Source organism: Zosterops lateralis (assembly GCF_965231275.1).
Source record: "Zosterops lateralis genome assembly, chromosome: Z".
NCBI classification, from domain to species: Eukaryota; Metazoa; Chordata; class Aves; order Passeriformes; family Zosteropidae; genus Zosterops; species Zosterops lateralis.
In genome coordinates this window covers 52,957,672-53,029,760 of record NC_139800.1, presented here as the reverse complement: position 1 = coordinate 53,029,760, position 72,089 = coordinate 52,957,672, and the positions used below count along the sequence as shown (strand labels likewise).

The window sequence follows — 72,089 nt, the reverse complement described above, 5'->3', positions numbered from 1 at the left end:
TTACTGAACTGAAAGGAGAAAAATCCCAGAATCACAGAATCACTAGGTTGGAAGAGACCTTTAAGATCAGCCCTAATCCCTCAACTAAACCATGGCACAGAGTGCCATATCCGATCCCAGTTGCTCTCTCAGTTGGGTCATGCTTTTGATGGTTTCCCATGAAGGTTCCTTTACCTTTTCTTTCTGGGCTTCCTGTATAAGAGTTGCAGGTGTACTGAAGTTCAGAAAGATGACAAAGGGCCTGAAGCATTTCATCTGTAAGGCAGGGCTGAGAGAGCAGAGACTGCATTATGGAGAAGAGCAGGCTCAGGAGGGATCTTAGCAATGTACAAATGTAAGTACAAACACCTACAGAGAGGTGCAAAGAAGATGGAGCCAGGCTTATTCCATCAGTGCCCAATGACAGGACTGGAGGCAGTGAGTGAAACACAGAAGATTCAGCCTGAATATCAAGAAAGACTTTTACTGTAAGAGTGATTAAATGCTAGTGCAGGTTGCTCAGATAGGTGGTGGACTCTCCATCCTTGGAGATGTTCAAACGCCACCTGGACATGGTCCTTGGCATCAAGTCCAACTCCTGGCCCTGCACTAGACTATCCTCAAGAATTACACTGTGTACCTGAACACGTCATCCAAATGCTTCTTGGACAATGAGAAAATGAAAATTAAAAAGTCCTACCAAAATATACAAAAATAAACAGAGTTCCCTGTCTCTTCTGATGTCATGCAGTGCTTTATGAGGAATAAACCATCTCTGAACTGTTCACATACCTGTGGAAGAAGAAGGACATCTGTGAAGATTGAGAGAAATAGAAAGAGGAAGAAGAGAGGGAAGGTAAAAGAGGGGAAAACCAGTGTTCAGTGAGGTATTCAAAGAAAGGCCCAGGAACTGTGCAAGCTACCTTAAGGAAACCAGTTGATGCTAACATTTTGACAGGAAAAAGTTTGCTACAGACTAATGATAGAGACCTCTTTGTCACATAATTTGGACCACTAAGAAAAGATTACACTCTTTTAAAAGACATATTTTGCATGCATTGTGCTTTATCTGTGCTTAAAATACACAAAATTTAATACCTGTATATGGATATACATAATCATTTGGTTTTATACAGAAAGTATATTGCCTCCAGAATTTTAAGATGTTAAGCAGTTGTAAGATCTGAAATAGTCTTAAAATTCAGAACAAGCACTATAACACAGACAGAAGAAACAGAAAGACAATCTAAAAGTCAGAGAAAAGTGTTAAATCCAGCACAAGGATAGGCAGGTCCTGGCAGAAACAAGAACCTGTCTCTCAGACTGTTACACCAGAGTCAAGCTTTCAGTAACAGATGGCTGTAGTGAGTGCTCTGAAGTCCTGCTGCATTTCCAAGCATTTCAGGCACCTCTCTGCAGAAGAATCAGTAACTTTGAGAGCATGCTGGGCATATGCAAGGATCACCCTCTGAAGGCCAATCAAGCCCAGGGACAACTAGCTCATGCCCTGATACTTTTCTTCAATTAAAACTGTGAAACCAGCATAAATTCCCAGTAGATCCAAAATATTAAGAAGTTCAATAAGACAAATGTGCATGTTGTAGTTACCTTCCTCTAGCACATGCCACAAGATGACATGTCACAACATGCAGTGTCACACACTCTGGACCTGTGTATGAGACTGGCAATGAGTCAAAGCTGCCAAAGCTGACAGTCCTTACTCTCTCTATGTAGGAGGGTCAGTGCCTGCTGTGCATGGTGCCCCTAATGCCTTGGGGCATAGACTGGACCCTTGCCCCACTGGACAGTGACTTCCAGCCATCCTGGCCAGCCAGCCCCACAGCACAGAGACCTCTGAACAGCCTCAGAAAATCTCAAAGAGAAAAAAATAGTCCTTTTTTTCAACATTTACCAGAAGAGAACAATGACTTCTAGGCAGGAGGTCTGGAAGCTGGTAGTCAAAGGGATTAATGGCGTTTGGAGCCTGGGTTTGAGAGCTGTAGCCCACTTCCTCCTCTTGGGAAAGCACGGCACTAGCTGCACTGTGGGAAGTGTGTCCCATGCCAGTGCTTTCTCCCATTGGTTTTGCCCATCAGGCAAGGTCCACCCTCTGCATATTACTCCTACCCCTTACATTGGTCAGCCTCAGCCACCGGCCAGGAGATGTCCAAGGTGTTTTCAGAACTGCAACTTTCTGCACTTTCAGTCAAAATTCTGTCTAGACCTTTCCAGATACACTTTTATAACTCCTCAGGGCCCGAAATCTTTCCTTTGATACGTTGTCTTTACTTGGACTTTTCGAGGAAGGTGAGGAAAATAGGAAATTTCAGGGCTTCTAGAAAATAGCAGCTTTACCAACTCCTCTCCAAAATAGATAAGCTTTTGTTTCTCTTTTAAAATGAAAACATTTGTTAAATTATTTTATCAATCTTTATGCGTGCTCATTACTTCACAGGAGGAAATCTTGGGAAGAAAAACTGCAAGGAGCTGAAGTATTTTGTCTCTTACAAACTGGCAAAAACACAACTGTGATTTGACATACAGATAAAAATACTAATATTCCATTTCTATACTAAGGCCTCTCAGGTCAACAATGTTACAATGGTTGCACTATTAGAAAACTGTACCACCTACATTTTTTTTTTCTGTAGCCATTTCCTACAAGCAAGCTATGAAATATGAATATATGAGAGCAGTTTGCACAGATGTGCTGCCTGCCTGTCCCCATATAGCTTATTTGGTGCCACAGAGCAAACGAAAACTAGGCTGTTTGATGGAGCCTAGCTGTGTCTACCTGAAGTGGTCTGGTCCAGGGTGGGGTGTTAAGAGAAAACAACCCCTCCCTCACCGTTTGCAGCACAAACTAAAGGGCCAGTTTTTGTATGGTGGCAGCTAAAACTGTCAGGAATTTGACTATTTACAGTGTGGAAGAGATAGGAGCAAGAATTCCCAAGATCTGCTTGCAACATGCCTAGATTTTTGGATAGCAAAAGCTGAACAAAATCAACAATACAATCACAGCCAGAGAAATTTTGGCTTTACACACGATGTATCTCAGGAAGTTTTTAAATGAAAAGCCCCTTTACAAAAGAATTGTTAAGCCTTGCTCCACAGGCCTGTCCCAGGTTATTGCTATGCACCAGTATGTAAGAGTTTCCTTTTGGACTGCACTCCAAAGTTTTTTGACTGATTTCATGCAGATCTGATTTAATGCATAAGTTTGCAGGATTTAGAAGCTTTTTTTTTTTTCTTTCCTTTCTGCCTCTTTTTTTTTTTTCGGTGCATAAGTAGAAACATTTCTTTGAAACAATTTCTTTCTAAAATTATCTCAGCTTGAGGAATCATGCTGCAGGTAGCTTCCATCCCTGCATATTTCACACTACTTTTATTCCTTGCACAAAGCTTTAATTTATGACTCACCACACTGCAAAGCTGTGGTAGAAAGAGGCCAAGGAGCATTTCATGACAAATAGCAATAAAGATATGCCTGTGCAGGCTGCTTCCTTTCTCAGAAAGACTACATTGGTGCTTTTCTCCCTTCTTTTCCATTCTGAGCTATTCAGCAAGGTGAAATCATTCAGTGCTGCTGGTGAAACAAAAATCCAACAGACTTGCACCAATTTACATCAGTCAGGCTTACTGCTTAGGGAGTTATTTTACTTTATAATGGAGCCTCAGATCTGACCTCGCACTACTTTATCAGGCCTTTACAATGGAGGGGACCTGAGCTTAGCCATTTTGCCTTGCTGTGCAGCTAAAACAGTCTACTGTGACAGTAGAATATTTGCTCCAATATTTTGCTTCAATATTGAGCAAATATTAACCTGTTTGTCCTGGCTGACTGTTGTAGGGGTTGTAAATCTTATTGCTAAAACCTCTGAAAAGTGTTCAGAAGGTAAATCAGGGATGGGCCAGTAACACATTTGCCCACTGACATAAGGTCTATCTCACAGCATTGCTATCTGTAAGTGCAGATGGCTCAGGTGCATGCGAGTTTACTGGTCTTTAACCCTCTTCTGATAGTCAGCAGTTTCCAGCAATACAAGGTGCCAGGCCCATTGATACCCTGGGAGAACATACATGGGAAATATTTGCTTCAGACAGCTACACCTGACATCCAGTCTGTGATTGAACACTGTCTCAGCACTGTATCTGGTGCTGATAATTTGATATTTCTTCTGGCATTTGCAGCTCCAGCATCAGGAATCACAAGTTCTTGTCACTTCTCTGGAGACAAAATGAGCTTTAGATGAACTAGACTTGCACAAAACAGATGCATTATCTGGCAGTAGGTTGGATTAAGTTGCTGAGTGTTGCTATTTCCTATCCAGATGGCAAGGGGATGAGTAATGTGTACACAACAAGAGCAGCTGGGCAGAGGATGTTGTTCATGTGCTTCTCCTAAGTGGCAGCACTGACAAATCTTGGATTACTGCTACAAGCATAATTCTCTTCAGTATATTTCAGACAGCCCCATGTTCCAGAAACTGCATTACCTTCATCGTTTTTGGAAAGAAAAAAAACAACAAAACAACAGGAAAAGTGGACCTCTGTAGTATTCACCATGTGCCAATAGAATAACCAGCGCTGCTGGGTAATGCCACAGCACTATTTGTTGTGAGGAGAGGTTGCTGGTTTTTCCTATCTGACCTCACAGCAGAGACTTCCAAGAGGATGAAAAAATGAAGAGAACTTTTGTGAGTGTCACTAGCAGGTTTACTCCCCTCGGTAGGGGAGGCCCATTCACGGAGGTCTCTGGAGAGTGGGTACCTGTTTTTGGGAGCATGATGCACCACAAATGGGGCCCTGGGCAGTGCAGCACCACTGGTAGCTGTGAAGGCTGCAGAGGTCGCTGTTTCATGTCCCCAGATGATATGACCTAACCATAGGGTAGCTGCGCACATAGAATAAGGAACAGGGTACTCTCTGATGAAAGGATATTAGTTGCTCCCAACCTTTACCCCAAGGTCCTGCCCTCTGTGTGAATAGAAGACAGTTGGCTCTGTCTGAACTCCAGATTCAGCAAAATTTTTAGGCAACAGGTCGTCTCACAAACGTTGCCCACACCTCCTGCAGGCTGCCCCAAATATCCTAAAGGTGATGCCTGGACCCTGCTGGGACATGCAGGACCCCAAGACAGATCTCAGAGGGCTGATGCTGCACAGGCTGCAGGGATCTGGTATTGAATTGGCGCCTATTGGGTAGCAAAGAGACTTCAGCAGTGTCAGCTCCTTGGAAAAATGGAAACCTAATTATACAACACTGACACTGGTTCCCAAGGCCACAACAGGGCTGACAGCACCTCTTGCACCAGCTTGGCAGCACCAGCTGCACATGGTGATTGTGCCAACTCTGCCACTTCTGCCTCTTTGTACACCCTCCTCCAGCATGAGAGCACAACAGCAAAATCCACTCCATGGACCACAGCAGAGACTCAACCTGTGCAGGGCCATGAGGGAAAATGGATTGTGCCGACTACTTGTTTTCAGTGGCATCTCTGATGGAGAGGGATGCTGCAGGGAGCCACTAAACTCTGCTTCCCTGTGCATTGATAACTCCAACAGGGTTGAATGAGTACTCATGAGAATATCCTTTCAAATTACTTTCTTACAGCCCAAGGAAGGGGAAGAGTAACACAAGATTTTAGGAATTAGAAAAGAGCCTTCACATCTCCATCCACCCTCCTTGTCTTTCTCTGAATTTGCCTTAAAGCAACAGGCAAATGTTCTGCCCACAGAAGCCTCCTGGCTGTCACAATAGGAAGTTTGCAGCTAACCGTGTATATAATGTTGTTCCATCCATCCTGGCTCAGTCAGAAGTGGCCCAGATAATTGCACTCCCTTTAAGTGGAAGACTTACTTACCCAGCAAAGGCCTGATCCTGGTGTCAGCTCTGTCTGTTGGCAGCAGTAGGAGCCACACTCTGAGACAGCCATCTCCAAGGAAAGGAAGTTGGGAAGGATGAATAACTTTTAACCAGCAGCAGGCACCCTCAGACCTGCCTCTGGCTCAGTATAATTGGTGCTGATTACAGGTTTGCACATCTTGTAGTCATGATTTCTTTTTTTTTAGATTGCTCAAGGTTTACATGTAGTTAGTTAACGTGGAAGCAGGACACCTGAGGAATGGCTGCTTGCCCTGGGCTGCCCAAAATACACTCAGCAATTCCCATGTCCCCAGAATCACAAGAGACCACCACACCACATGTCTCACAGGCTCCACTTCCCAAAAGTGGAGCAAAAGCACATACACAACATCAGGGCTGTGCTCTTGGCTGAACGGAGAAAGGGCTGCTAATGAGAAAAACAACAGCATGCAGTGATACTAGAGCAGCTTTCCAAAAATCTTACATCACAGAGCTGTTCAGCCACCAGAGAAACAATGCAAGAAAACAGGCAAGAGAACAGTGCTATCTGCAAAGTACATCTAAGTTCAAAAGCTAATTCAAAATCCTTTTGTGAGGATCACAAGTAAATACTACTACTGCTACTAATAATAATACTAAAAACAGTCTAGAAGAAAAAGAGCTTAGTACATGGCATGGGTTAAAAGCACTCACATTCAGTCTGCATTGGCTCAGGCTGTGGTTCTGAGATTGGAGACTAGGAGGAGATTACACGTCATGGGTTATGATGATGCACAGCAGGGACTCTGGGTCCTCACAGCATTTACTTGCACATCAATGAAGCCTCAAGGTCGTGAGCCTGGTCCCTGCTCTTGCAGGGTGCAGCCACCTCCATGGGTACACAGCAAATACCACAGCAAGGTTTTCTCACTGCCCCTTGGCCCAGGCATGAATGCAGTGCCATAGTAGGTGCATAGGATTTTGCCACATGTGTTTCCAAGAAAAAGATGCTCACCTCCTCCTGTGGCAATGTCCAGAGGCTTTGTCTGCATATGTTACTTTCTATGCATTATTTCGTCAGTACAGACAGACTCTTTTCTGAGCAGGGAAAACAACCTGAGAAAGCAAGTCTAAGGTACACACACAGAGTATGTAAATCTAGAGAAGACATTTGCAAAAAAATAGACCCTAGAAAGGTTAGTTTCCATAAGATATCAGTTAGGAAAAAGCAGTAATAACCAAAAAAACCTAATTCCAAATGACAGTACTGCAAATACCACTACAGCCATTCAAACAAGACACAAAGAGGACACATTCACTGCCTTATACACTATTATGTCAGTCAAACCACAATTAAGAGGGTGGAAGGTACTAAATTTCAAAATTGCAGCATTTTATACTTTTTCCCTCTCTTTCAAACTGGAACAAGTGATGACAATGAGGAATCCAACCCTGTAGCTGCTAGATAAATAATAAAGCTTCTCGGGAACAGGATGTGCCACCTGGTGAAAAAATTCTAAGCTAAAAACTGGTTCGTTTATATTTCTGTAATATCTGGTACCCTGCTGAAAGAATAGTGTGTTTGAACAAAAGGTCCTTTTAGCAAGTAGGAACACAAAGCCACCCAGACAGCACACAGATAAGCATGGAAATCTACAATTTTTTCATTTATTAAATTAAAAATGTGATATCTTTAATGTAAAATAAAAGTGAGGAAATTAACACCACATGTCTTTTTTTTCTATTTACAAGCAAAACCTATGATCAAGTAATCACATCTTATGTTTATTTAAATTTATTTAAAATATATCCTGCTAAAGAATACAAATTAATTATTAATATGAAAATAAATATATTTAGTTTGAAAGTGTATATATTGCATATAGACAAAAAATGCACAGGGTAATGTTGCTTAGCTAGCTTAAAGCTAAAACTAATCCAACACACAACTCAAATTTCCACAGCTTCAAACATTTTATGACTAAGCTACTGCTTTAATGGCCAGTCATAAAATCTAAATCACTTAACCCAACATGCAAAACCCAGCATGTGCACTGAAATCTGTGCTAAGCTATTAAAGTCATTGCTGTCTGAGGGTGTGAGCCTGCTGCAGCTTATACTAGTATTGACTGCTGTGGTTGCTTCTCTCTGCCAGCCACCCAGACCCTTCATTTAGATCTTCCAACTTTAAAGCCATACACAAACAAAAAAATCAACCCCAAAACTTCCCTAGATCCAAACTGACTCCTTCCCTTCCTTTGTGACTGGATTTAGTTTGCTGAAACAGACTTGCAAGGGATTTATCAATCCCTGCAGCTAGCACAGTGGAGGGGAATTCAGTAACTGTCTGACTTCCACGGCCTGTGCCCAAATGCACCTGTGCCTGAACAGTGGCAGATGCTCAAATCTCTGCTGTGAAGGATGTGTTCCAAGGCTTACAATTTGCAGTACCTTGTCAAGCTCAGGAGCCCATGGCCACTGGAGGACCAGCACTTCTGTTTGTCTAAGCCAAGAGAGATGCACTTCTCAGGGATATAGGTGCTGGACACACTGCATCTCCTTGCACCTTTCTGGATGCCAGGATAGCCAGGAAAAACACAACACAAAAGACAACCCTCTGTTTTATCCTCCAGCTTGGCTTTGTTACTGCTTCAAAGCATCTGTGGAGCACCCAGGACCCTATTCCAGCAGTCCCTGACCACACTTAGTAGGTTTTAAGCAGTAGGTTCAATGGGTACAGAGGAGGCACCCTAAGCTCACCTGAAAGCCATAGTACACCCACCACATGTGCTTCCCATTCTCAGTGTTTACCATCCCCCCAGACATGGAAGAAGTGGGACAGACTGCCTGATGGTCAGCAAGATGGTGACCATCAAAGCACCATGGCTGCCTCTTTGTCCTCCAGGGAGGAGCAGGTTCATTCCACATGCAAGTCCTCTAGGAGGGTGGGCACCAGCAACACACCCATGGTTGGCTTCTGTGTGAACTGGTACCTCCCAGAAATGCAGAAGAGCAAAGGTGGAGAGAGCCATGTCAGTCCCTGCACCAGAACCAGAGATGAGGGAAGGCACCTCACTCCCATGGATGTGTGGTTGGACAGGGAGCAGCAGCCTGTATCTGTACTTGACTGGGAGGGAAGAAATGGGAAGGAAGAGTAGAGAGAGCAAACCTAGAGGTAAGAAAATAGCAGTAGGAAACCTAGTAAGATACTGGCCCTGGAAAGATTGGGCAGGTGAAGGGAAACCTAGCAGAGAGATTGGAGGCATTGGGAAAAGAGGAATGGTTATCGTGAAGGACAAGTTGTTGATTCCCTCACCCAGACATGATTCATATCCAATATGCAATTGAAGGCACTCAGAGATTGTGCCAGATATATCAAGAATTAGTAAAACTCATTTGTTCTCTTTTTTTACCCAGTTATTTCAGGAATTAGTGATGCAGCCAGCAGTCACAGCCAATTATTACCATCAGTAATCCATTTACATTTTTTCCATTTCAAGGATATATTTTGCTTTTGGTTTAGACTAATAGAATTTTATTCATATTTATACTGAAGTAAAAGAACTTCAGATTTCATGCTACCTTTTTACACCATGCCGATGTACATGTGACAGCCAGGAGGTCATGCTGTCATCCAGAGGGACCTGGTCTGGCTGGGGAAATGACCCAACAGGAACATCATGAAGTTCAGCAAGGAGTTTAAAATCCTGAACCTAGAAGGGAACAGCTGGAGCCTGGGGGCTGGCAATCTAGAAAGGTGCTAGGTAGAAAAGGATTTGAAGGTCCTGGTGGACATCAAGTTGAACTTTAGCGAGCAGTATGCCCTTTCCACAGAGAAGTCTTGGGCTGCACAGAAAGGAGTGATGACAGCTGGTTGAGGAATGGGATCCTTCACCACTCTTCAGCACTGGTGAGGTCACAACTCAAGCAAGTCCATGAGAATGCCACAACTACAATGAAGGAGCTGAAGAATCTGACATATGAGGAGAAGCTGAGAGAGCTGAGACTGCTCAGTGTGGAGAAGAGAAAGCTCAAGAGCACCTTACCTGCGTGTACAAATACCTGATTAGAGTGAAGGAGATGGAGACAGACTATACTCAGTGGTGCACAGTGCCAGGATTAGAGACACAAACTGAACAATTATGGGCACAAACTGAAACACAGGGGATTACTTTTGAACTTTCCAAAATACTTTTCCTGTGAGAGTGGATGCACAGGACGGACAGAGAGTTTTTTAACTATATGCTCAAAATCCACCTGGACCCAGACCTGAGCAACCTGCTCAAACATCCAGTCTTGAATAGATTGAGGGGCAAGAAGTTCCTCTACTGCAAGAATGCTTATAGTGGGCTGTTTGGTGCTGTTTGAAGCAACAGTGATTACCAATCTTCTACTGAAATCCAATACCCATTTTTACTGAAGAGATCTTTGTGGTACTACAGACACTCTCTGGCTGGAAGTAGAAATTTCTTTGTCACACAAAGTTTTCTTAGAGTACTGTCCTCTGATTCATTGCCTGTGGACTTCTGGATATCTGTAGAGTATTTCTAAAGGACACAGAGATATTAACTAAACAAAAGCTCGTCACAAAAGGACTTAAGCACACCATACAGGGAAAAACCTTATGGATCTATCAGCTGGGCACATGAAGGAAAATGGACATCTGTGGTTTAGTCATGGAATCACAGAATGACTAGGTTGGAAGAGATCTTCAAGATCATCAAGTCCAACCCATGCCCTAACACCTCAACTAAACCATGGCACCAACTGCCACATCCAGTCTTTTTTTAAACACATCTGGGGATGGTGACTCCACCACTTTTCCAGGCAGATCATTCCAGTACTTTAATCAATATTTCCATAAAAGACTTTTTCCTTATATCCTACCTATATTTCCCTTGGTGCAGCCTAAGACTGTATCCTCTCATTCAGTCAGTTGCTGCCTGGAGAAAGAGACTAATCCCCATCTGACTACAACCACCTTTCAGGAAGTTGTAGACAGTGATAAAATCACCTTTGAGTCTCTTTTTCTCCAGGCTAAACAACCCCAGCTCCCTCAGTCGTGCCTCACAGGGTTTGTGCTCCAAGCCCCTCACCAGCCTCGTTGCCTCCTCTGGACGCGCCCAAGTGTCTCAACGTCCTCCCTAAACTGAGGGCCCAGAGCTGGACACAGCACTCGAGGTATGGCCTCACCAGTGCCCAGGACAGGGGAAGAATGACCTCCCTGCTCCTGCTGGCCACACTATTTCCGAGCCAGGCCAGGATGCCTTTGGCCTTCTTGGCCACCAGGGCACACTGCTGGCTCATGTTCAGCTGCTGTCACCAGAACCCCCAGGTCCCTTTCCTCCTGGGCACTGTCCAGCCACACCCTCCCCAGCCTGTAGTGCTGCAGGGGGTTATTGTGGCCAAAGTGCAGGACTTGACACTTGGACTGATTAAACTTCGTCTTACTGGACTCTGCCCATCCATCCAACCATTCCAGGTCTCTTTGCAGAGCCCTTCTACCTTCCAACAGATCAACACATGCTCCCAGCTTAGTGCTGTCTGCAAATTTACTAATGAAAGACTCAATACCCTCATCCATGTCATCAATGAAAATATTGAACAGAGGTGGCCCCAGCACAGACTCCTGAGGAACACCACTGGTGACTGTCCCCAGCTGGATGCAGCACTGCTCACCATCAGTCTCTGGGCCCGGCCATCCAGTCAGTTCCTAACCCAGCAGAGTGCTCCTATCCAAGCCCCAGGCTGCCAACTTTGCCAGGGGTGTGCTGTGGGAGGCAGTGTCAAAGGCCTTGTTGAAGTCCAAATAGACAACATCCACAGCCCTTCCTGCATCCACCAGGTGGGTCAGCTGGTCATAGAAGGAGCCCAGGTTAATCAAACATGACCTACCTCTCCTAAACCCATGCTGGCTGGGCCTGAGACCCTGGCCATCCTGTAGATGCTGCATGATGACACTCAGTATAAACTGTCCTATTATCTTACTGGGTACTCGGGTCAGACTGACTGGTCTATAATTACCAGCATCCCCCTTCCCACCCTTTTTGTGAATGGGTGTCACATTGGCCAGTTTCCATCATCTGGAACCTCACCAGTGAGCCAGGACTGATTGTAAATGATGGAGAGTGGCTTTGCAAGCTCATCTGCCAGCTCCCTCATCACCCTGGGGATGGATCCTACCTGGTCCCAAAAATTCATGAATATCCAAGTAGCCCAGCAGTTCTCTGAGTGCTTCCTCCTGGATAACAGGGCGACCATTCTGCTCCCTGACACCATCTACCAACCCAGAAGGACAGCTGTCCTGAGGACAAGCAGTCTTCACACTAAAGACTGAGGCAAAGGCAGCGTTAAGGACTTCTGCCTACTCCTCGAACTCAAGAGGGTAGTGATTCACCTTTCTCCCTGCAAAATAATAGGTTTCAGCTAAGTGTGGAGAAGAGCCCAGAAACTGGAAATATTGTTTAGGAGATGTGTAGGAAGGACTGTTTTTTAACAAGAATGCTAAAGCAAGACTTTTGAAACAATGTCTTTTTCTCAAAAGAAATGCCAAACAAATACTTTTTTCCCCCTCATTTTATTATCACCTTGCAGGAATCAGTTCCCAAAAAGTGACTGCCAAGCATCAGTGTATCAGACTTATAACACCTGCACACCATGGTACACGGAAATAAGGTTCTCCAGCCTGGAACTTAGTATGCCCTTTAGTGCTCTCTGATTTTCACACGTTGCTAACAACAGGGAGGAGATGGCAAATTTCCCTTGACAGGAGGAAACACATTGATCCACTGATTACAGTAGTGCAATGGGAGCAAATGACTCTCACTAGTGCAGTGGACATCAGAAGTGGCTGCAGTGCAAACCAGATGAAGGCAGCAGAGCACTGAAATGGTAGAGCTTCAGTCCCTTCAAACACTTGTTATCTCCCACTTAGAAAACTGAAGAAAACTGTGTCCAGTCTATTTATGACAACATCAGCTTCCTGGGGATTGAGAAGCTCAAAACATTTCACAGCCTACAAGGAGAAAAATATCCTAGGATAAGGAAAATCATCCCATGATTTTGAGAGTCATAAATCAGACAAAGTCCATGATGCTTTTTCAAAGGGAAATCTACTGGATTTTGGAGGAGGAAACAAACTTTAGTTAAAAGAAATCCTTTATTCTCCAAGATACTTTCCTTTAGCATATAATCTGTACTTAGGCTTGAAACAACAGCAGGAAATGCTACCTACTCATGCAATGCAAAAAAATTTTGTGGCCAGAAAACTGGCTTCTGTGATCCTGCAAAACGGCTATCACCACCCATACCAACCATTTGAAGGACTCAAAGCCATTTCTTCTGGATACATGTAGCATTTTGACATTGAAAACCCAAGGGGTACATGGCCTCTTGGCCCAACTCTACTGCTGGCCATAGGCTACTTTGCTGTGATCCCACAAAAAACAGCCTTGAGACAGACTGTATGGACAAATGCAGTCCTTCCTGCTGTATAGACTTGGTTTATGATTGTATATGTTCATAAAGAACAAGTCCACTGCTCAGCAGTAACAGACTGCATGATGCAAAAATGCACCAGCTTCTCTGTTAATCACTGGACAGAGAGCTGGAAATGCCAGATTTTAGTTCTGATGTTCATTTCAGCTATGTTTTTAAACTGAACAAAATAATTTCTTTAGTCATCACCTGTTGCATACAAAAGCAATCTGTTCAACGGGCAAAGCACAAAAATATTATGCAGCTAAATTCTGGCTGCAGAAAGATTGTTTTTATGTACACACATAAAGATATAAATGTCAAATATGAATGTTGACTCCTAGCAGAGGTAGTGAATTGCTGACACACTGTGATGAGATCATTGTTTGTGTCAGTCTGCATACAGAGAAGATATGCTTCACATTCATGTGCACTTATCACTGCAGGAGGATGCCTGAAACACACCATCATTTTAAGCCTGATATTTTAAGCTCTAGTAAGAAGGTTCCTAGCTCATACCACAGAGCAACACTCCTTCTAACATTTGCCTTCTTCCTGCTAGGCATGCTGTCTGCTTTTAGACACCTCAGTCCCACAGCTATAGCAGAAGACCCTTCATGGTACACTCATTACCACACCATACCATCTAAGAGTTAACATTCTCATCTCAAATAAAGTCTGTGGCTGCAGATATTCCCGAACATGGGGACAGTGCAAGCCTGCCTGCTCCAGCTGGAGCTTCCTCCCTGCTCAGCCAATGGACCAACCGTGACAAGTCCCTATCCTACAAGTCATCTGCAGGAGGGCAAGCTGAATGCCTCAAGACATGGGAAGCCAAAAATAAAGCAGCCTTGAGAGGTCTGTAATCCAGAGACAACAGGTGGAAGTTGCCATGTCTTGCAGAGTGGGCTGCAATCCCTGCTGAAATCCCTGCTCCTTTTCCAGCAAATACAGTATAACCCTTAAACAGATCACATTGAAAGCCTCATAAAATTCATAGTAACAGGCTTATTCCTAGCCTTCAGGAATATATCAGAGGTCTCCAGCCACTCTCTGATCAAGGACTCTTAAAATTTAAAAAATCTCTCTGAAGTTGCACCTCTTTTATTCTTCCTCGTTATCCAATATGTTGCAAAAGTGGCCAGATTTACCCCTACTTCATGCTGGAGCATTAACCAAAAGCAAATTTAACACTGCATTCACTAGTTCTACCTCTCATTGCTGTTATTTCTCTTTCCCACATTTCTCTCCTTGGGAAGACTCCTTTATAAAGATCCTTAGGAATGAAACAGTTGCCCCAAAAGGGAGGAGCAGAAGCGAATGAAACTAAACAGAAAAGAGGCAAGTGACAAAAGTATGTGCCTTATCTTGCTCAGATTTGGGGGGCTGCCAGCTAAGGAAGCAGAGTTTCTGAATTCTTAGTGGAAGATACAAAAGCCTAGATGGATAAAACACTGTTCAAGCTCATAAGTAAAAAGTCCAGGAAGAAAATTACAGGTTTTGAGTTTCCTCTGTCTGCTTACTGAGACGTGAAACAGAACTGGATACTAGACCCAGTGACTAATGATTTATTTAACTTTGTGCTGCTAGCCTTTTATACTAGCAAATCATTAATTCACCTGCATGGTCCACTTACAGAAAGAATAGGTTGATCAAATTCAGTGCTTCTTACAAGGTTTCATTTTGGCATTAGTACATATATATCTATATACAGAAGTTCATACATTAAAATGTATGCACGTATACCTTTATCTGTGTAGTTTGTGTACATGCAATAGAAAAACAAAAATGGTATGTACAGATTCCTCCAAAGGCTTCATAGTTTCTTTCTATTTTCTCATTTCTATAGGGTTAGGGAGTCACTTTTGAATATGTTACTGCATTTTACATGTGTACTTTACAGGCCTGCTGTTGTCTCAGCACCTCTCCCAGCATTTTGGTACTGGAGAAAAGGCAAAGTTACTGCTACCAAAAATACGTTACTGTTCAACATGTAAAAATACACTCTTCCAGGGACCAGGCAAGCCTTAAAAGAAGAAAAGCTTTACAGTAAAGGCAGGAGGGCTGGCAGAGCTTTAAATTGGCTTGAGCTCACTTCCACCCTGTGAGTAGATCTAAGTTTAACACAGGCCCAGAGGATGGAAAGACAAAGTCAAGAATAATAATTCACTTCATGTCAAAGCCCTGTGAAGAGATTTCTTTTGACAGCTCCTGCTTTGTGCTTGCAGTGAATTTACTAGCTTCCTGGACAGGCACATGAGCCTGACCTCTCCCATTCACCCACAAATTGGCTACATATAAAATGGCCATTAGTTCCAGCTGGCACATGGGGTTTTAGCTGAGGCCCTTCCTTCCTGTCTGAAACTGGGAAAGAAGTGTTGGGGGAACATGTAGAGGGATGAGACAGAAAGAAGCAGTAATCCATACACTTCCAGTGCAGGGCTCCCTGGTCTACATTTCTTAACTGAGCATCTGCAGTAACACCAACAATTAGCCAAAAATTATTTTATCTCATTCAGATCAAGAAAAAGCATATTCTCCCCAGAAGCACAAACCACACATAAGCAGCAATCTACTCTTGATCTGATGAGAATTTAAGAAATAAAGCATTCCAAAAACTGTGTTGGAAAGCATTAGAAATACTTTACTTTTTACAGTCTTTTCAGTTGCAGGATTAAGCTGCCTTGTTATTTTAACCTCAGCTAAGTGTGAAGATGGGCAGTCCAAACACTTTCTACTTAAAAGAGTTGTTTAGACACTTGCCCTTACAGGTACACTCTACAGACCCTCAGCATGGTTAGAACATTTGCACGATACTAACCTAGATCTTGCCTTTGAAAAGTAAACCCACTGGTCACAACCTTGCAAGAGCATAGCTGAGCATCAGCAAAGCCTTAGGATCCACAAGACTCGCTGGTACCCTCACACTTAATGTTGGATTTTTAGGGAGAACTGGACACTGATTCCAGGTAGGATTTAAAATTGAAAACACAGCCACTTGTCCTTAGAAACTGCTACAAAGCAGCATTTAGGGGCCTGCCAAATAATAAAAAAAAAAAAAACAAAAAAACCCAACAAACCAGAATGTGGTGAATTTAACTGTAAGAATTATCACTTATTCTCGATTGTGGGATAGCTGGCACTTGAAATTGGTTTGTGCAGCACAGAACAGGTAAAAATATTTCAAGTAGTCCAACTCTAAAGGCTCAGAATGAACAGGATGCACAAAGTCAGCAGGGTCTGGCTCTGTACTTGCTGGTTTCTCTGGTTGTGGTGGTTTTTGGTTTGGTCTTCTTTGGTGGGGGGGGGTGGTTCTTGTTCATTTGTTGAGTTTTGAGTTGTTTTTATGGGTTTTTTGTTAAAAGCACATCCCAGGACCCTGATTTCAATTACAGCACAATTTTACAACACTAACATAAGAATCTTGCATAGATTCTCCAAAGCCAACATAAAAGCAGAGATGACTTTGTGGAGGGAAATTCTCATCTGCCCAAATAACTGTATTATAACACTAAGGACTGCCTATGACACAGATTTTAGTTTAGGAGGTAAGAAAAAACCTTATGTAAACCTGGTCATTCACTTTGAATATGCAAGTAGTAAACCATTCAGTATAATCGGGTCACTAGTTCAAAACTAACACATTCTCAAGCACAAAAGATGAATTAAATTTGACATTGACATTTTATACAGTGCCATTCTTTCTTCTAAGTGTTACTTACACAAGCATGGACACTATAGGAGCTGAAATCTTTAATAACTATTAAAACACTATTAAAAGTGTATCTACTGTCATATTAAATTCTAGTCTTCCTTAGCCTCAATAGCCATCATTGGTATCAGAGCTGTTGGGGAAGGAGTTCAATCCAAGAACAGCTGGCACTCAAATCCACTCTAAAATTAGATGATCAGAAATTAGGTGTGATGCTTACAAGCTTTTAAGATGAATGAAACAGCTTCCAAAAGTAATTTGTGAAAACAGCTGGTTAGAGACAAGCTTTTCCAGCTATTAAAACAGACTTGAGAGGAAATGTAAGTAGCCAGCACTCAGCAGGAAGCAGGAGAATGGCAAAAGGAATTCAAGGAAGAAAAAATTCAACTGAAAATACAGAATAAAATTACAACATTATTTAACAGTAGGTAGGAAAGTAATAAAAGGACCAAAGAAAGGGGATTTAAGTACTGTGCTGCGTGGCTGCAAATGTACAGAACACAAAATACACTCAGGAATATTTAAGTTTCTATAAATAGTTCTCAAGTGATTCCAGTGGTGTTTGCCTATGCCACATATGCAGGGCATATTCCAACAACTCTTTCATAAACACAGTCTCTTACTAAGTTTCACATGATCTTCATAAATGATAGGGAAGAGACAAAAAAAGCCAAGTTAGATGGCAGAGGAAGTTCAGAGTGCTTTTGAGTTAGTGTACCTGAAAGGAGAGGATCAACATTGCTTCTCAATGTCAATATGTTTTGTGGCAAAGGTATCATCTCTAAAATCTGAATCTAGGCTAGTTGCAATACATAGAGAACTATGCTGTTTTCCTGTAAAAGTTTTGTACACTGAAGTTATTTTAAAAAATTAAGGATAACTCAGAATCAGTTTAGCATGTGAGTTACAATCAAATATAAAATCCAAAAGAGATGGTGTAGTTGTAAAAATTTTTGAAAGGCATATCCCTTTACTAGTGTGAAGCTTAATTAGAAATATAACAAAACTGCACTAAACACTTAAAGCTATCACATTACAGCATCATTGAAGAAAGGAAAAAAGTACTCCAAAACAGATTGTATTCAAAATTTATTTTTAAATAAAGGAAAAAACAAGACAATTATTTTAAATAAACATGGTGTATTATTCTACACAGCTGTAGATGAACATAACTTTACATCAGCTGTTTATAACTTTTAAAAGTTCTGTTGCAGCATTGTCTAAAACATTTGACACTGTTGGTTTCCATTTCATCATCAAACAATACCCAAATGAAACCATTTGCTTAAGTGAAGCTTTATTTTTCATAGCCAAAGATGGCTCTACTAATACCAAAGCACCTGTTAAACAAATATCCCCACCTATTTTTTTAAACGGAAGTCTGTTCAGCCTTTTATTTTTTGGTTCTATTCCATTGCCTGCATAGAAATCAGCATAAAGCTAAGTAGCAAGCTAAGCTTCACTTTAGCAGTGCAATGAATGGCATCAAACTTCATGAAACAAATGAAGATACAAACATTGTCAGTAAAATTGAACTATGTCAAATACAATATCAATAAAAGAATGTTTTTGTGGGTCACAACTAGACTATGTTTCAGTGTAAAACTTTCCTCAGGAAAAGCACTTCTTCCTGATTCACATGAAAAGAAGGAAGCATGCATCACAAGCCTTTGTTCAAACAGAAATGCCCATTAAAAAAAGTTCCATGTTACCATAAGGCAAAAGAGATATTAAGGTGGATGAAGCATCTTGGCCCAGAGTATGTTTTACAACAAATACCTACACATTACACTTGTGTAGCATATGATGGGTAAGGGATTGGCTCAGTAAGATAAAAAGTCCATTTTTATAAATACATGTCATTATTGCTAATATGCTACACATCATCATCCAACTTTTAAAGCTGCTTTGTTGACATAACCTTGTAATTAGCAGTTCACCTTCATGGTGACAATATGCTATTCCATATGACGGAAAGTAAAGCAGCATAAATACAATTATGAAAACAAAAGGCTTATGCAACAGTCTTCTCTAGCTTTGCTGTGTTTTTTTAAATTAAAACATGTTCAAAGGAAACAAAGTCCAGTTCACCACAAACTAGGAAATTTCACTATGAGGTTGAAAACCAAGTTACAGGGAACAGAGAGAGGAAAACCACGGCATGCATTATAATCTAGTCCTTTTAGTCATACCACTGGAATACAGAAGTCCAATTTAAAGGCTAGACTAACAGGCAAACAGCCAAGAGTAAACTTAGTTTGATATCTAAATTAAGACTACAGTTTTAATCAGTAACAGCAAACTCACCCGGCCTTTTAATATATTCACAATATCTACTGCAATTGAATACTTAATTATGACTAGTATGTATGTATGTTCACTTTACAAAGATATTAAATACCTGCATCATGAAATTACATTCTTAAGACATTGTGTAAGAAAATAGCTCATGTGTGAAATGTTTCTGAAATGTATTTCTGCTCCCTTCTACTCCCTACAATGTCCCCCACACACACCCAACACCCCCCCACCCCCACCATGAAAGCATTCACTCACAGGGAAAAACAAACACCCCTTAAAAAAGGATGGAAGTACTGAGGGGATCACCTTGGCTAGTTACAGCACAGTGCTTAACGAGGTTCAGGACAGAACCAGATCAGACTTGGCCAAAAGATGCCCATAATACATGCCTGACCAGTAAATCCTTCCAACTCATTCTTATCAAACTCAGTCCACTTTTGGTTACTGCAATGATTAAAATATTCCCTATATACATATAAACACAAGACTACAGGTCTACTTTAGTTTGTTTTTGCGAAGCAGTTTAGTCTTTCTATTCATATTGTTCTGCAGCAACTACAAGAGGTAGGCATAAAACATTTCAGTGCTTCTTTCCCAAGGTCCCATTACTAGCTCAGTTTAGTGGGATAAAACAAAAATAAGCTGTACCTCTGTGATTTTATTAGGTACAGCCTTGTGCAATCCAGCTGGAAAACAGCTATGTGAACCCTAGATTTGCCAGCATAGCACACCAAGGAGTAAGAAGCTGTTCATATCCTGGAGGATATCTTTAAAAAAAAAAAGTCTACTGCAGAGCATTTAAATAGAAAGCAGATGTCAGGACCAATTCTCCCTATTTTTATTTGTACATAGAAGGAAGGTACCATTTGGCCAAGACTACAGATGTATTTTCACAGATGCAAGTGCCATGCAAAAATAAAGTGAAGAACAGATACCAAACATACAAGTAATAAAACTACTGAAGGTAGATTTTCTTGGAAGTATATAAACAACTTATAATACTTTTCTTTCCCCGTTCTCTTTTTGACATTCACAGTTACAAATGTGTGGCTATACATCAATAATTTCTTCTGCAGTGCCTCCACAACGTAATCTGTAGCGTCCTGTTCTCCAGCTAATTGTGGGGTCCCACAAAGCAGATAGGAAAATATAAATTGTCATGGATTCTCTGATGAACCAAGCTACTGCATAATCAAGTTTTGAAAAACACAGAGCACCACCCTAGAAATAATAAAAAACAAGGTATTTAATCATATTGGTATTCAAGACAAATTTGAAAGTAAATTAAAACCTTTTAAAAATGTTTTATAAAGCTTACTATGCAGATTTATGTATCAATAGCATCCTTCATTAAAACTCAAGAATATTTTCTTGCTCAATATACAATTACCCATATTAAATATTTTCTACAACATTAGAAGAAGCAAATGCTGTTCTCATTTGTGGCACCTTTCTATATTAGAAGTTTTATGAGGCCATGTTAGTAGGTTACAGCTGTTCTCCTTAAAAATGAAGTGAAAAATGTATGCATGAATACACATACACCTCAACAAATATTAGACAAAGTGACAACTAAAAATAATAAACCCCCACCCCCAAAATAAAATCCCACAAAGCTTCTGTTCTTGTATTGTCAAAGAGCCTAAAATTTCTGCATATGCCCATGTAGAGCAGATTTGAAACATGAATATTAATTAAGGGGACAAAAACTTTCAGAGCCTAATCAGGGACAAGCGCAGAGTTTTGTAGAATACAAAATTACAACCAGAACTACTTTTCTTTCCATGATACTATAACTGAAGGTGGAAGACTGAGAAGTAACAGGATTGGACCTGTTATTTCCTGCGTGTCAAGAGAATTATTTTATGGTTGTAATAAAGCTTAGCTTTTTGCTGAGGTCAGTGGCAACAGTAATTTTCATAACCTCCTGGAAAATAAAATTCCATACCTGAACACCTTTTAGTTGAATGTAGTCAAATATAAACCATGCCAAGCAGTGACACATGAAAAACACCATTATATCCCATCTAAACACATGATGAGCTGCCCATCCAATAACTAGACTGGCAACAAAGCACTCTGAGATTGGCTCACAAATTATTGTGGCAGGCAACATATTAATTCGTAGTTTGGCCCACCTAGAAAAGACAACAAATCAGTTTTGACTTTGCATTATTCGTTACCTCCTCCTCCCCCACATCACCAAATGTTAGCCATCATGGTGTTTTCTAAAATGCTAATTAATACCTCCAAATAAAATCCTGCAAAAAACTTCCCTTTAAAAGATGCTATGGATAGCATTTAAAACATACTAAGGACAGAGGCCTTTTAATTTTTTTTTAACACTTGTAACATTCATTCTTCTGTGGAAAGTCAGTGCCTGTTTCCCAGCACTAACAAAGAAGCATGTACCAAGCTGTGCACTCAACTTAAGCACACTGGGCATCAGATCAAATTAGCTGGGAAAACGTATTCTCTCTCATTATCAGGTGGCCCCCATCAGAAGAAGGGGGCAGGGATGGGTAGGAGAGGAAGTAAAGATCAAAATCTTACCTGATCATTCTGGACTGAAACTGAGAAATAGAATATGAACCGGAGTTTTGCATTGCAACTTGCGTGGCCATTGCAAATTTCCAGCCCCTGAACAAGAAATTTGTTATTATAAAAATGCGCAAATAAGAGATGCAAAAACCAAGTAAACAACAAATACACAAAAATTTTATTAGGTTCAAAGTTTCTCTGGCATATATCCCCTACTGTTAAAATGGGTTAAGGTATTCAAAAGAACTATTTTATCCAGATTCTTCTTTGGAAAAAACCCAAATACTTAAACCAAGTCCTGAAACCTTTCTCTAAAGGAATTGATAATGATATGGCTTAATTATTTCTACAAGACTTATACTGATAGGACAAAGCACACGTCATTAGCATGTTTGCTGTGTAGATGTGAAGCTGACATGAACACTTATACTTACAGTATGTGCCATGCGTTTAAAAAAACCCCAAAAAGCTAACAAAAATAAAGATTTAAACTACGTCTAAAGCAATAAGCTTACTTCAGAGTCATCTTACCGGTCAGCTATAGCTTTGGCCATAAAGTAATCTTCAGCAATATACTGTGCAAAAGCTATCAGTCCTCCAGCTTGGTCCAAGACATCCTTCCTCATCAAGCATGACATTCCTGTTACACACTTAAAGCCAGTTAAGTTGGCTGATATATATGACCTCGGATGTGAAGTTCCAAAATAGACCTGTCAAAGGAACAGAAGGCACTTAAAACTCTGGATCTAAGTACTACACTGCCAACTTCTTCTTCTGAAAACATATGGAGGGTAAAAACACCAGATCTGGCCATTTATGATGGTGTATTTGGAAAAACTTTAGTACCATTTAAAAAAACCTAGTGTATCACCAAAACTGAGGAATCTATTGGTGATACTGGCTGTGTTTCTCCAAGTCTATAAGCAGGTTTTAAATCCACATATTGAACTACTGCACTTCATTTTGTATTTATTTTCTAATTTACTGAGGTTTTTCTCAGGGAATATATGTATTAAAAATCCATTAAGTAACAGATGACTTGCTAAGATTAATATGTGGTGATAACTGACAGACATGTTCTCTTTCCTCTTGTGAACACTAACTGCATTACTGCATACAAGTTCTTAGAAACTAATTATACTATTCTATGGAAGCATGGGAAATTTATTTACTTAGCACACTTGCAAACAAAAATAGTGAAGAAAAAACTCAAGATTGTGAGCAAACATTTTTACAAGATTCAGCAACTTACGACTAGGAATGATCTACAAAACACTAGCGGGAATGAACGTTAGTGCCTCTCACTATTATTTAGTGTAGACTGCCTTCACACCAATACAATAACTCATTCCAGGAAAGGCATACTCATCTTGCAGTACACTGGATCAGCAGACAAAAAGCTCTTCCAGGAATACAAAATCAGGACTTGTAATTCTTGCTTTAACAAATAGCAGTGGTAGGAAATTTGTGCTACATGTCTCTGCTTTTCTCTTGTAAGAGAAAATTCAGACTTTGTATCATTTAAAAAAAAAGGAAAAAAAAAGAAGAAAAAAAGCATCACTCATTTAGAGCAACGAGTACTGAATTTCACCACACTTTCATCTCTCACATTTCTGTCTTTCCTCCCTATCAGTTAGCCTTGGGGCCAAAATGCCTTATACAGGCCAGCTCTAAGTAAAAATTGATTAAATTACATGCCTTGAGACACAAGGAACAAAAAAAGCAAACTCAACCTCTTCCTTCTAACAAACAGAACTACTGAGAAAGAGGAAAGGGGAGAATAGTACAGAAAGAGTAATATGAAGATGGTGAAAAGGAATCAACTTTTCACTTTCTCTTTCACTACTATTATTATGAGACCTGAAACAGCACTACAGAACAAGAGGCAGAGTAAACTAGATATAGATCCTGTAACAGATAGATCTATGCAACTTCCTGGTAAAGAAAATTAAAGGTGTTAAAAAATTACATGGACTCAAAAAAAATAATGGAAAAGTTCATTTAAGAAATCTGTTCTTACTAAAACACTACTATATTAAGGATTAGCAAATATAGAAGTCTGCTTCCTGCTCGGGTAGTCTCTCAGTTGAAAATTTCAGAACACTGAGGCAGTATTACATGAAAACAGGATATAAGCCTTGCTTTTGTTCTACTTTCCTCAAAAGCTCTGCTTGTAATTCCTGCTGGAAATAAGATACTCCATGAGCTGGACTTGGCTTTGACTTGTCATGGCCATTTTTGTATGCCTTTTCAGATATCAAAATAGAATTAATTAGTCCTTTCTGACTAAGCACTAAAAATCATTCATCAGTTTAATTCTTCAGTTTTTTAATAATTTTAAATATAAAATCCAAAATGTGTATCCCATAATCTTTATTGTTCATATTGTAAACTTAAATATTTTAAAGCTTAAATATTTATTGTAGGGCACTACAGAGGAATTTTGGAGCACTTAGAAGTTGTTCTAGTCACCCTGAGTTTGAAGTGTGACTGCAGCTAAAAATAAACATTTCCTCACTCACAAAGTACAAGCTCAGCAAGGTTTTGCAAGCAAAAAAAATAAAACAAAATCCACCCCCCCCCCACAACACTGCACTCACCTGTTCAAGGGTAGCAGCAAAACCCTGTCTGTCTGCAACATAGGGAAGCCCATGGACCAAGCCCACTTTTTCAGTCATTTGATTTGCCATATCTGTCAGTGTGTCTGGTGTTACTAAGTGACAAATGAAAAAATGACACTTGATGGAGCAATTCCATTATTAGTAGACTACTGCAGCAAGATATTAATTCTCATTTATTACCAGTATCAAAAGTATATATGCTTTGATGCATACTATCTTATATGAACAGTTTCAGAAAAATAGTATTAGTGATTAATAATTATTATGATTAACTACAAATAAAATGGAAAGTGTGAATAGTATTTTTAAAGATATTTTCTTAGTTAGAGGTTAATCTTTTATTCCACAAAAACATTTTTTCAGACTTTTAATTTTAATTTAATTAAAGTTCTGCTTATATTCTCAGTTAAAAATAGTCTCCAAAATCTGCTTGCTTACAGTGAGTAAGCACAGTTTAACAGTCAGCACATACACACCCACCTCTGATTCCACTATCACAGATCCATATGAGATCATATTTGGCAACTTCATAGCCAGGCATTAAGTTATTAATCTTGGGGTTAATGCCAACCTTCTTGCCACCTGAAAAATGCAAACATCATACAAAATTCATGTATGGCGAGTTTTTGGAATTCAAATTAAATACCCGAAATACTTAAATATATGAATTGAAGAAGAATAAGTATTTACCCACCAATTCTTCAAGTCCACTTTTATACAAAATATTTACATTTTAAGTATGCCCATAGGTTCTGTATTTTATAATTGGGAAAATATTCAAATGCTTCCTTAAAATGGCAGAGTAGCAAGATTAATGTAATTGAAGGAGCAGTAGAACTATAAAGCCTATTACTACATTCCTGTAAGGCAAACATTAGTCATCTCTTATTTTTTAAGACTATGATTATGAAAACTGTATTCTACAGTAATTTCAGTAGAAAAATAAAAAAGGAGCAGAACAAACTAAGACACACTCCTTTACATCCAGCTGACAGACATGGTCAAGTTTGTTTTATGTCAGAAAAAAAAAATTCGAACTACATTTTTACTACCTTGTTCTAATACCCCTTTCCTCCACTAATTCAAATACAAAGTGAAGAAAGAGCCATACAGCCAAAGCAGAAGAAAAAGGACTGTTGCAGGACCTCAAGCTCAAATACAGCCAGAACTCTTGAGTCACTTCCTGCACATTTACTTCAGTGCCAAGACAGGATTTAGACTATTGTTTTTAAATTAGGAGGAAAAATTGCAAGGGGTTACTGAAACCATTCTTCCTAAAGTTTTCTTGGACTGATGTCACAGATCGTGGCTACAAACTTACTTTTTACCACAAACTGGTGACTAAGCTAGAGAAGCAACATGAGCTGAACAAGATAACTATTTATTTAAGTCCATATACATATGGAGTCTTCAACTCCATATAGAGTATTCTACATGGAGCTGAAAACCTGTCATTTTACAAGTCAGAGTCCCACCTTCAAGTTGTACTGCTTACCTATAAACAGTCTAGCATCAACATTTGGGTATTTGCCAAGGAGCTTTTTGCACACATCAATAGCTGGATCATCATGATCTTGTACACAGAGCAGTACTTCATACTAGTAAAAACAAAAATGTATACACTCACATATATATTTACATACACACAGCTAATATCCATATGGTCTACAAAATAAAGCTTAATAGTGTAGTAAGCTAGAGAAATAAAGTGTGCTGGTATAGAATTAAAAACAAAGGCATTGTTTCACAGCTAAATGAGTCTAGTTCTTTAATGCACAGCCCAGTCCTTGTGAAAAAAGAACTAAGGCTGTATCTCAATGAACTCTTCTACTGATGAACAAAACTTCTGCTGTTATTGAAGGGTTTCTGTTAGTCATGAAATAAGATGTTCTAGTATACAAGGTAAATTTTTTGTTTCCATTTCTGTTTTTGTTCACACACAAATCTTAAATCCAATATTATATTCAATGAAATGACAGCATCTGAAAAATTAAAGAATGAAGTTATGACTATGACTGCATACCTCTGAACAACATCTTCCATTCCTTTACTTTTATAGATACATACGCAGAACAGAGTTGGAAGACAACCCACAGAGACCAGTATATGTATGTATGTACATTTAAACATAAAACCAAGCTCAGGAATATGTAACATATCTGTATTTTCATTAATAGAGTAATGGTTGAAAAAACAAGCGGTAAGTGAAAAAACTGTAGCTGCTACAAGCTAATGATAGTGGGTGAAGAAATAAGAATCACTCAACATTGAAGGAACTTTGATAAAGGTATTTCTGCTCTTGCAATAACAACAAATTTGTTAAATACTTCTTACTTCATATGACTTTTTTGCCCTATTAAAATTAGAGCTATTAAAGCTCCAGTACAAAGACTAAAATACAGAAAATGCAAATCTGATCAAGATACCAGAAGCCATTTTTACAGTCCAAGACTGAAAAATTTGATCACAATAAACAATTTTCTTGGCCCACACTGGCAGTAGCTGCTGTAAATAAGAATCCCAACTAGCAGTCAAATCAGCTCTTATTCTCCCTTATACTATTTTATCACTTCACCTAACTTAGTTTTTGCTTAAGTAGCTTAGTGAAAATAATCTGAATTTTGAAAGTTCCCTATTGGCTCTATGATGAAAGTTTCTGATGTTCTTGTTCAGTAAGGGGAATTACATACAACACAAGATATTAAATTAAATATATATATGCACTTCCAATAAAAAAATGGTATTGTTATACAAAAAAGCCTGAACTACTCTAACTCCATTCAGAATATTGAGGAAACTTAAAGACATTTAAATGGGAGTTAAGATTTGTTCTAGCACTACAAACTATCAGGCAAATATCTCTATGTCTCAGAATGCAAACTCAAAGTCAATTAGGCTAAGGAGCACACAGTGTTTGATTTCTACCATCTTACAGCATGGAAAACAGATTTTAAAATAATTGTCTCATTAAGCAGACAGGTCCTGCCATCACAACAGAATCTTGACAGCATGAATGCCATAGAATAAATAACTTAGTTGTTTTTTTTTCTTTTAACTGCACATTAAATAAAATTGGTAAAATAAAACTGGTTTTCTGAGTTATTATATAATTTATCTTCAATCCATGGCAGCAATGACACCTCTATAGCCATATTCTCCAAGAAATTCAACCAGAAGTAAACCAGATATTTCAGACTCCAATATCTGAAGAGAAAAAAATCAAAACAAATAGCCTTTGTACAGAGTAGCAAAATAAAAAACTAGAAAATGTATGATAAAAGCAGAACAAATACAAAGATTCTGATCTACACAAACATTACCATCAGGTTCATTTAAATTTAACTTGAATAGATAAACTTTTGCAAAATTACAATATGCATAGTAGGTGAGAACTCTTCTCTGGTAAGAAAATATTATGTGTAAGTCCTGCAGTTTTGAGACTGCATAACTGGATTCCATGCAAGAGAAGAGTATTTCACACATGCAGTATCATGGAAGAGAATCATGATCACTACAGGTTGAATTCAGCTTCACTTGAAAAAGTTTCAGATTAATCTTATGTAATAATTTTTCACTGCAAGCTGAACTTTGAATACTAGGCAATACTGTTCTAATTTTTGCAATCTCTTAAAGTAGTTCCGTACAGTAACTATAAAAAGCTTTTTCAGACAGTTTGGGGACCTCGTTCATACTGTCTAATCTGTGCTGCAATAAACTGAAGGACTCACACATATATTTTCACTCTCTTTAGAAAAAAAATATTATCTACTACTATCTGAAACTCAGATTTGTGTGGAATAGCAACACTTTAAGATTACTATCCATATGTTTTCAGAACTAAGGATCAAGACTACTTGTAAAGCACGATCCAACATAACTAAGTTTTTAAATTATTAAACAAGTTTTATTTGTAGTCAAATGTTTCAGCTGCTTAATGTTTTGATATTCATTATAGGTCATATAATACCTTATGATATTGCTGAAGATTCTTTGCACTGTTTGCAATACTGGCATACACAGCATGCCTCAAGTACGCTTTTAAAATGTGCTTGGCCACACTTTATTGCATTTTGTTGAGTTGGAAGGATTGATGAAACTTTTCAAAGGCCCAAAGCTTCATTACAGGAAAAATTCCCAATTTCTGATTAGTTCCAAGTGCTAGGGATTTTTATTTGTTTTACCCTGCCTACTTAGGTGTCAGTTCAAGGCCCTCAGTTAGAATACACAAACAAAACCTGCTGTTCAGTTTACACAAACTTTTGACCTTTTACAATTGGAGCAGCAGTGTCAGATGCAGTTTTGAGAAGAACTGAAAAAAGAGTTTTTATATTAAAGCTATATTTCAAATTTCAGAATTCAGCAGACACAAATTCAATTAAAAATATATATTTTTCTCATCCACAGGAGCCTACTTCAAGTATTGAATTATACAGCAAACATTGGCAGACTTCTTTTTAAGCTCTTTAGAGCAAGGAGCATCTGACACACTTATCAATTACATTGCTTATCATTTGTATTACAAATTCAAACAGTGCTTAACAGCACATGTGAGCTTTTATGAACTATTTGCTTCCCAGCACCAGTACATGGCTACCTCATCACTGAGCAACTCTTCATAAGATGAGCCATTGGTAAGAACCATCAAAAAGTTTCAGGCTATCAGTTAAGTGCTCTCCACTGGAGGATCTCTTACAGAGAAGTAGTCAACAGAAGAATTTCTTGCCTCTCAAGTGATCTCTTACTGCAGTATGAAACACTTAAATCTATAAACACCACAATACAATGACAGGAATAATGATGAAGCAAATCTTAGTGGAGTGTAGAGGATGTTCCACCCCCATGCCTTGGACACGTTCCTCAATAGACAGCTTTATAAAAAGGAGTAAGTTTTGTTTGAAACATATAAAATATGCAATCATACATTTTCTGCATAAGGAAGAACAACCCAAGACAATCAAGAAGCATAGCTCCCATCCAAGCTTTTCATGTGGCTTTTGGAGGCATAGGAGGGAAAATAAAACACTAAATAAGATACATACTTTCGGATAATCCAGCTCAAAGAAGGTTTCTAGGTTGTTGATCAGGTTAGGATCCACGCCTTTTAACGGCTTTAGAAGTGAAACACCAGGAAGTTTGCTATATGGCTGCTTGTCCGTGGCTTTCTTATTGAGGTGGAGGCGTCTGTAACGAGAAATAACATACAACACTGCTTAAGAAAATACGCTAGAGAAAGCCATTCAAAATACAGCCAGAAGTAAGAAAAGCCTAGGAGTTAAAATTGCTGCAAAAATTAAGCCTAGTTGTTGAAAACCCAGCTATTTTTCTATTCAATAGTTGATGTCAACAGCTGATGTCAAAGAATGCCTAAAAAAGCCTTAGCGTGACACGTAGTTTACATTCAGCTTTAACGTATTTGATATTTCAGATTAATGCATTTTACACTATCCATTTTGAGCAATAGGAATATGACCCTTTTTCAAACTGCAGCAGAGACAAGATTTTTCTGCCTCTCTCCACAGCATCCAAAGTCCTAGTATTACAAAAAAATAATCATAAAAACCAATTTACTATAAACAAGGCAAAAAACCAAAAGGCTCAGGTGCTTTTTCCTGCATCAAGTTAAGCAAAATTTAGAGCAAACTGAAAGCACATGGGAAACAGTTGATCCTACTGATCAATTTGTTAACAACTCCAAGAAAAGATTAAGGATTAGTTAACTGTAGTATAAAAATCCCGACAGCACGCTGGATCAGAACCATAGATAAACTTTTACGCACAATTTCAAACAGTTACTGGTATTTCAGCAATGAATCAGAATTGTTTGGGTTTTGAAAAAGACATTTAAGATCAAATCATACTTGTTAACACAGCACTACCAAGTCCACAACTAAACCATGTCCTTAACTGCCACACTAAATATATAAAATGTGTTGGCAATAATGTCACAACTCACTAAAATTAATGTTTAATCCTACACTCCTGTGTAAATTAACACAAAATTGAATTCTGAAAGATTGATGTATGTTGGAGACTGAATAATTTATATTATATTTATATGATTTATATTATTTATATAAACATCTTCATTAAAGACTTTTGCCTATTATAGTAAAACTGTATTAAAAAAGCTGCAGAGAAGACCACCACACCCTGAACAGACCTTCTGCCTGAGGCCCTGAACTGCTCGAAGAGGGAGATAAGATACAGTGAATTCAGATTTGGGGAGAGAAGAACACATTCACAACACGGTTGGAGTGGAGACCACAGCCCCGGGGCTCTCAGCTGCCAAGCTCACTCAGACCCTTGATCCAAAGGCAGGGGAGGAGAGGTTTTGGCTGTGCTGGAAAAGCCTCTGCTCAGGGGCTCCGTGACCTCCCCTGCTCCCTGTGCAAAGGGGATGGGCTGAGGGGCCTTTCCCCTGGGAAAAGCTCACCACAGCAGAGGGGGTGTCATGGCCCACCAAAGGCCCCCAAAGGGTCCCCAGACCTGCCCCAGAGCTCTGCAGATGATGAAAAGCTCCTCAGGGCTGCAAGGGACAGTGTCAAACTGGGCCCCTGCAAGGGGGCACCTGGGCCTTCCCCCTGCCCAAAGCTGAATTAATCCACTGAACTCCACTCTCTTTATTAATCCACTGAACCCTGCACTCTTCGAAGTGTGGTGGTGACAGGGGCCCTCACCACTAAGGAGCCAGAGATGGAGGGGAGCAACGTGGCAACGTTGGGACCCCTGTATGGGTGACAGGCTTCCAGCTAATCCCCTGTTTCCCCACTCCCAGGCACACTTCCTTCTCTCTCTTTCTTCTTTCTTTCTCTTTGCCTCTTTAACTATTAAATAAAATATATCAATTTTTTGCCACCAACATCTGACCTCATTTGGTTTTAACCATGGTTTTTTGCGTATATTTCAAACCTTTGAGTCCAGCCTCTTTTATTCACAGAGACTTAGTTTCCTTTGGTCTTCTGTGTTAAACCACTGGATAACAGTGAGCCAGTATACAATCAAATTTGCATCAAGAAAATACATATACACAAGTAACTGAAGGACAAATATCTGCAGAAACATAAAATTTGCAAATTAACACATACACCACATACTGCAAATCTCTACCAAGAAGAGTAGTCAGATTGAAAGGCTATTTTCTTGTAATGTGTACCTAACTATATCAATTCTCATCTTGACCTTTCACCAAGTAAAATTACTGAACTATGAAGAAGCTGCAGTAAGAGTAGAGATTCCAGCAGATCTCTAGAACTCTTTTTTCCCTGAAGCGAGACAGTGGCATTTGATACCTAATCAGCCCCAGCCAGCATGTTTGCCTTTTAGGCAGGTCAGCAGCTAGACATCATGAACATAATGCTACAGAGAATAAACAATGGGTTAACCAAAAAGACAGAAGAACAAAGTAGATTATGTCCTAGTGCTGTTTTTGAGTCTTGGCCTGGGCTCTGCAGAAGTAAATTGAAATTGACTTGCCGAGCATTTAACTGCCAAGGGATGGTCAGACCAATGAGGAAAAAAAAAGGCAGTAATTCAGATAGCTACCCCAGGCAGAAATTTTCCTAGCAATGTTCACAAACGTAACAGGAAACAAGGCCTCTAGTGCCAATAAAAAGGGAGAGTCTCAAGACTCTCCAACTGCAACTTTGACCGGGAGGGTCAAAAAGTAGATAATGTAAGGGAGGAAAAAAAAAAACCAAACCAAACGTGTAGCAAGGCACAGAGCTTTGTACAGCAACAAAAGCCATGACAAACAGAAAATACTAGAAGGAAGCATCGGAGTAATAAGTTGTGAAGACAGCTCTGAGGCAGGACTGTGGTAAATAAGCATGAAGTGAAAATACTGCAGACTCTTGCAAGAGAACATATTACAAACCATGCTGGCACCGTGTTACGAGAGTGACTGAATTACTGTAAGAGAAGGCTACAGACTGTGCAAGAGAGAAACCTTGCAAAACAAACTAGTAAGATATGCAGCATTATCACCATCTATTCAGGTCTGAAGCACCATACAGTTTTGACAGCAAGTGGCAAGACTGTACCTAACATTCTATCTTAAGTAAGACTCCAGTCCATGTGCTATTCATAACTACACAAAAGTGGCAGCATGCCCTTCTGAAAGCACTGCAGTACTGTAACACTAAAGTAACTACCGTGCTCTGTTAGAATCCATGTACCAAACAGCAAATTAACAGTAAACCAGATCATTTTACACTGAGGACTATTCGTGAAGTGGCATATTCTGAAAAAGAATTAACGTTACAATTGAAAACCTAAGAGGGAAACAGGCCAACCATTAAAAAAGTTACAGTATTGAAATTCAGGCTAATGTTTAATGCAGACATCAAAAACAATAGACTAAATTTAAGCAGTATTAACACTGTTGATGTGTTTCATTCACTTTTTAAGTGAATCTGCTACAGTATATGTAGCAAAGTCTCCAAAGAGAGTTAAGATGAAGCTGGTGTTTTGGAAGACTAACTTGTGCTTATGCTGGTTCATTTCTCTCAGACATGCATTGTGATCACAAGGGTCTTAATTTCTACACTGCTCTGCATGTATAATTCATACCTTTCAAAATGATAAACCTAAGCAATCCTTTCTCAAAGGTTCATATCGTGTATAGGGTAATACATGTCATTTTGCACTGATATTAGTCCAAAGCAGTCAAAACCACCAATCACCTTTGAACTCTGAAACAGATGCTGGCAGAGCAGTGTTTGTAAGCACTTTCAGATAACATGTGTGAACACAGACAGGTTATATTTAAGCGCTTTTGCACCCACATTTATTAGATTAATCAGCCTGCAGTCCCCGAGGTAGGAAAACTGAAATTTTTTTTATACAGTGTAGTACTGGAATACAGAGATGGGGAAAGAAAAAAGAAAAAGCAGACATATGATAAAACAGCATCAACAACTGTGGTTGCACTATCCAGCATAATGGAAAAAGCAAAATTTCCTCTAACTTTGTTGCTTATCACAATAATAATTAACCCATGATTTCCCTTTAATCTGTGTCCCCCAGATTTCCTCTCAGCAGAGGAAAAAAAAGTCTCCAAAGACAAAATCACTGTTCAGAATGAATTCTTGCCAATCTGTACCAAATTATCAAACCAAAAAAAAAAAAAAAAAGGCCAAGACAACACTTCCTTTCCGCAGCTCATTAAAGGCACAAGATTATTATCATAGAATCACTCGGGCTAGAAGAGACCTTCGAGGTCACCTAGTTCCTATGGTCTGTCATGGGCAGGGATACCTTCCACTAGATCAGGTTGCCCACAGCCCTGTTCAACCTGGCTTTGAACATTTCCAAGGATGGGGCATCCACAGCTTCTCTGGGCAACCTGTGCCAGTGCCTCACCTCCCTCACAGTAAATCATTTCTTCCCAATATCTAATCTAATCTACTCCATCAATTTGAAGCCACTCCCCCTCCTCTTATCACTACGTGACCTTGTAAAAAGTCCCTCTCCACCTCTTATTCTAGCAAAATCAAAAACCTTGCTGCAGTACACAAGCTGCTGGGTCTCTGACACATACACCTTTTAAACGTGGCTGAAAAAACCTCAACAGTCCTTATTCACTCATGTCAACCTTCCCTCAGCAGCTACTTTAATTAAAGAACCATCCTGTTAGATGGAGGTAAGTAAACCTTGATGAGAAATTTGTAACAAATACTTAAATATTGCAAGACAACAAAACAAGATGCAGAAAGCACTGATGGCATTCCTAGAAGACTGTGTTTCACAGGTCTTATCAAGACAAGGTAGCAGATCATTACTTCTGAAAGGGATTTGTTTTCCTGCTTCTTACTTCTGAGTTTTTAGTCATCTGAAACATCTCACACAGGTCTTTGGGGAGTGTTGGTCTGCTATGAAATAGAGGGCATGAGGTCTCATCTTGAACAGGAATAAGAAAATGTGAAATTATTCTCCTTTTGGTAAAAGAAAGGTAAAAAGGATGAGTTCCTCATATCTTCTTTACTTTACATATTATATATATAATGAAATATATCTATTTAACAATATACTTAACTATGTATATTTAGTTAAAACACTCCCAAAAGTTGGCACCTTTATCCACAGAAGAAAAAAAAAAAATTTGCTACTGGCATACCACATTGGTCAATGCATTATTATACAACTGAAAAAGACTGGAGGACCTCAAAAAGTATTACACACAACCCCTAAATTCATTAAAGTGTTAACAGCATCATAACTTCACCAAGACTAATACTAGCAGACGTAAAATCCTACCACCCTTAATGTAATAGTATGAAGACAGTTCCACATAAGAAGGCATAGATGGTGAACAAAAAAGTTCCTGTATCTCACAGTAGTAACTTTTTATACAGTCATCAGATAATTTTAAAATTAAGTAACCAAGAATACTTTTTGAAACTCTCCAGGGGTCCAAGCCCAGACAATCAGACCCCTTTGAGTTTCCTTGGGACTCAGCCCCATGATGACTTAATGGAGAGAGACAGCTTTGATCCAGTTGTCCAAAAAGCAATTTTAATAACACAAAACCAACAAACAGTAAGGCATCCACTTTAGGGATGTGAACTGGACCACGGCAGTGAAAAAGGGCCAAAGGCAAAAGGTCTAGGGTCAGACAGGGGTACTTACGCACTCTGGTGTGGGTGGGGAGTTAAGGTGGGGTCTGAGGGAAGGGTGAAATGGGGGACAATGGTTAAAAATATTAAAATTCTTGTGCCAAAAATTAACCTATGACAACATAGAGAACAAGGAACCTTCTAGTAACATTTGCATACTTGAACATGTGAATAAGCTTCTTGCTTACGGCATTTTGAATGGGGTTGCCCAAGGCATTTTTCCCAGGTTCTCTTCTTCCCTAGGGAAACCACTCTCTGCAACTTTTTTATAGAGAAATAGTTCTATTTCTTCTATATGTAAAATAATGTATGCACAATAATGCCCTTGGGACAACTGGTTACAGGATCAGAACACAAATAGTGTCTCCTCCACTCTGTCCTTCCAGTTGCAAAGAAGGATGAGAGAAGAAACATCACAGGAAGATAAAGCAGAATATAATACCTGGCTCCATAACTGATGTCACCAGCAGAATTTTGGGTTTCTTGATCCATGGCTGGTTTACATGACTAGCAGGCAACAGATGGGGTATACTTGTCTCAAAGAGGGGAAAAGGATTTTTGTATAGGTGTTAGCAGGGCTCATTGTAAGACCTTTAAACTAATTTAAAGGGGGAAGGGATAAAAATCAGGCATGCTTGAAATAAGCTTGGGGTCAGCCTCTCAGTATTGAAAGGACAGTGTGCTAGTGAGGGCCTTCAGTCTGCCATCTCGGTGGAGGCGGGGGATTGAGTTCCATGTTGCAGCAAAGACACAAAGGTTACAGATGTCCTAGAAACCACAAAAGTGTTTGGAAACTGTCACATAGGAAACCCTCACTCCAAAAAAGGTGGCGAGATTAATTGCCCAGCTGACATGCACCTACATCAATTCATGCAGCATAGGCCACCAACAGGAGGAGTTGGCAGCCATTGTGCAGCTGGAAAACTATGACATTGCAATCACCGTGGAAGCATGTGGGGATGACTGGCACAACTCAAGTGCTACAATGGATGGCTATAAGCCCTTCACAAGGGATAAAGCAAGGAAAAAGAGATGGTGGGGTAATCAGTATGTTAGTGACTGTTTGCTGTCTAGAGTTCAATGACAGTGATGTTAGAGTTAAGTGTTTATGGGCAGGAATCAGGGCAATAGGCCAACAAGGCAGAAACCCTGGTGGAAGCTAGTTATAGACCAACCAGCCAGGAAGAAGAGACAGATGAAATATTCTGCAAGCAGCTGGGAGAAGTCTCTTCATAATCATTAGCCCATTAGTCCATTCTTGGGGACTTAAATTTAACAGATTGCTGTATTGTATTCCCAGCAGACAAGAAGAAACAGTCTAGGAGGTTCTTGGGGTGTGTAGAAGATACTGACTTGTCAGGAAGCTGCGTGAGCCCACTGTGATCTGAGGACTGAAGACTGGTGGATGCTGAAATGGTTGAAGGCTGTCTGGGGCTCAGCCATCACAAAATGATAGGAGTTTCCAATCTTTAGAAAAGTAGGGAAGGTCATCAGAACTGCCACCTAGGACTTCCAGAGGGCAGACTTTGGCCTGTTTAGGCTGTTCAACAGAGTACCTTGGGAAGGCTATCCTGACATTCTTCAAGAAGGACATCCTAAAGACACAGCCAGCAGACCATCCCCATGTGCCAAAAGACAGGGCAGAGAAGACAAGTGACCTGGCTAAAGAAAGAGCCTTGGCTGGAACTCGGGATGAAAAGGAAAGTTTATGACCTTTGAAAGATGATGTAGGCAGCTCTGGTGTCATTAAGTTAGGGACAGAGAAAACTAGGTAGGCCAAAACACAACTAGAACTCGATCTTGCTACTGCCACAGAAGATAATAAAAATGTATATATAAACACATTAGCAACAAGTGGAGAGCTACAGAGAACCTCCATCCTTTACTGGATGCAGAGGGAAACATAGTAAGAAATTACATGGAAAGGCTGAGATAGTGTCTTCTGTTTCAGTTTCTAGTAGTGAGGTGAGTTGTTTCTCCAGGTAAGAAGGCCCTTGAGTGGAAAAAAGAAATAGGAAGCAGAATGAAGGCGTCATAATCTGGGACAAATGTGACCTGCTACACCACTTAGACATAGTCTGGGGCCAGATGGGATACATGCAAGGCTAATGAGGGAGCTCATGGAAGTCACCTACCAGCAGTCCTGGCTAATTAGGGAAGTCCCAGTTTGCTGGAGGCTACCCAACATGACAGCCATCTGCAAGAAGGGTTGGAAGGAGGATCTGAAGATCCTCTAACTACAGACCTGTCAGCCTGACCTTAGTGCTGGGGAAGGTTCCGATGCAGATCATCTTGAGTGTCATCATATGGCATATACAGGACGATCTGGGGATCAGCATGGGTTTAGGAAAGACAGGTCCTGTTTGACCAACCTGATCATCTTCTGTGACAAAGTGACCCACTTGGTAGATGAGGAAAGGGCTGTGGGTGTCATCTACTTTGACTTAGTAAAGCCATTGACACCATTTCCCACAGCATTCTCCTGGATGAAACCAGCTCCTCACATCTTGGACAGATGCACTCTTTGCTGGGTTAAGAACTGGTTGGATGGCCAGGACATAGAATGGTGAGGAATGGTGTGAAGTCCAATTAGTGTCCAGTTAGCAGTGGTGCTCCCCAGGGGTCAGTATTGGGTCCAGTCCTGTTTAAAATCTTTATCAATGAACAGGATAAGGGGATCAAGTGCACTGTCAGTCAGTTTGTGGATGACACCAGGCTGATCTGGAGGGCAGGAAAGCTCTAAACAGCCTGGATCCATGGCCAAGGACAATTGTGTCAGGTTCAACAAGGCCAAGTGCCAGGTCCTGCACTTGGGTCACAACAACCCCATGCAGAGCTGCAGGTTGGGGAAGGAGGGGCTAGAAATCAGCCCAGAGGAGAAGGACCTGGGAGTGCTGGTCAACAGTGCCTGAACATGAGCCAGCCATGTGTCCATGGTGGCCAAGAAGGCCAGTGGCATCCTGGCCTGTACCAGAAATTGTGTGGCCAGTAGGACCAGGAGAGCAGCTATTGCCCTGTATTGGGCACTGGTGAGGCTCTGCTTTGAGTACTGTGTTCAGTTTTGGGACCCTCACTACAACAAGAACACTGAGGTGCTGGAATGTGTCCTGAGGAGGGCAAAGGAGCTGGGGAAGAGTTTGGAACACAAGTTTAATGAGAAGAAACTGAGGGAGCTGAGGGTGTTCATCCTGGAGAAATGGAGACTTAGAGGCGACCTTACTATTCTCTACAACTCCCTGAAAGGAGACTGTAGTGACACAGGGGTCAGTCTCCCATTGCAATAACAAGTGACAAGGCAAGAGGAAGTGCCTCAAGTTGCACCACTGGAGGAAGTTTAGGCTGAATATTAGGAAAAATTTCTTCACCAAAAGGCTTAGTAAGCATTGGAATGGGGTGTCCAAGGAAGTGGCAGAGTTACCAACCCGGAGATAGTTAAAAGGTGTGTAGATATGGCACTTATAGACATGATTTAGTGGTGGACATGGCAGTGTTCGGTTAACAGTTGGACTTGATCATCTTGGAGAGCTTTTCCAACCTAAACTATTCTATGAGTCTATATTTTCCTATGTTTCCTATGGGAAAAAGATTTCTTCTATGTATAATATTAGATAATAAATATACATAATTACATTTTGTATAATGAATATATATGTGCAGGTTTTTGTCTGCATGTGAAGGTAGGAGGGATGGGGCATATGTAAGCATCCATTGTCACAGCCCTAGTACATCTCATCAGGAAGCAAAACATGGAGGGAGAGAAACACAAGAGGACTCTGCAATAACAGAAATAAGGCTGAATAACATACTATTGTCAAGTACTTATTTCTTATACTTATCTGTCCAGATTTAAGCCCACAGAAATACTATTACTGCATTACTGTGGAGGCCTACTACACTATTACTCTTTTTTAGGGACCTCATAACAGAGAGATTTGAAAACTCAAAGACAGATTGAACAGACAACCCAGAATCACCTGTCTCTTAGTAAACTGAAAGAATTATTATTAAAACAAGAATTAAACACCTTGGTCTTGTTTTAAACGTTTCTTTCCCTTGAGAGGAGCTTTATAATGTAGCTGAACCAGTTTCACTGCAGGCTACTCCTCAGAGGCACTCCCTCTTTCCTCCTTTTTATTCTGGGAGGTCCTGTGCTGACATTTGTTTGATCCCACAGTGAACTAGCTGAGATTCATAACCCACCACATAACTATTACTCAACATGTAATATTAGAATTTCATCAGTTTAGCCTAGCAAGCTTGAAAGGATGCAGCAAGATAATCATGCAGCTTCACAGGCAGCAAAGGTCCCTCAGTAATCCTTCTCCTGTGCTGCCGTCAATACCAGCCAAACAAGACATTGTGCCAGTACTGATGCACATACAATCCTGCTTCAAATCACTCACCCAGCTGAAAGTTAAATCTGGCTTTTGCTTTCTTTCACTTAAGATTGTCGTCTGCCAAATTAGAGTTCAGCATCTTAGGAAGGCTGCACAAAGCTCCCAACCACATTCAAGACAGTGAATGCGCTGCCAAGATCACAGAAGAAGAGCAGGAATAGGGTCTCCTTCCATCTCATGCTTCAGCAGGATTCCAGAAGACTTGAGCTGACCACAGATTTGGGTCAGGCCCCTAAAAACTGTTCCACAACAGTTCTCCTTCACAGCATTCACTCCCCTATAGGTTGCTCCTTATCTGTCAGAAAAAGCTAACTTGAGTTAATCAGTAACAGAAAACAGTGCCAGTGTTCAAAAGTGACTCTTGAAGTAATACTTAAGGCATTCCCCTCTTCTACCTTTCTTGACCAGAAGGAAGACATCAGCCTATAAAAATACGCTAGTGCCAGGCACCCTTGCTTAGCTGCTGGCCTGGGTCAAACTATTGCACTAGTTGGTCATTGCTCTCAAGCATTTTTTCCCATCTTCCACTTTTGTCACCTGCTCACATCCAATTCAACAGCCATATCAGCATATGGCAAGTCAATCCACCCACTCACCAGCGTAATAGTTACACAACCATCAGATCCAGCAATAGGGAGGAGCAGAAACAGACAGGTGTGGACAACAGGAAAGGACTTATGGAGAAACCCTAATATAATTAAAAACATTTAACATGTCACTTGGCCTTAATAAAATGTTCAGAAATAGGAGGAAGTAGATGAGTCTGAAAGAAGAACATGGTAGGTAGGATTCAGGTGTGCACTTTGTAGCAGAGACTTTGTGTGGCTGTCTGCCAGCAGAAAAACAGTCATAGGTTTGTGCATGTTTGCAAAACCACTGAAAACAAGAAATACAATCCTGCCTTTTGCATACAAGGGGCCTTGTTGAAAAACATGGTACAATTGTGCTTCATCACATACCACCTGAGTGTACAAGGCAAATAAAACTTTCAAGGCATATTTTCTCCTGTACTACACATAACCTCCCCAGACAAAATGAAAAATATCTTACAATGTAATGCACTGAAGTCACAATAGGTAGCGGAGAGGAAGAGACATGATTTTTTAAAAAAAGTTAAGCTAAAAGAAGCTCAAGAGTCAAAACCTTAAAAAAAAAAAAAAAAAAAAAAAAAAAAAAGAGGTAAAATTAAAGGTCTTGAACTGGAATTGATCAAGAAAGAACCAAGACCGTGATCATTGTTCGTTTTTTAGAAGGTGAGCGTTCTCAAAAACCAAAAATCAATTTGCTTTTTCAGTTTGGAAAGGAGTCATTTAATCAGTGGCTAAGAATAAGGATAAAAATCATAAAATGCAGAAGAGTTAAAGTCCTATCTACTGCTATTTGCCATTTCAAATTTAAAACCTCCATCCACGACTGAAAATCTTTAACCAGCATTTTCCAAGTATTACCATGAAGTCACATTCAGTACATGCAATCCACAACTTGATACAGTCTTTTCTAAAACGGGGGGGCAGTGGGGGGAACTGAAAATGTTTTCAAATCTGTTTTACAGTTTTAAGTAGAAAAACCTCTGACCTTATATTTCAGAAATAAGAAAGAGCAAACACTTGAGACCTCAGCTTAAAGCCAGCAAACACTTCCTCTCCTACTCCTCTCCCACTCCCTCAGGATAAAAGGAGAAACAAAACACAATAGGCTGTGGCTGAACCTGAAGCAATAGGAACCTTTTTATTGACCAAATCTTTGACAGTTCACAATTCAGCAAACTGAAATGGAGTTAACAAAGACACAGCACGCTGCATACAACACATCCATTACTGCATCACGCTAAACATTAAAATAAACGCACCATTTTCCCTTGTAGTCTATCTGCAGTCTGCCATCAAAATAGCAATTTATTCCCTGTTTCTGCTTTCCCACACCCTCAGCCCACTTGTGGCTATAAAACAGTCAGCACCACAAGACAAATCCGATCAGCCTGCTGATCAAACAGGGAACTACCCCACAGAAAAAAACTCGCTTGCTGATCTGAGTCACCACATAGCCACATGCCCACTAAAGGCAGATTAGAATGGCAGAAATGTTTAGAAAGGTATTGCAGAAGGAAGAGATTTGGGTTATCCCCTGGAGCATCAAATCAAGATTCACTACTGTGCAGAAACAGAAATGTTTTTTGGTACTTCTTGCAACAAACACTATGCAAGTTTAGAGAACTGATGCATCCAACACAATTTGTGTTTTGTTTATGAAAGCATCTCCAGATTGTGACCGTAACTCTGGGCCAGATAAACCAACCACTGCAGGCATCTTTTAGTACAAGACCAGTCCATCAATGTTTGGGAGTTTCTAAAACACAAAGCTTTAGAACAACTTTATTTTGAGACTATTCAATTTGGTTTTCTGACTTTTATTTTGAAAATCTGTTAAGATTAAACTAGTTTGGCTTCAATTATTTAATAAGGCACAAGTCCAAATGACAACATAATATAATGTGCATCCTACATACCCCAGGCTGCTCTTTTTGTGCAGCTTTTTCCAGTTTCTTCTCCCTCAAAACTTCCAAAACAGTTAACCGTCAGTAACAGAATTATGTTAATGGCTAATCAGATACTATATTAACAAACTATTTGGCAGGTACAATGACAACACTGTATTTTCAGTGTATGACAGTCTGATTTTTATTTCATCCATTCAGCAACAAGTGTTTCCAGAGTACAAAATACCATACTGCTGAGAAAGACACTCAAACACCAATTTACACAAGTTTGAACACACAGTCTGGGACCATATCACCCACAGCTGGGGTAATAAAAAAGCTGTAAACCTTGTCTAGCCTACACAACTGTCAGTGAGAGCATCACTGCCCTGGTGCTGCAAATGCCTTAGAAAGCTTGAATAAGTCTCCTATATGAAAGATAACAAACTGAAGGAAGCAATTATATAAAAACAAGAAAATGTTGAAAGAAAATGCTTTGAAAGAAAATGTTCAGTTAAAAAAAAAATCACTTCTACACTCAGCATCACGTTTGACTGCATTTCAGAAGGGCTTTTTTTTTTTTTTTTTACATTTCCAACAGATATGAACTAGAAAAAACTTGACAAATTTTACCTCTCTTACATCTACAAAAACCCGCAATACTTGGTACTGTCAAAAAAATTTACTGACATTGCCACTACATAGTCTGCACAAAAGAATCTTCTGGGAAACGCAGGTATAAAACATATGTATCATTTCTCTTAAAAATGCTTAAAAGGAAGTGTGAAGTAACAATTTTGAACTCAATTTTAACTCAATTTTCAACTCAAAGTATTTCAGTATAAAGCACTTGGGACATTTGCTCCGTAACAGCTCAGTATATTAACCAATAGCTGGTTTTAATTAGCTTGAATATTTTAACAATGCGTGCATATGACCAGATAAGTGATGCTTCCACTTCATAAAATAAGATGTAGCCTATTACCCATTATTAAACCAAAGCAGCAGTCATCTGGGAAATCATAACAACATGGGCAAACTGAATCAAGATCAAGGCACGTGCTTAGTAAGAATAGGACTGCTGCAAGCAACATAAAAGTGAACGGTTAACTTCATTTACAGACTCCTCCTCATGGACTATATTGTTCATAAATCCAACACGAGCCCTATCAACATAGCGGGCAGAAAACAAAACAACCTTTGGTTTACAAAGAGGTATTTCTAATAGTGGACCTCAAGCAGTCAAAACCAGACCAAATCAGCTACCAGCACAAATGGGCAAAGATATGTTTCTGGTTTTCTTGCTGCTTTAATGAAAAAAGATGGACCCACCACTAGAAGCATCCAGCAGGTGTTCAAAAAAACCTGCTATTAGAAATGAAACAATTTCTCAGCAAAGCATTGCAAGTAGCACCAACAAGAAAGTCCTAATCTTTCACTTAGTACAAAGCATCCTTCAGCTTTCTATCCTACAAATTGACACTTTTAAGAATGTTTTTTACCTTAGTTGTCCAAAGGACAGTGTAAGACTTTCTTTATATGTGCTGAAACCAAAATAATTTGATTCAGGGTATGAATTCACCCAAGTCATTTATGAGAAGATACAGTCTTGCACAGGTCCTCATCACCTACTATTAAAGGCAATATATATAAGAAAATGCAAAACTAGTCACCTTGCAATCAGCAAAATGAAAATATTTATTTAGTCTATAAAAAACCCCTCTCACAATGAAGTAATTAATAATTTCTTTTAAATACTAGTCTTCAGTAAAATGCAAAACCAATATTAAGCGTGTCAAAACGACAGTATTTTATTTCAGTTAAAAAGCAATTTAAAAATCTTAGCGAACTCCGACAGCACTGTTTAGCATCACACCATTCCCAGGGAGTGACGGACACTGAAGGGTGCTCTAGTAAACGAGTAAAATTATTTACACGCTTAGCACATCATGGAGCACCTAGGACAGAAATTTCAGATTCAAATTTTTAGAGCAGTTTATCATCTACCATTCTACTCATCCACCTTAATCAAAATTTGTGCTTTTGTGGAAACAGTTCATGTAAAGGATCAACTTAAACATCTTTGAAATCTCTGTATCCTGACAAAACCTGACAGAAAGATTACAGAAAGATTCTACTTTTCTCCATCCCACAATTCAGCTTCTTCCACTCCAGCTCACATACAAAGCTGGATGCTTTTTTTGCCCTATAAAAGGTCCACTAATCCAATCTGTTTCATTTCAATATTATTTGCCCCAAATTTTACAGCCTTCTATTTTCCCCTTCCCCACAAACCACTCTAAGAGATGCGACAAGTAGGCTTTAAAATCAAAACTCATTTATTGTACTATCTTCCCTCTTCTCAACATAAGTACACCAGATTGCCATGATTCCTCTCCTTTAAACGAACACTCGACAGTCTTTAATCTAGGCTTAGGTTTCTTGCATTCTGGTAAAACATCCAAGGCCACTAAGACTTTAATGTTTACCCCAAAGTTTACAGCCTGTGTCTTACCCTCCTGACTCTCACTATTAAGAAACAGGCCTGCTCTAATCATCTTCAACATTCCTGGTTTTCTCCCATACTGTTAACCACTCTCAGATTTCTAGTCCTGCACTCTTTTGCTTTCCCCATTTATCAAGCTTGTAATACAGAAATTCATTCAACCACAATCTTAGTATATAAAAAATTACCTCCTGTTTTTTTGATGTATCTTCCCCTAAGGATTATCTAAATTTAAGCCTTATGATTACATGGTGTTGGGTAAACTTCAACTTGCTTCAAACAAGCAACACACAAAACTTACAGCCTCCACACAACCTCTTTCTTAGTCTATTGCTCCGTAATAGTCCAGATAGCTGCCTCAGTATCATCTTTCACAAAAAAAAATCACCATGCCGCAGAGGTTGGAAGGCATCTCTGGAGGTGAGCTACTCCAAACACCTAGCTCTAAGTGGGGTAACTAGATTAGGTTCCTAAGGATCAGCCAGTTTTTCCTGTCTCCAAGAACAGAGCCTCCACAAACCCTCCAGAAAGCCTGTTTCAATGTTCAGACATGAGTGTCTTTTTTGCTTTAAAATTAGAGTCCTTCACTTGAATTTGTCTTTGTTGCTTTTCATCTTGTCACAAGGCACCACTGAGATGAGTTGGACCCCACGCCCTTCACTTCCCCAAACAATCGGGCACTCATACACATTAATGGGATCCCTCTGAGCCTTCTCCACGCAGACTTCCAGCTCTCAGTGCCAACTTGAGTGTCAGATGATGCAGTCACCATCATCCCTATAGCCCTAAGGCAGACTTGCTCCAGCATACCCACAGCTCATAATGGAAAGACCAAAACAGCGCTCTGCACTCCAGACACAGCCTTTCTGTGCTGCGTAGAACAGACGGATCACTTCCTCAACCTGCTGACAATGCAGCAATGGCCACAAGCATGTCACTGTTCATAATCAAACTGATGTTTGACTGATTGGCACCAATCAACACTCACAGGTCCTTCTCTGCCAAGCTGCTTTCAAGCCTAGCCTGTGCTGATGTATGGAGTTATTTCTGCCAGGTGCAGGACATGGCATTTTCCTGGGCTGCGCTTCATAAGCTTCCTGTCAGACCATTTCTCCAGCCTGTGTGGGTCTCTCTAAACTCATCTGGTCTATTAGCCACTCTCTCCAGTTCTGTACCATCAGCAAACTTGCTGACCATGTCAAATACTCCATGTCATTAATGAAGATGTCAAATGGCCCCAGCAATCATTGACACCTGATGATTTTGTGCATCTCAAACTGCATTCCTTCAATAGTTTCCACCTTCTATCACAAGCTATTATTATCATATTGGTGCACTGTGCATACAACACATTACGAAAATTTGTTTCACCTTCAAGTGGTAGATGGAACTTAACCTTCACCTGGCACTTCCAGCCTAAAGCACTCCAATTTCCTTCACACTTGAAAAAAATGGCTTTCACCTGTGACTCTAAGTTGTTAGAGGACATTGTCCCACTCTGCTCTACACTGGTGCAGCCTCCCCTCAAGTCCTCTGCCCAGTTTTGGACACAATAATAAAAGATAAAAAGCTATTAGAGATCATCCAAAGGAGGGCAACAAAGATGAAGGGTCTGGAGGGGAAGCCTTATGAGGAGTGGCTGAGGTCACTTGGTCTGTTCAGCCTGGAGAGGAGGAGACTGAGGGGAGATCTCACTGCAGATCTCACTGAAGAAGACAACCTGCATAAAATGTTTAAGTGTAAGTTGCTCCAGTTGAACAAAGGTTCATTTAAGTCACATACCCAAAACCAGATATGGCATTCCTGGAGAAGCTCCAGTACATTCACACTTTGCAGTTCTCTGAGTTTGGTTATCAACAGGAGGCAAGGGTACCTCTCACCTCATAAAGAAGTAGTTGTATTATCTCCATCAAAGTCTACCAAAGTGTTTGTTCACTTATGCCTGGTAACACTTGATAGTAACAAAAGAGTTCTCTAAATATCACCTTTTAAACTAAATAAACACAACCTAATTGGCTCCTATCTGCAACAAGATGGGTCTGCAGCAGTTCCACAAATCAAAGAAAACACAACTCGATCATGCTGAGTAGCTGCTGCTCTTAACAGCTATTTTACGCAATCTATCGCCAGACATTGAAAAATACAAGGTGTCCAAATGAGGAGACGGTCCCACCAACACACAAAAAGGTGAAAATGAGATGACAATGAGAAGCAGAGATTAGAGCAGTATAAATCTGGACACAAATTACAAACTGAGACGCAAGAGGTGGTCAAAGAGGAAAAAAATAGGGTTGACAAGACAAACAGGCCCAAGAGAAATAGATTAAGAATTAAGTGCCACAACTACTATGCAATAAGAGATGACTAACCAAAATATTAACTTCACATTAAAAAAAAAAAGTAGAAGTTAAATATAAGCTATGTGGAGGTTTTTGCTCAAGTTTGGAAGCCATGTTTAAGAAGTTTTTCAATGGCTGCAGAAGTACCTCAGGAAACTTGAGTTTTAAGCATGTGTGCAAACTGAATTCCCTCCTTGTGTCCATATACACAATAAGGCTATTAATTACTTTAACTTTAGTTATGTCTGGGTTTTTTATTATCTTTATGTGTTTCTGAAAAGTCTTGATTTTCACTCGGCAGACAAGGCCCAGTTACACTCAAATGCCACAAGAATGCAGAATTCATTCTTCATTGACTACTGTAACTAAAAGCTTTTTAAAATAATTTGTCTAAAACCAGCAGTTTGTTTATCAATTAAGTGACATGCACTACCCTTCCCACTTACACCTGGGAACCAAGAAAATGAGCAACCTCAATATCAACTGACTGCCTTAAAGTGATTTCCATTAAGTGCTATAATTAGAATTGCCACTGACAAGTGGGACAAGAACAACGAAGACTCAAAGCCAGAGTATGACTTCACATGAGTTCAGTTTTTTTGGCCAGATAAATAAAGACAGAAAGACAAATAAACAGCTTAAGAGAGTTACCAAACATTATCTAATGTCTTTAATACCTTTAAATACCTGAGGACCCAGACAAAAGGAAGGGCAAAGTATGTTGACATGGACACTAAATTGGCCAGGAGTGTTGATTTGCTGGAGAGTAGGAAGACTCTGGAGAGGGATCTGGATCGATAGGCCAGGATCAATTGTGAGGTGGTGTTCCACCAAGATAGAAGTGGTGGGGGGGTGTGAGTGAGCTGCTGTGGGTGTTTAATTTCTATCTGGGCTTAAGCCATGACAGTGGTTCAACAAGGTGAACTGCTGGGTCCTGCTCTGGAGTCAAACAACCCCATGCAGCACTACATGCTACTGGCACGCGACTGGGCAGAGTAGCTGGAAAGCTGCCCAGAAGAAAGAGACCTGGAAGTCCTGATCAAAACCTGCCTGCACACGAGCCTGCCATGTTTCCCAGAGGCCAAGAAGGCCAATGGAACCCTGGTTCATATCGGAAACAGCATGGCCAGCAGGACCAGGGCAGTGACTGTCCCTCCTTACTTGGCACTGGTGAGGCCACACCTTGAATCCTGCGTTCAGTTTTGGGCCTCTCCCAACAAGACACTGAGGTGCTTGAGCTTGTCTAGAGAAGGGCAACAAAGCTGAAGAAGGGTCTAGAGAGTAAGCCCTGTGAAGAAGCAGCTGAAGGAGTCGTGGTTGTTCAGGCTGGAGGAAAGGAGGCCCAGGGGAGATCTTACTGCTCTCTACAACTGCCTGAAAGGAGGGTATTGCCAGGTGGGGGTTGGTGTCTTCTAGGCAGCTACTGATAGGACAAATGGACAAGGCTTCAGGCTCTGTCAGGGGAAGTTTAGGTTGGATATCAAGAAGAATTTCTTCATGGAAAGGGTTGTAAAGCATTGGAATCTTCCCAGGGAGCTTGTAGAGTTGCTTTCCCCAGGGATATTCAAGAAATGGACACAGCACTTGGTGTTAAGGCTTAATTGACAAAATGCTGATCTGTCAAAGGTTGGAATCAATGATCTTGAAGGTATTTTCCAGCCTAAACATTTCTATGTTTCAAACCCACTCAAAGTAGAGGAAAGAGGTGGCAAGAAACGGATTTTGCAAATGCAGCATGTAAGAACGGTACCTTAGATTTCCAAACCCTACAAGTTTGAATGCAAATACAGCATAACCCAATGCAAAAGAAATATTGTCTTGATCTTAATCTCAATCTCAACAACTGCTGAAAGCATTTCAAGACAAAAAAGCTTACTTTCTTGAATAACTTAATTTACCTACATAATTCACACATTCTAAGTGTTTTGCTAAATCAAACTTCTTAAATATCAATAGGAAACCACAGAAGGATGACTGTTTAGTCCACAGCAGCTTTACTGACATGCTCCAACATTATCTTAGTACTCCAGTGGCACAGATGGGAGTTTCCAACTCACCAATACAGCATGGCTAGACATAGTGCAGACTGGGTACAAGCAGTACCACAATGACTTTAAAAAAAAATTAAACAAACAATACCATCTGTAAGGAGAAAACAGGAAGACTAATTAGTTTCATCTTTCTTCTTTACTGCCTGTAATAGGAACAATGTGTTATTCAGTATATGCCAAGTATGATCTACTGCTATTCTAATAATGCATCCTCTGACATAAAACACAGTTTCTGTCCATAAATGAAGACTTTTTCCTACCTCAGAGGTCTCAGAAAGGGTGCAGCATCTGCCATCCACGATAAGCTAGTCTCTATGAGATGAAGGGCACTAGTAACAGTGTCTAGCCACCAGAGTTTTCAGGCCATAACACTAGCAATCATCTTTCATTTGGAGCCCTTTCCTCATAAACATGCTCCAGCATTCAAAGCAAATACAGCTGATCACCTCCTTCACCTTCCCTTCCCAGGACTACCTTGCTTGTAGGACCAGGCCATTCCTACATGTACAGCTCCATTAGACAACCTCCCAGTCCTCCTCCCTTGCACAGGGCAATACTAATAAGTGGAACATGCTCCAAATCACCAGCATAGTGCCCTCTCTGGCCATCAGCTACTGTTTCCCAGCACCACCAGTTTCTGCAAGGACAGTTGCCTGGGATGGTGTCCACCACTTCTTTATTTTCACTTCAAAGGGCAGCTGTGTGATCACAATATGGGGAGCTGTGGTCCTTTTTCCTCAGATCTGCGGAATCACCATAACCAGGGCAGCTTCTCCACAACTGCCTGTGAACCCAGAAGAGTTTGCAATTTGGTCACCTCAGTGCTACCAGCTGCTCACCTCCAACCATGGGCCACCATTTTGCACTGAACACTTAAATACCCCTGTTGCCATTAGCCCATTACCCTGTCAAAAACAGATTCTGACTCTGGCCTTACTGAGATGGCAATTGCAGAGCCCTGCTGGAAGCAAACCAGGGGCCTCAGAAGCTGAGACTGGATCACCCCAGTTCTTAACTACCTGCTCCACAACTGACAAGTTTCCCACCTGTTAACACACAATCTGTACATGCACTTGTAACACAAATTCCCATTAACAAAAAATACAATTCTTTCCAGATTTCACATCACCACAAATACTCTAGGTGCAGGCTGTACCAGGTCCAGCTGCTGCCTGCATTCCCCACCAATTACTGTCACATGCAAAAGTGCCTCAACTCAGGCAATTCTATTTAAAATACTGGCAATGATCAGGCAACTAATTATCAATTTGGGTATTGAGGAAAAAATCACAATCTAACTTTCAGGAAAAGTACTTTTTATCCTCCTTCCCCAGGCTCTGCTTCAGTAAAAAACTTTTTCCCCTTCATCGTTCTCTCTGTAAACTGCTCATTTACATGGTTCCATAAACTCAGTCCCTCCCCAACCCTTCAGCAAGATGACACAGGAGGGAAGGGTCAGCATATAATGGTTTTTCAGCCATGCCTTACTTTTTACTCATTTTCTTCTATGGACGGTTACATCTTAAACTGTTACTGTGCTCTAGCAGGTGTAACTGCTCAGGAGTGCCTTATGTACAGGTTGCAATCCCTTTGGCAGAGTCTGTACCCCAGGATGGGCCTGCCATGGGCTACAGCCTCCTCAGGGGAGAGTCGACCATGGGGCTGCAACCCCAGCATGCGTTGCCCACAGGTTGTAGTCCCTTCAGAAGTGCCTTACTTGCAGCCCAGAGTGCATTCAGGAGTGTCCCTGCTCCAGTGTTGCCTCCATAGGAGGCAGTCCCTTTGAGGGGGTAGCTCCTGTGGCATCAACTGCCCAAAAGTGTACTCTTCCCTCTAGCTCCTCCCTGTTCTTTCTTCTCTTAGCATATCTCATCCTTCTGCCTCCTGTTCATCCTCTTGCACATCTTCCTCATTTGTGTCTCCTGCCCATTTCAGTGGGCACTTATTCATAAAAGAGTTATGAGCAGTAGCACCACACATGCTCACTTGACATGATGAGATTTAAGCATGCAATGGACTGTTTTAATTAGCTTTAAATTGACCAAAATCAGCCATGCCCAAAGTAGTCTCTTCCCCCACTAAGCACCCTTTCTTGCCCCCCAGTACTGAAATCCTGCCATCTGTGTCCAAGGTAATCCATACAGGTAGTTTTCAAGACAGAAGTTAATTATCCAAGTGAATATAAGATCTAAGGATAACGAACTATAGTAGAAGAAAGTAAAACTATTAGAGCTTATTAGTGATTTTGCATTTTTTAAAACAAACAAACAATCCCAAACAAACAAAGAAAAACACAACTAAAACAAACAAACAAAAAAGGAAGCAGAAGCAAATCTCTGGTATCCATTAATTCAATTCTGAAAGCGTAGACTGCATGAGGAGTGAAGCAGATCGAGAACTGCCTGAACAGCAGATCCCAGAAGGTCATGATCAGTGGCACAGGCTCTAGTTGGAGGTCTATCACTAGTAGTGACCTCCAAGGTTCAATAGTGGGCCCAGTCTTGTTTAACTCGCCCATCAATGACTTGGGTGAAGGGGCAGAGGCCTCCTCAGCAGTTTCACTGACAACACAAAGCTGGGAGGAGTGGTGATACCCCAGAGGGCTGAGCAGCCCTTCAGAAGGACCTCGACAGGCTGGAGAGATGGGCAGAGAGGAACCTTCTGAAATTCAGCAGAGGCAAATGCAGGGTCCTGCACCTGGGGAGGAACAAGCCCAGGCACCAGCACAGGCTGGGGGTGACCTGCTGGGAAGCAGCTCTTGGAGAAGGACCTGGGGGTTCTGGTGGACAGCAAGCTCTCCATGAGCCAGCAGTGTGCCCTTGCTGCCAAGGCCAATGATAACCTGGATTGAATTATGAAGAGCATTCATTGCCAGCAGGTTGAGGGAGGTGGTCCTGCCCCTCTACTCAGGCCTGGTGAGGCCTCACCTGGAATGCTGTGTCCAATTCTGGGCTCCTCAGAACAGGAGAGACAAAAGAGAGTGCTCAGCAGAGAACTCTGAAGATGACTCAGGGACTGGAACATCTCTCATATGAGGAAAGGCTGAGGGAGCTGGGCCTGTTTAATGTTGAAAATAGATGACTAAGATGGGACCCATCAACATCTATGAATATCTAAAGGGAGGGTGTCAAGAGGATAGAACCAGGCCCTTCTCAGTAGTGCCAAGTGATAGGACAAAAGGTGGAAACTGAGTATGAGGAAAGACTTCTTTACTGTGCAGGTGAGTGGGCAGTGTAACAGGTTGCCCAGAGAGGCTGTGGTCCTTTCCAACCTGGCCCATTCTGTGAGCTTTGCTTTCAGTAAGGGCTGAGGCTTATCACGGCTACCTATCAGATGCAGTAGAGCAGCAAGAAAGGAAAACAGAAAAGCACATGGAAAGCAAACAGAAATTCAGGTATTTTCTAATCCTAGCAGTGATGCAAGAGTGGCCTTTTACTTAAGAGAACAAATCTACAAAGAGATGCAGTCTTAATCCTTTCCCCACATATCCACAGAAAATTCCTCTTCCAGGTTCTATCTGCTTTGTCAGTCACTAAAATGCAAACACTGCTCACAAACTCTAAAGGAATTTTTACTTGGACTTATCTAAGAAGGATCTGACTCACTATATAGACTTCTTTTACTAGTACTATCATTATTTCTCAATACAAAAAAAGAAGTGTGCTTAGGGTCGGCACAGAGTACTGTGCTCTTTCACTTGTTCTGGTGTAGAGCCGTTCCAGTCAAATATCACACACTCTGCAAGTCCTGTTCACCACCACCCCCGGGAAAGCCACACTTCACAGGTGTACAGCAGCACGCACCAAACACCGAGCCTTCCCCAGCAGCGCTAAGGACAACGGAGCAAAGATCGCCGCACAGAGCAGGAGGCAGAACCCAGGGGACGGTTTTTACCCGAAGAGCGCCGGCAGGGACACAGCCCGGCCCCCCGGGCCCTCGGCACCGCAGGGAGGCAGGGGGTTAACACCGGGGCAGGGGAGGCAGGGGGTTAACACCGGGGCAGGGGAGGCAGGGGGTTAACACCGGGGCAGGGGAGGCAGGGGGTTAACACCGGGGCAGGGGGCGGGCGGCCCGGGCGGACACCGGGGCAGGGGAGGCACGCCGGGCGGACACCGGGGCAGGGAGCGGGCGGCGGGCCCCGCTGCCGGGAGCGCCGGGGCGCGATGGCGGGTGGGTGACGGAAGGACGCCGGCGCCATCCCCCCGCACCCCAGCGCTTACGTGTAGATGATGGACATGAAGTGCATGAGCCAGAGCACGACGAAGAGGATGAGCCCGAAGATGGCGAGCCCCTCCGAGGCCAGGGCCAACACCGCCATCCCCGGGGGGCGCGGCGGCCCGGGAGGAGCCGGGGAGCGGAGCGGGGCGAGGCGGGGGCGGCGGTTGCTGCGGGCGGCTCGGGGGGGGGGGCTCGGGGCGCTCCGCACCGGCCTGCGCGCGGAGCCGCTGCCGCACCGAGAGCCGCCGCCGCCTTTCTGTCAGCGCAGGGGGCGGGGCGGGCGGGCACATCCGTTACCGGCCCGGCCCCCGCCCGCCGCCGCCACCGCCGCCTGACCTTGGGCCCGGCCCCCTGGGCTGGCGGGGCGGAGCGGGGCCGGGGGCAGTGCGGGGCCGGGGGCAGTGCGGGGCCGGGGGCAGGCCGGCCGGGGGGCAGTGCGGGGCCGGGGGGCAGTGCGGGGTCGGGGGGCAGTGCGGGGTCGGGGGGCAGTGCGGGGTCGGGGGGCAGTGCGGGGCCGGGGGGCAGTGCGGGGCCGGGGCCGGGGGCAGGCCGGCCGGGGGCAGTGCGGGCCCGGGGGCAGTGCGGGCCCGGGGCCGGGGGCAGGCCGGCCGGGGGCGGTGGGCGCGGCGGAGGCCCCGGCCCGGTGCCGCCCGGGTTTGGTGCTGGCCGCTGGGCACACCGCGGCCCTCTGTCCGCAGAGGGGATCGGGGACAGCCGGTTGTTGCCGAGCGTCTCTGAGGGGGCTGCGGGAGCTGGACCCGTTCAGTCCGGAAAAGAGAAGACTTAGATCTCATTAATGCGTATAAATATCTCAAAAGGGCGTGCCGAGACCAAAGTGCCGGAGTCTTTTTGGAGAGGTCCAGCGACAGGACAGGGAACACTGGCGATAAACTAAATCAGAAGTTTCACCAAGAAGTTCCTCTCAGCGTGAGAAACAACTTCTTTACACACAGGTATAGCACTGGAACAGGATACACAAGGAGGTCGTGAAGGCCTCTTGTCCCGAGACATTCCCAGCCCGCCTGCACTTGTTCCCGGCTCCCCTGCTGAGGTGACCCTGCCTGGGCAGTGGGGCTGGATGGGACCATCTCCAGAGGCACCTTCCAGCACTGACTGCTCTGTGATCCCGAGATCTGCTGCGGGGGGCTGATGTAGGGCTGCATGGCCTTTGTTATTATTGCTTTTGAGTCCAAACACTTGGCGATATTGAATTGCTGCAGGACGGGATTGCTATTTCTAGCACAGGCGTGCACCTGAGAGTTGCTGGCAGTTCTGAACTCTGTGAGTCAAGGCGGCTGGTCCGAGGGCTGGGGCAATTCCAGCAGTCACACCGCCATCTGTGGAGCCCGAGCAGTGCTAAAGCAACCTGGTGACTACCGGCCCTTGCTACGTTTGAGTTAGTGCCCAGTTAATGAGAGAGTCAGTTGGTCGTTACTAATCCTCTGAGCCAGCTACTCTTGCCTTTGTTTCATTACAGTGTTTATGGCAATTCCTGTTACTGTGATGTGGCTCCATTTTTGAGAGGGTTCATATGCAGAAACCTCACAACACTTCTGCTGTCTTTTACAGCTCAGCATTTTTGATCTGGGTTCAGAAATATCAGTTTATCTTTTGGGGGGTTTTGTTTGTTTAGTTTGGAGTGGGAGTTTTTTTGGGGTTTTTTGTCCTTATTGTGTAATAGGCAAACATGCATTGCATTAACTGTTTTAAATTTAACTCCATTAATCTGGGGTATGCTGTGGAAGGATAAAACTACTTGACTGGCTGTGCCTGCATACTGAGCTTGACAGAATAAGCATAGCCTTACATAAAATTCTATGTTTACCTGTACATGAGAAGGTACACTTTTTCTGTGGAGTGTAGACCAATAACACAAGATGAACATTGCAGTGTATGCATGTTTTCTAATAGAGTTTTGTTTTTTTTCTTCCACAGCTCTCTCTTATTAATGTAGGTAAAGAGGTTTCCATAAATTCTGCTAGGAACTCAGCTGTGGTTCTGAAAAGTATTCTAGTCACCACAATAACTAGAAAGAATTGGATTTCAAGTTAGCTCTAGTTGTATGTGGGAAGTTAGGATACAGCAGTTTAAAGGCAGCTTACTGTCAGAAAAGATATGATCTCACATGGTGTAGAATTGACCAAATTAAAAGTATAATTTAAAACAAAAAGCAAAAAGCTACTAATAACTGGTAGGAACAGGTGGGGTATCAGTCCATTCTAGTGTGAACGCTGCCTGTGTAGTCTGTTAGTTCCTGGTTAATGTTAGTTTCCACATAAATAAATCTTGGGGCCAGCAACATGCCTTTTCACTGGCTTCAGTGATTTCTTATTATAACTTCCTTAAAAATAACTTCTCAAGTAAAACAAATTACCTTAATGTTCAAATTCCCCTATTGTGTCTGTATGTCATTTGTAACTGAAAGTGGCAGGTTTTTTCTCTATTTGTTCCTGCATTTTGAGTCTAATGATCACATTTATATTGATTTAAGATTGCCTCAATGAGCTTTATAGGCATTTTTTACCCATGTTTTGAAGTGCCATGCTCAACGTTGGCACAGTCACCAGACTATTTGAGTCAGAGACTTCAGAGCTGATACACAGGAATTGTTAAAATACAGTTTATATTACCCTTACCTGGGTGACTTGCATCTCTCTTCTAAGGCAGAAACAGCCTATGCAAAAGAGTATCTTGGCTTAAAATGTGACAGTACAGGGAACTGAAGAAGACTGAGGGCCTGTCTCCAGTAATCAGTAAAGCAAATAATCACAGTTTATTTAACTGAAGCAGTAAAGCTTATTTTTTTGTCCTAGAAGGTGTTTGCCTGAGAGATTAGATTGAGAGGCTGCTTATTGCACAACAGGTAGGGTTAATGGCTACATGCAAACAAACTTTGCTGAGGCTTCTTCATAAATAAAATGAATAAAAGTACTGACTCCTATATTTCAGCCGGCCATACTGGTGAATGAGCAGTCCTCAAGTATTGTTCCACAGGAAAACACCAAGCAAGTATAAATAACTTTGGCTAGAAAAGGATCCACCTTTCTGCCATGCTGTCTGGGATGTTGTTCTGCTCTCTGGTTGTGTGGGGACAAAGAACTCTCTTGTGAGGTGTTTAAGGTAAAAAGGTGCAGCGCTCAATGTTCAAGTTGATGTATGGTTTAAAACCAGAATCTTCAATATACTTTCAGGATTGCAATGGAGGGAAATTAGGTATGATAAAACCTTCAACCTGAGCAACTTCTCTAGTCAAATTTGCTGCCAGATGGATTCTTGCAGCAGGTATATTAAGATCAGTGGGGGAGCAAAGAGTAAAGGTTGCCTGAAGCGTGGGTCTGCCTGGAGTTGTGACAGTTCAATAGCAGGGGACATACTCTTGGTCTTCCCTCTGTAATTGTAGGGTGCAACAATTCACAGAGAGCAATGATCTTCAAGTAGGGCAAATCTGCCTGCTCTAAGGTGCCTCATTATGCCTTGGGGCATGATACACCCTGGTGTTTTAATCAGGTACTTGTGACTTAATGCAAGTGTGTACTATGCTTAAATTAAAAACAAAATTAACCCTCCCATGTGCTCTAAAGCTGCTGTTCTTGGTTCATTCAATCAATATTTTGCCAAAATATTGATTAATTTTAACAGTGTTTGAGTGTTGCAGACTGAACAAGATTAATTTAATAGAAATCTCCATCATAAAAGTCCTTGGTAGCCTAGATATAAGACTTGTTCCAACAACAAAAATGATGCAATAGAAACACTCATGTAATTTTGAACTGATAAAAACGGATAAATATAATTAGTTAACAAAGGAACAACAGTGGATTAACCTGTAATCACTGGTATTAATGCTGAGAAGGCTGTGGAAACCAAAACCACTAAAGTTTCTCTTGGTGGCATATCTATGAAAGGTTTTAACCCTATACAGACCTCTCCATTTTCTTCTCAACCGTCACTTTCTGTTGAAAACCATTGCCTACATAAGCTTTGGAGAGGGAAAATTGATCTGTCTCCATCCTCAGAGGGCAAGACAGTTTGTCACGTGGATTACAGTTAAAATTGTATTTTAAATCTGCTGAAATGCAGTTTCAGAATTTGTATTAGTGTTTCCAGCTATATATTTTCCACTTCACTTTACTCTTACTGTTTCTGTTTAGAATGGTATCACTGAGGTTCTGGGCAAATAGAAGGCAAGAAAAAATTTCCTTTCTCTTCCTTATGTGTCATTTTCCTTATGAAAATATAAAAATAAGGGACAGAGAGTGAAAGTTTTTTCTTTGCTTAATGATTAGATAAATCAATGCATCTGCACTCTGAAACTGCTTAGTAAAATACCTTATTATAAAGGGAAGGATTTAAACCTTGCTAAGGATTGTGTGTCTTTGAAACTTGGTTTTAGTTATTTAAGCTCTGAGACATCTGTCTTCGTTCATTAAAAATCCACTTTTGTTCCTTTTCTTTTAATTAAATCAAAGAAATGTGTGTATTACAGCTCTGCATGTTTGTTTTTATATAAATACTCTGCCTTGCATCTTCCTCTTGTTTAAATATTTAGATTATAAAAAAAGTATGCAGTTATTTGTTGGATTTGATACCGAAATCTATGCAATTGCTCCCTGCTTGTTAGCCTCCATGCCTAAGTGAGTTCAGAACTTTATTTAAGTCCTAGAGCACTTGTAGATATAAAAGCCTCGCTGGTAGGGATGAGAGGGAGAGCGAGCAAAAAGAGACATTTCTGCCAGTATCCTTTCTATATGGCAGTAACAAGCTATCTGATCTACATATGTGAAGCGGTTGTGAGGTTTAACAAATGTAGTTCTCGGTTAGCCATAGCACAGTCTTTGTCTTGGCTGGTACTGTGTCTCCAAAACATGAACACCAGAAAAATTAGAGACCAGAGCTCTTATGCCCAAGGGTTGAAAAAGTTAAAACTACAGTGAAACCTCAAAGAACAAATCTGAAAGGAATAAAGCCTCAGGACTTTTGATCTTCAGAACTAATTTTGTAATAGAATATGAAGGCAGTTGTTTTTAAAAAAAAATCAAACAATAATGTTTCAGGTACATGTATTTTTCTTGACACATTGATCCAGGCTGATTAACCTCTAAGCCTCCCAAGTACTGCAGTTGGAAATAACTATGCTTATGCACTCAGCAATAAATTGTGGAATACTTGGAGAATAGTTACATTTGGAAAACCATAAATAATTTCACAGAATCACAGAATAGTTGAGTTTGAAATAGACCTCTGGAGATGATTCATTCCAACTTACTGCTTGAGCAGGGTCATTGAGAGTAATTTGCTGAGTTTGGAGTCAGTCTCCACCTTCATTACTCCACTCAACCAGATATTTGTGCACATTGGTAACGTTTCCCTGGGCTGTCTGCAGGGTGAACTATCACGTCTCTTTTTTCACTCTTCATATGTCAGATGCTTCAGTAGCTGTCATCTTTGTCACCCTCAGCTGGTCTATTTCCATGCTACTACATGTAGTGACAATGCACATAACAATGAAAGTCAGGATGATGTTGGCCTTCTTTGTCCAAAGGGTGCATTGCTGCTTATGGTCAACTTTGTGTCCACCAGCACCTCCTGATTCTTCTCTGCAAAACTGCCTTCCAGACAGCTTGCCTTCAGCGTGTGCTGCTGCCTTGGCCACACCCTCCTTTCAGGGAGTATAGAGAGTGACGAGGTCTCTCCTTTTTTCCAGTTTAAAAATCCCTCAGGACTTGTGTTCTAGACCCTTCACCAGCTTTGTTTCCCTTCTAAATAATATTATATTATATTGTATTGTATTATATTGTATTGTATTGTATTACATTACATTACATTACATTACGTTACATTACATTACATTATATTAATAGAATTTTTATTTATATAAATTATAGGGTCAAAGTTCTTTGGGGGTTTTTTGAGCTCTAAATCTTCTTACTTTTGGGGCCAGCTTTGCTTCAAAAATAATCTCTCTGTTCTGGTGTTTTAAAAGCCATATCTCTAAGGAATATTAAGCAAACAGGTTCCTTCGAAGAACATAATCTGTTGCAGGTATTCTTACAAAAAAAAAACCCCAAAACAGTAAAATAAAGCTCATTTGTAGCAATATAGCAATAATAAGCAGGCATTCTTTATTAGGCCACTAGATGCACACGGGATATCTCCACCAGTTTAGCTGAGTATAGATAAGCTCTTGCTTTTATAATGAATTTTACATAATATTAATTGATTTTCCTGGAATAAACATACATGTGATAATTATTTCTCTGAAATTATTATTATTATTAAATGTTTTCTCCCATTTGCACATGTGTTTTTAAGTCCCAGAGTTTCCTCTGGTGGTCATAAACCCCAAAGTTATAGCTAACTGCTGGATAAACTGGTGTTACTTCCCAAACATGGAAATAACTTCACTATTTTGCACCTCTTCTTGGTTACTGTTTAACATGATCCTGCAGAATAAGCATTGTGTGGTTCCATTGGCTACAGGTTTTGCAGCATAAGAATTGTATTTTCCCACCAGCTGAGCAAATAATTCTTCATCTGACAACAGTATGTACATGGAATTTCACATGCTGAGCACAATATATATCAAAATATAATTGTGTTTTTAAACAAAAAACACATTAGAGAAATATTGAATACAAGCATAGAGAGGGAAGAAGGTAATTTACATTTGCATTTTATCTGTTCAGGTAATGTTTTAAATTTACATTTTTCATTATTAGTTTTGAGAATATAGTTGGATTTTTTCACAGGTATCTTAAAAAATACTTTCTATTAATTGTCCAGTTGGATAAACACTGTGAATGGACTTTTTACTTAGACTATAATTTATTGTTCTATTCATGGAACTCAACTGGCCATTGATATCACTTCATAATGGCCAATATCCTCTATGGATATGTCAGTTTTATAAAGATAAGGGGAAAAATCAAGCAAAATTGCAAATTTTTTAGATAGCTATATATTTCATGATTTTCAGAAGAGTAAGCATTCATTCTGCAGGAGAGTTTCTGAGTTTTCATCAATGCAAACCTTCTTGGAAATTAAAAATGCTGAGTGCAATTTAAAGGTGTACTATCATTAGAAATATGTAATCAAGTCTCTATTTCCACCTGCTAGACCCAAGCAGACACTCAGGGTTCCTTGCATCTCTCAACCCTTTTTACTGCACAACTGTTGCATTCTTGTTTACCCAAGCAAGGATAGCCAAGAGCACATTCCCAAATCCTAGTGGATTCAATGAAGGACAGGTTGTTTGGGACTAAGGAACCAAAGATACACATCAAGGTCTTGAACTGAGGGAAAGAATTTGGTAAGAGAACAACAGAACAGAAATTGCAGTCAGAGAACCTCCTTGGGGATCAAAAACATTAGTGTTTTTGTAAGCCAAGAGTAGAAAGGGTGAAATCCAGGGAACAGAATCTAGCCACAGAAGTGACCCAAATAGTGATGTTTCCTGACTGAAAGGGACACAAGATCTAGAACTAATGTTTGTTGTTTCCAAGACTGGATGGGACACTATATCTGAAGATAATGTTTGTTTCCAAGAACAAGTATTTGATGCTCCAAGAATACATATAGACACAAATAATAAATTTAAATGGATCTATGGATACTGACACTGAGATTAGTCCTTAAGAAATTCTTGGGCCCTGACACTGGCACCATGGTACAAAAATGGTGGTTCCTGAGCTCAGCAGAGCAGATCCAGGAGCAGCTGGAAAGCCCATAGTCCTTTCTCACTCCTGCAGCCATGACTGCCTGGGAGCAAAACTGCCTTGGCCAGATAGGTGAGCAAAATTGTAAAGCTGTTTTGGTCATTACTTATCGAAGCTTAGAGGGTGGAGGGAATTGGTGCTTTAGAAAGATATCAGTCTTAAAATCAGGCTTGGCCCTGCCTTGAGTGCCTGGCAATTTCTGAAGTCCACGTTAACACACTGACAAGATTACTTGTGACTGAATATAGTCCAAGATATCTCACAGGATTTCCTACTCATGTCTCAAGGGCTGGAATTACAGCACACACTATTAGCTTCATCAGAGGCATCCCTAAGGAATGCCTCTTTCCTAAATGGCTGCGAAGATACGAATTGTATTTGAATCTTTCTCAGCCACTACAGAATTGTCAAGCATCCAGGAATCACTCTGCACTTGTTTGTGGAGTGCTGGGATCTGCCTTCTGATATCTGTGAGTATTTGCATGCAGTTTCCCATAATATGAGTGGAAGTGCAGACTGAAGATGGACAGAAAGGTTATGTAAGTAGCCAGAATGCACTGAGACGTCTGTTCTAGCCATGTGCTTGGTTCTCATCACAAAGAGTCACAGATTCATAGCACGTTTAAAAGGGACATCTTGACTTGCTCAATTTCTGCCTGAGTGCTGCTGAAGGAACCTGAGGACAGTTTAACCTAAAGACAAAAATACACATCTAAAATTGTCAAGAAGAAAATTTGTTTGGCACTTTAAGAATACTGTTTTTAAAAGCTATTTTAATGCTATTCCTGAAGTGGTTTAGAAATAGTTCTTTCTAAATAGTTGTTAATACAATATTTCAACCACATATGAATGATTCCAGAGTTGCTCATTTAGCTGTTATTGCTGCTCCTCCATCTTACCACAATGCTTTCTGATATCCCAGTTCCTTTATTTTGTGAAACTAAGCTCAATAATAAAGGTCACAGGAACATGATAAAAGCTGCTGTGCAAATATATTTCACAACCACATTGAGCAAGTTTTCCCAACTCTTTTTTGGGAACGCCTCGTATTTACCACGTCTTGTAGAGGTATACATCCTGCAAAAACCGTACTTGCATTTCTTTAAAGGAGTTGCAAGTAACAGGCTGCTAGACCTGAGAAGCTCTGCTGTTCCAAATTGTGTTATGTGTTTATAGCATAGTCCAGACCTGCTATTTCAAACAGAGAAATGGGGTTTTTTTCCAGAACAAGAGAACTGTTCTGCTCAGGACTTGGAGTAGCAGAGCCATTTTCGCGGTTGTGTGCTGAACTGGGCTGATAGGTCACGACTTCAGTAGCTACTACTGCATGTCTGGGAGGTGCATAGGGTGTGGTGAGCCAAGACTAGCTGAAATAGTGAGGTTCTTCATTCAGAATGTTTGCAATTGATGCCTCGGATGTTCCTTACCCAGCTCACAGGGATCATCTGTTCAGAGCTATGCCCATTTTCTACAGCAGTTACAGACTCTGGCTTTGCACAGGGACATGCATCCAGTTAGAAGCAATCAGGGTGAACTGAGATGCCTGATCTGCCAAGTTTCCTGTGTTGTTGGTCATTTGTATTTCTGTTGTGGTTATTTAATTACCACTTTCACAGTGAAGCAGCTGTTGAGCGGCTCATAAGACTAATACAGATTGAGTCTTGACAGGCACAGTTTGAAACCTGAGTTTTCAGTTTCTCTCTAGATAACCAATATAAATGATGCTATCTGAGTTTCTGTTTCTAAAAACATTCAATATTTCCGTAGCATCTTCCTGTTCTTTGCAAAGGGAAGATTGTCCTTAGTTGTGTTGTTACATTGTTCTTGACAGGAATTATTCCTTAAAAATGTGGAGAAAACTGCTGAGGAAATGATCAAGTTTCAGTTACTATTTAAGCCCATTACAAAATCATTACAGTTTAATGTTCTTGTAAATTTATTTGCAAAGGAATATTCTTATAATCAGGTGGACAATAGGTGAGAAAGAAGGCTGAACCTTGATTTTTTACAATGGAGTCAGCTCTGGGAAAAAAATCTTATTTTTAAAATAGTGAATTAACAAATTCTATGTATATTTTCCCTTCTCTAAGCAGAACCTGTTTTAGTTTGTTGTAAATACTAAGTTGTTAAGTATTGTGTGAACTGGTTTCATGTTGGGGACTGCTCAGCAGTAAGGGAAATGGGGGTTACTAGAGCTCTTAGCATCAGGGTCTTTTCAGGTAGTGGCTTCTGTTTTACTCAGGAGTTCTTCAGTTTTCATGTTGACCCAGAGAGTGACCGTAATATAAAGATTTACAGGTAGAAATTCATGTGATTTAGTATGGATAAGTGGTAGAATGCTCTCCAGAGGGCTGACCCTGAAATGGAATATTGACTCACCTGCTTCTGGAATCAACTGATCTTAGAAACCACCAGTGGTTGTCATCAGCCCTGCTTACATTTGTAAGAGCAGTGTCTTGCCAGGAACAGAAGTATAAGCAGCTGGTTGTTGTTGTTGTGTTAAGGTTAGTGATATCAATCTGGACATCAAGGATGAAACAGTGGGAACAGCTGCAGGATCAATCAAAATTTCACCTTGTTCAGAAGTGTGATCTGTTTCAGATACTGACAAAAGTGAACAAACAAATGATTGAGTAACTTCCTCCAGTTTCATTTCAGTTTGAGACCTCAGCCCAGACTGCAAAAGTGAAAGCCACAGGGTTTTTGCTCTGTCTGTCTTTCTTGTCTGCAAGCCTTCTACTTGTCTGTCTGTGCCAAAGATCCCCGTGGTACGAAAAAACTGCTCTTGGATCAGTCTTATCTCGAGTGCACTTGGAGATGCCATAAAAGCATTGGCACTGTGTCTGGGAGACACAGCTGCTGTGCCCTTTGCCTAAGGACAAAAAGTTCAGTCGTTTACCAGTGAGTCATAACTGGGTGGGGTGGATCAGCTGTAATACAGGGAACAGGTTAATTCTGCATGCTCGTCATCGTGAGCCATCGTTGCATTGCATCCTGTATTCCAAAGCTGTGGTGTCAGTGTAAGGTGTGACAGTTGATTTTGATAAGTAGGAAACAAGAGTCTACAAATTACTGCATCCTCTATGGACTCCAAGGAACTATTACAAGATTATATCTTTTCATCCATTTCTTAGTGACTTGTTCTGGCTTTTATTACAGTTAAATTTTTTTTTTCAGGCATATAATTGTTGTAAGTTTGAATATGGAAAAGCTGGATTCTGTTTCTGTGTGTCACAACCCTAAGGTCCTGGGCACTTGTGAAAACCAGTAGGATTTTGTCTTCAGCTGACTTCATCACAGTTGAATCAGAAATATTTTATGCATCCCCTCTTAGTAACCTCTCCTTTGCCCTTTCATTCTTTTTCCCTCACAAGCAAATAGAAATACTACTCAAGCACCAAATGTTTTGTGTGTGAGAGAGAGTACAAACATTAGATATGGTTAAATCAGCAAGGTTTCTCTGCAGTCTAAAGTAATTTCCTTACTTGCATATATGTTGGTGTGCTCAATACAGCCTTATGTTGCTTTTCGTTGGGCTGTGACATTCTGTTTCTCAATGCCATGAGAGAGCAGGCAGCTCACCCGAGAGGCTTGTATCACATGAACAGGTGTGGCTTTGGAAGAAACTCCACACTATTTCCAGCAGGAACTTAGTCACCACTGAGTCTTTTCACAGTTACCTACTTGTGAGAGTGGGGCTGATAAACAAACTTATAGGACAACACTATCCCCAAGCTATGCTTGGCATGAAGAAATCAGCTTTTCCAAAGGTTAAAAGAAAAACTCCTTTGATTCAGACATTTTATGCATCAAATTACTCTTTGGTTAGAGGCCTGTGTGCCCAAAAAAATTGGGAAGTATTGACCACAGTGCTTCTCTCCATCCCTGGGGAATAAGGAACAGATGTCAGACTTTTCATGGGGAGCAGGCATATCACAAATGATCTGAATGCAACTTCTTTGAGAATCTTCAGGGAAACTTAAAGGGGTGAGAGCACAGGCCACCAGAGTCCTACAGGCAGAGTTTAGCACAGCAGTACAAGTCTACACTTAAATACTTAGAGGTTGTAGCTGTGTTAGTGTTAAGACTCTAGCAAAAATACTCCCAAATATTCTTCTGTACCTTTGCCTACAGGTATTCTACCTCGCATGGAGTCAGTTAAATATCAAGGAAATGTGAAAAAGATGTGACAGACAAAACTAATTAATTAATGAATGTTAAATTATGATTGTGAATACTTCCACAAGCATTTATCTTATTCTGGGAAATGCAAAATAAATTGCTTCACTATACTTTACTACATTTGTAAATACCTTCTTATTTAAGGCAGATATCAGCACTTGGGTTAAGGAATGGATACATTGGTAATATATGTTCATGTGTGCTATTATGCATAAATATGTGGCCCATGACAAAGTATTGCTAAAGCAAAAGAGTAAGCAGCATGTCAGCAATTGTCATAATTGGTGTTCCAAAGCTGACTGCATACTGATGCAACACACTGACAGTTCACACAATCACAGAATGCGTCAGGTTGGAAGGGACCACAATGTGTCATTTGTTCCAAGCTCCCTGTTCAAGCAGGGTCATATGAAGCACATGGCATAGAATTGTGTCCAGATGATTCTTGAGTATGTCAAGTGGGAGAGACTCCACAACCTATCTGGGCAACATGTTGCAATACATGGTTACCCACACAGTGAAGAACACTTTCCTCATATTCCTCATTTATTCAAACTGCCCCTAATCTTATTGCTTGGCACCACCGAGAAGGACCTGGATCCAGCTTCTTGACACCCTCCCTTCGAAAACTTGATGAGGTCCCCTCTGAGTCATCGCTTCTTGAGACTGAACAGGCCAAACTCTCTCAGCCTTTCCTCATGCGAGGGATGCTCCGGTCACTATGAAGTGACTATCACCTTCATAGTCCTCTATTGGACCTGCTCCAGGGCTCCATGTCTTTCTTCTACTAAGGAGCCCAGAAATGGACACAGCATTCCAGGTGAGGCCTCACCAGGGCTGAGTAGAGGGGCAGGGTCACCTCCCTTGACCTGCTGGCACTGCTCTTCAGAAGGCATCCCAGGATGCTTTTTTGGTATCCTAGTATTTAACCCTGACTGCAATGGAAATATATTCACCTATACCAGCCTAAAGCCTGGCCCAACATTAAAAAGACCCACTTCCGGGTATTAAAGTAAGTCCATGCTGCGTGTCCAAGAAATTGCTGAAATTTTCATTATTTATCCTAGAAATGTTCTGAAGTTTCAAAGAAACCTCAGTGCACCCCCTTTTGCAAAGACTGAAACTTAACAAAACCATTTTTTGCTCTCCCAAATCACACTGTGGTATTTGAAATACATGGTGTTTCACATCTGATCATGCTGAATTAATTTATATTTACCTTTTCCTACTTTACCTATACTTACAAAATGGAATTTTTGCTAACAGATTATTTCTTTTGACACAGTGAATACCAATATATACTGTTTGTAATTTTTACCCACATTTCTGAGGACTAGGAAAATCATTCCCAGTGCTACAATTTCCAATTAATGCAATTTTAAAATGTTTATTATGCTAAAGTCTTAGCTGCTTACATACAAAATTTTCTAGATTTTTATTATAATTTCATTTCACTTCTACTCTAAGTATGTTGCATACTCTATGATACTGCAAAGAGACCAGACTGTACCTCAATCAGCTTCTTGTCAGATTTTAGCCACGTTACTACAAAGGAAATAAACAAAGATGGGGCAATAAATAAGGGAAAATAAGGTTACAGCTAAAACATTTAATTTTAATACCATGGAGTATAGAGATGTTCATTTCATGTATAGAAATCCAATTCATAGTCTCTCCAGAACAAGGTAACAAATATAAAATTCTAGAGCATAAAGCATGTATTTAAGCACAGTAGCTGAATCAATTTTTCTGTGATGATTTTGGCAAATAAGAATGCAAGTAGTTGCCATGTACCCAGAAGTACAAATTATTCAAAAATTACAAAATTATCTTTCTTTCTTTCCTTCCTTTTTATCACTTTCTAAGATGCTGCTAAATTAGGGCTTAATTTTAAATCATGCTCTCCTTAAGAATGAGGATTAACCTCTGTGTCCCTTTTCATTGGGCACATTATTGAATTCTTCTGTTTGTTACCAACCTAAAAGTGAAGGGAGTTCAGTGGATGCATTGGTAGAACAGTGAAATGATTCTCAACAACTTTACAGAGCTTTGTAAACAGCAAAAAATGGCTTCGGGACATGAGGAATACTAAACATTTGTTACAACAGTCTTAAGCTGCTTTCTGATTCTGAAGGTTACTGAAGTGTTTTGCAAAATGTTTTCATTGGAAGAGAATCTCTTTGTTATACTTTCTAAGAAAGCTGGTAACATTAGATGGTTCCTATCTGTCAGCTCCAATGGCTTGAGATTTGTTTTTCAAGACACTAACATGAAGAATAATTTTATTCTAGTATATTGTTTCTTTGTTTTTGTCTAAATACTACAGTTATTTTCTGATAGTCATATCTCAGACACTTTCCTCCTATAGTCCCAAAGCTTGCTGCACTTCTCTTATTTTTCTGATCCACCCATTTTTTTATGAATGGGAATCTGTTCTAACAGCCATCTTTCCCAGTCTTGTAAAGCACCAGATCTGTCTATGGTACAGAGATTCAGAGACATGTTGTATCCTCTTTGGAATCACAAAGGAAACAACGTGTTACAAACCCTTTCCACCCAAGAACTGGGCTCATATTCGTGGCAAAGGGCTCCATAAGAACATCTCCAAAGCAGAGAGGTAATATGAGAGGCGACATTGATACCACAAATGCCACACATTTTTTGCTGTACCATATATAGATTACTGTCTCTGGGTTCGACTTTTGGCTTCAATACACTTAATATTTGGATGTCCCTCAGCAAAGTAAATGATCTCTGAATCCTCATTTTTCTGTGCTATGCACTTCTCCTAATTGAATTTGTGAATCTGTAATTCTCTTTTTATGAACCTCATCCTTTCACATGTGGGTGTAAGAGAAGAGTGCCCATCTGGCTTCAAAGAGCTTTTCTCTACCCTGCACCCTGGCTGTGCTTCCCCACCCCATATCTGTAGTGGATATTCTGCTCTGAATTTGCCCCTCTTTCTCTCCCTTCAGAATATCATTCCCATTATACAGCTGAAGGAGATCTATTCCCGGAGAAATGAGCTGAAATGATCTCGAAGTAAGAGGGAAGGTGATGCCTAGTTTAAAACATGCGACTGAGTGCTCCAAAAGTCTGTAAGAGACTTGGCACAGTTTGTTTGCTGTGTTTGATGTAAATGACTGGAATAGTGATACAGGAATTAGGAACCAGATGTTCAAACAGCTATCTTGATATTCAGAGGCAGAAGAACCTCAAGACCTACCTCTTCTCAGAAACCCTGCTGTCCGAGCACTTCCCTTGTTCCAATGCTCTCTTTTAGAATCTTACATGTGCATTTACTGACACAGCACATAGACTCTTGTGCTCTCACTACTCACTATAGATTAATGTTAAAATTTCCAGCAGCCCAGTTGCTTTGTGCTGTCTGTGTGTTCCATAGTCAGGAGCCTACACTGCCTAAACTTTGTTTTATGAGTAATTTCTTCATTTCAATCCAACTTCATCTCTCTTACTTCCTATTTGAGATACCTTTCCAGGCCCTTAACTTCTAAAGGCACTCCAGCCTTAGTGATACAAATGACAGTAAAATGAAGTACATGGTAAGTCATACTTAAAATATAGGTTTGAGATCATCTACCATAGATGTAGGCCAAGCAACAACAACAAAAAAAATTTAAAAAAAAAAAATCATGGTACCTGCAAATAGTCCTGGAGGACTACTGAAGTCCAGAAAGCCTTCTGGGATGTTTCTATATGCTACAGGTCTGCTTAGACCATCCTCAGCACATGCAGCTTGTTCTAGCTTCTTCACCATCCCAGCCTCCAGCCTTAAACTCCTGCAAGGCAGGGTTTCTAAGGAGGTCTGTTGGCTCAGAGATCTGTCTTCTGAAGTACTTGCATTGAAAAAAAATTTCTCATGGAAAGATATAGCAGTTTTCCTTTTATTATCACTTTTAGTTTAAACTTGCTGTAAAGGAGAGAAGATCTCACATATCTGAGAAGAGGGACTCCATAACAAAGGAGAGGATGACATTATATTGTGGCAAAGCAAAACAAAAAGTCAAGGTTATTATTTAAAAAAAAAAAAAAAAAAAATTAGTTCAGCCTGGATCAGCAACAGAAAAAGGGGATCAAGTCAGAGACATGCAGGACTTCACAAACCTTGACAGTTACCAGAATATGTTTTAAGAATGTAGTACAGAAAAATAGGTGGTAAGAGTGTTTGGAAACATATCTATGTGCTGTGTGGTTTTGTGGCACACTGCCAAAGCCCATGCATGTGCCTAGCTTGCAATAAGCACTGTGTGTGCAGCTTACCAAAGAGAGACACCCTGATCATGTTTTGCAAGTTGAATTTCTCACTGAAATTAATTAGTTGCCAGCTGGCACAGCAATGTGCAGGAATGTTTGGTCAACAGAATAATATATTTCTGCTGGTATGTAATGAAGGGCAACAGTAGAAGTCATTACTAGCTAAGAACTTTACTGAGAATGTCTGCAGCCACACTTGTGTATTTCTAATGGCTGTGATTACAATGCACACAATGCCAACCATGCCATCAGCAACACACAGGGCAGAAAACAAACCTCTTCCTCCTTTCCCAAGGTTTAACATGTTTTTCCAACTTTTTCTTCCAACTTATATCCATTTATAGAACGTCTAATTTTTTTTATTCTGTATTTTTAGGCAGATGAGATCTAGAAAAACTTCCTTTTTGCACAACAGACAGGACTAAAATGCTATACTAATTTGCAGCCAGTTCAGAGAGAAGTAGGGTTTTGTTTCTATTCATGTTGTCAAGACAGTGGTTTTCCATCACCAAGATCACACTTGCTGTCACCACATAGAAGCTTTTCCCCATTACAAATATTAACCAGAAGCCCTGGAATTATGTTGTCTCTGCATCTTTAGAGTCATACCTTTAAAGATTTTAGAAACTTACCAAGTTTTTGCTCAGTCTCGGTCTTCCACTGGGTGCTAAGCAGATGGTCAGTGATAATCTAGTGCTAACTCTCCATTGTCTTCCTCTTCTATATACACGGTAGTTTTCTGACAAAACTTCTTAAAAGTAAGACAATTGTATTTATGCAACATGTTTTGAAATCTTAACTCTTAGCAAAAAAGCTAATTTGAGTCACTGTCAGATCACATGAGTTCAAATGGTGTGGAATTTGGTAGTGAATAAACAAAACCTGACCACATTGATCTGGAGTTTATGGCCAGAAAGACCATGGATTTTGATTCCACTCAGATTAAATTCCTTGGATCTGGCAGAGGGGAGAGAGAGCTGGGAAAATGCTATTTACAAGCCATTTAACTCAGTGCTTGGGAAAAAGTAAATGGCATCTGTTTGCTGAGGGATGTCAGCAAAACTTTGACACAAGGTGCTGTGACTAAGATTTTAATTTCTCTCAATTATTTTACATTTATTTTGCTTTACTTGGCTTTGATTGTAGGCAGAGGCCCAGCATTTCTAGAGCTTCTTAGTTTGACAGGCATTTTAGAAAATGAAAACCTTTTTGTATGGATGCAGAAAGCAATCCCGACTTGAGAATAATGTATACCATTCATACCAACAATCAAGCATTTTCAGTGCTGTAATTATTTATACAGCAGTACAGGTATTAGAGAATTTGGCTGTAAGAAGGCAATGCATTCTGAGCTCTTTAATTTTGCCCAGTGCCTTCTGATACTTTGCTATCTCTATGGCATTTTGATAAGCCCAAGTGCCAGTAGAGTCTTTCTATCCAGTTCATGTTGTATAAGAGTGTATGAACATGCAGAGACTTGCTTCACTAATTGCACAGGTGAAGCAACCATGTCCCATTTCCTGTTACCAAGTGTATTGCTATCTATAGAGCTCAGCAGTTTATAAATATTGCTACAGCTTCTTATCAGAACTACATCAGCCACAGTATTTCGTAACTGTTCCATATGAAAGTGTTCCCAGCTACCAGGGTGTGGTCAAGGTGGCCTGGGAAGAATACTTCTCAAGCCCATGTTAAGCAACAGCAAACAAATGAATAGCCTTCTCTTCCTTCACTTGTACATCAACTCCTCCTCTCATGTGCATTTTCCATATGATGAGAGATGATCCTCAAGACCCATGAGCAGATATTGCTGCAGTACTGGCCTGCACTGAAAATCCTGCCAGAAATGTCTCAGTATTGTTTTCATGTGCCTGGCCTCTTTCATTCTGAAGTGACTGCTATGCTATATTGGGTGAAGAAACAGTAAAAAGCATATATGGATTTTTACCTGTGACCTTTTCCTCCTTCTGCTCTTGTTTTCCTAAATGTTAACATTAACTCCTCCCTTTTTCATAACTTTTCAGCCTGCAACCTGTTTAGGAACAATAATTTATTCTCACAACTGTTCAGGGAGGCAAGTAGATACAGTTATCACATTTTGCTGAAAGCATAATTGAAATGCAAAGTTCAGTGGATTTCTTAAGGTGATACAAGTAAGGTGTTTTTTGGATTTTTTTTATGTTTTATTTGAACAATTCAGAGAAAGGAAACTCAAATGCATTCATCTACTTCACCTAGGTGTAAATGAGATTCATTGACTCCAGACTAAATTACTTTTCTTCATGTCAGCCAGGGAGATCAGGAGTTCAAATGTCGCTTAACAGTCCAGCTGTCCCCCTCCAGAACCAATATCATCATCCTTCTCTGTGACAGCTGTACTCAACAGCAGCATTCTGCACAAACTTTCCTCTAAATCACTTTGAAAGCAAGTTTGTAGTATATGTGCAAAGTCTTTCATCAGTAATCTTTCATTAAATGTAAACCTGTCTTCCATGATTCTCTTTGCCCTGGTGAAGGACTTCTAAAGCTACCTGGCACTGAGCAATAGGAGCACTTGCACAGTGATTCAGCATGGATAGTAAGAAAGATATTACTTAAAAATAGTAATTTCACTCTTCTCACAGATGTTTTACTCCCTTTGTAGCAACATGACCCAGCCACCCAACACAGGAATAAATCTCCAAACCCCTGGGCTTCTGCATTCCTATTTTCATCTTCCCATATTATCAGCAATAGAGTGGGTAGAACTGCAATGTCTTGCCTTAGTTTCGTGGCAAAACAACACTAACATGCCAAGCCATCATCAAAAACACCAGCATGTAATGGTCACCACTCCATGAGTT

General features: G+C 40.7%; 1 protein-coding gene across 1 annotated transcript; it reads right to left on the bottom strand.

Annotated features, from left to right (window-relative positions):
• Nucleotides 1–18,100: 18,100 nt before the first annotated feature.
• Nucleotides 18,101–53,202, bottom strand: UGCG (UDP-glucose ceramide glucosyltransferase). Its single transcript, XM_083884016.1, has 9 exons — nt 53,077–53,202; nt 29,514–29,655; nt 25,970–26,072; nt 24,955–25,056; nt 24,454–24,566; nt 22,385–22,563; nt 21,866–21,952; nt 21,261–21,450; nt 18,101–20,533 (listed from the first exon to the last, which is right to left on the bottom strand). Exons 1-9 carry the CDS (start codon nt 53,172–53,174, stop codon nt 20,363–20,365), a joined length of 1,185 nt encoding a protein of 394 aa, XP_083740142.1. The 5' UTR covers nt 53,175–53,202; the 3' UTR covers nt 18,101–20,362.
• Nucleotides 53,203–72,089: the final 18,887 nt, after the last annotated feature.

Coding starts and splice junctions, on each gene's coding strand:
- UGCG (XM_083884016.1), bottom strand. CDS start 53,174: ATGGCGGTGTTGGCCCTGGCCTCGGAGGGGCTCGCCATCTTCGGGCTC. Junction 29,656..53,076: donor TTCATGTCCATCATCTACAC/GTAAGCGCTGGG, acceptor TTCTCGTTACAG/ACGCCTCCACCTCAATAAGA. Junction 25,057..25,969: donor TGATGCTAGACTGTTTATAG/GTAAGCAGTACA, acceptor TGCATTTTTCAG/GTGGCAAGAAGGTTGGCATT.